Here is a 68,974-nt window from a genome sequence, read left to right on the forward strand (position 1 = left end):
TGCCGGCCAGTGCTGGGCCTGGACCACCTGCACCGACATCCCTGAGCGTATTGAGGCTCCCGGCTGGATTTCGGCAACGAGAAGAGGCAGAGAGAGGCCGCTGGGGCTCTCTTATTTAAAAAAAAACACCCTCCCTTCAGCCTTTTGAGAGACGCACAGCCTGCTGTCAGAGTGCCTTGCGCCCCGGGGCGTGGCCAGGCAGCCTTATCATCCTGCGGGAGAGGAAGTCCTCAAACCTCGCCAGCTGCCCGATTCGAGCCCCTTTATCTTCATCTTGGGCTCCCCTTCCCGGAGCTCCGTCCGTCCCATCCTTCCATCTGCTCGGGGGGAGGCGGCTCGTCTCAGAGTCAGGGTCTGCGAGGCCGGGCGCCGGGTTCTGGTCCTGGCCCGTGTCCGCTCTGCCTGCTGGGCGGGGAGGCGTGGGCTCCCTGTCCCTTGCTAGCGATGACCTCACAAAGCCCCTCGCGGACATGTGGGGTCTTTGTTGGCCCGGGAGCCCGTGTCTTCCTTCTTCCTGGACAGCCATACGTTCTGGGCCGGGATGGGGAATTCCGTCTGGGGCCCTGGGAGGCTACGGCTCCACGGCATTGCCTGTCGGCCTGGGCACCCCGCAGCGTCTTGCAGGCGTGGCGCCCTGTGCACGCACGCGTCCCCACGAGCCACGCTGCGTCCCCCTTCATTCTCCTCACTGACCTGGCCGTCGAGGAGACAGGCTCTGAAGCGCCGAGCTGCGACGCACTCCCCAGGCGAGGTTCGGCCTCGCTGTCCGTGGGCGCAGCCTGTCTGAGCTACGACGAGGCGACGTGGAACAGGTCAGTGGTTTGTTTTATCTCCATCACGTTGCCGCTATTAAGTTCCTGGTGTTTATTTTAAGAGCAGGTTGGTCTTTAATTCCTGAACCTGAGACAAAGGGGGAGGTTTTCAGGGGACCAGCAGGGCCGGGACGGGGGAGGGGTCCTCTCTGGATTGTCCCGGAAGGGCGGCCCCTCATGAGCCCGATCCAGCGGGAGTGGGGACGCGAGACCCCCAAGCAGCCGGAGGCAGCGCGGAGTCAGAAGCCGCACGCCAGAGGGGGCGGGGCTGGGGGGCCGGAGGCTCCTGGTCAGGGCGTTCGTTTGGAGATTCCATCAGTACAGACGGCCGATCGACAGCACCCCAGTGTCAGGTGTGGGTCCGTGCATCGCGGACAGAGGACAAAAGAGGGAAAGAGAGACCAAAATGGGACCCCTGGCGAGAGGGCGGGGAAGCCCAGTGCCATGTGATTCCACTTATACGGGGCATCTAAACAATGAAAGAAAAGAAAACAGGAAGAGATGCATCGGCGCAGAGAACAGAGTGATGGTGGCCAGGCAGGAGGGGGTTTGGGGACCGGGTGAGGCAGGCGAAGGGACTGAGAAGGACAGGTGGCAGCTCCCGAGGCGTCACCGGACGGAACGCGCAGCCCAGGGCATCGGTGAGTGATGTGGGAGGACCGAGGTGTGGGGCCGGGGGGGGCGCGGGGAATGGCAGGAGGTCCCTTCGTAAGGCGTGTGCGTGTCCGGCCGCTGCGCTCGACCCCGGCAACGGACAGCACCTCCTACGGAACGAAAACGGCCGTTGGAAAATTTTACACGTCACTGTTAAAGAAGGACAAAGTGACTTCTCCCAGCAAAGGGCGTTTGCGCTCCCACATGCAAGTGGGATTCGTGTTAAGGAAATCAAGCAGCCCTGGCTGGTGGGGCTCATGGGCGTGAGCGTTGGCCGGCAAACCCAAGGGCCGCCGGTTCAACGCCCAGTCAGGGCACAGGCCTGGGTTCGGGGCCAGGCCCCCAAGAGGGGGCGTGTGACAGGCAACCACACACGGATGTTTCTCTCGCTCCCTCCCGTCCCCACTCGAAAAATAACTAAATAAAATCTTTAAAAAAAAAAAGGACAATCAACCAAAACGACTCATCATGTTCACGAGGTGAACCGCGAAATCTCCATGTTTCTCGCAATAGAGGCAAAAAGCATTTGCCCCGATCGCACACGCATTTGTGATGACCAAGGGCAGGAACTAGGGACAGAAGTGGAAGTCCTCACCTGCGAAGAGCCATCTACACGTGTCTCCAGAGAGCCCGGTCCCTTCTCTGGATACACCAAAATGGGAGCCAATCTGCAAGGCACGCCAAGCTCCCCGCGCCCCGGAAGAGGCCGTCTCTCATGGGATGTCATCCGTGAGACCCCACGACTGCACCAATGAGGGCGGCAGCCTGCCGCCGGGTCCCCTCAGACAGGGCGGGAACCCACTGGGCGGCCCCGTGCCACGCGCGGGAAGGGCTCACACACGTCACACGTGTGCGAGAGCCCCCGCGACCGTGGGATCAGAAGAGGCCCGTTTCATCATGTGCAAGCCATACGTCAGTCTAGGACATCTTTCCAGGGTTCTGCAGGGACGCGGCGCGTCCCTGAAGGACTGCGGTCCCCACGCGAACCGGCGGGTGCGCCACCGGAGAAGGAACCAAGGGCGAGGCAGACGTGGGCACGGTGACTGAGAGTGTCCCCGTTCTGTGTTCCCCTCACAACTGGGCCCGGCCACCCACACACGGCAGCAGGTGCCCCTGACTGCGGGGGGTTCCCCAGTGTCAGGGGGCCGCGTGCGTGGGTGCCACCGGGAGGGAGGGGCCCTGAGACCCTCAGACCGAACAGGTCGGCGGGCTTTGCTCATGTCCGAGGGGAAATTTTGACAGAGAGGGAGAGAGGAAGACCAGAGGACAGCAATAGGGAGACAGAAGGAGAGAAAGAAAGAGAGAAAAAGAACATTAGATACATAGGTTCAGGCATGATAAATAGATAGATGATAGATAGATAGACATATAGATCATGGAGGGCTACATCAATGAATAGATGCATGGTGAATAAATAGATGGATGGATGAATGCGTGCATGGTGGATAGAGGGACGGATATACACATGATGAATGGATGATAAATGTATAGACAGATGACAGATGGATGGATAGACAGATGGTAGACAGACAGACAGGAAGACTAAATAGATGGTTCGATGGGTGATGGGCAGATGGGTGAATAGACATGTCGGTGATGGATGGGTAGATCGATGAATAGCGGCATGGTGAATAAATACATGGACGGACGAACAGCTGGATACATGGCTGGAGGGATAGATGAGGAAGGAATAGGCGATAAATGGGTCGATAGCGAGGCGAAGGGTGGATAGGTGGGTGGGTAGACCGATGATAGATAGTTGAGTAGATGGATGGTGGGACAGATATGCGCAGACACAGAGAGACAGAGAGAGGGAGGGAGGGAGGCACAGAGCAATGGGTGGCTTCCAAGTTGGAGGCGAGATGCTGTTCCGTTATCCAGCGGCTTCATGGTGTCACACAGTCATTATAAGAGGGACACGGGAACCTCTAGAACCTCTGGGGCCCTAGATCCGTGCTGTGAGCCGCTAAGTCTTTGTCGCTTGTCCAGGAGCCATGGGAGACTCTCCCGGTAAACCTCAGCGGGGAGAGGGGGAGGGGAACACACCCGTTCTGGCAGGGGACGTTGCCCTGCCCCCGCCTCCGGGGGAGGGGGAGGGGGTGGCTGCAAGCTGGGACGGCCCCTCAGCGATTTGAAGTAACATTTAGCTCTTCAGGGGAGGGGAAGAAGGGAGCTCGGAAGATGCAACGTGACGGATATTGCACAATCTCTCCAACCACAAGCATCTGTGGAAAATGCGCCTTTTAAGAAATGTGACTGTTGTCTTACCGTTGTCTCTATGTTTCCCAGCTGCTTTCTTCCGCCTGGGCCCCGCCCCCCCCCACAGTCAATCCCCCCCACCCGTGTCCACGGGTCCTTTATCCGTGTTCCTGGACGTCCCCCGCCCCCGTTTCCTCCCTTATCCCCTCCCCCCCGCCTCCGGCCACGCTCAGCCAGTTCCTTGCTTCCACATCCCTGGTTCTATTTTGTTCCGCTCCCGCATTCAGGGGGTTCCGCTTTATAGGACAGAGCACATGCTCTTTGCCTCTCGCCACCTGGCTCCCTGCGCGTAGCCCAAGGCTCTCAAGTTCAGCGCGGCCAGCCTCTGGCGCTGCACACCCACGCCACGCCGCGGCGGGGGCTCCCGTTTGGGGTGGGGTGAGGAAGGAACACAGCTCCGTGGAGGCGCAGCATTGCTGGGCGAACACAGGGCGGTGGGCCCCTCCCGGGGCCCGCCTGCTCCCCGCCAAGCCGGGCGCTCGCTTTTATAGACAGAGGTCCCCGCCCCGGGCCCCTATTGGACCATTCTCGTGCCGACGAGGGCTCCCCATCTTCAGTGCCATTGGTCCCCAAGGCCCTGTCCTGATGGCTCGTGAATGAGCCGCTCCGATGGGCCGGGCCGGTCGGTGACGAGGCCGTGGGGCCGTAGCTGGGCGCTCCGCCGGTTGGAAGGGGCAGCTCTCAGTCCGGTGGGTGGAAACAGGGTTCCAGGAGCTGCTCAGCTGGCGGGGCCGGCAGTCCGTCCAGGGAGGTGTTTTTTTTTTCTTTTTTCTCCAGATTCACACGTCAATCAACCACACACACACAAAGCTTTATTCACGCTCCGAGCCCTTCAACACTCAGACAACTTTCCAAAGGACTCGAGGCGGGAGGTGTGTGAGGTGCACACGCTCACAGAGGACACCCGGACTTCTTCGACAGCGATGGCCTCTTCGGGGTCACCCTTCCCCGAGGCCGGGGGCAGTTCCTCCCAGATGATCTGCGGGGGAGAAAGCGAAGGCGGGCGTCAGGCGGTCCGGAGCGCGGCCGGCTGGCCCTGGGGCTGCGGAGACAAAGCTCGGGCCGCTCTGCCCGGGGCGGGGGGCCGGTGGCTGACGGGTTATTACGGCTGCCCATCCGCAGGGCTTGTGAAGGGGGGATGGGGGGCCCGCGCGGCCCGTGCAGAGGTCCTGGGGCAGGACGGAGCTTGGGGAGGAGAGCCGGGGAGGTGGCTCGTCCTGGAGCCAGCAGGACCTCGCGAGGTGGGGCCGGGAGGGGCCGGACATGGGCCGATGGTAGTGACGAGAGGGACGCCCAGCTCGAGGCGGGGGGGGCGGCGAGCCGGCTGTGAGGCGGCAGCTAGGACGACCGCGGGACGTCCAGTGTCGGCGGCCACGGGGCAGAGCTCGAGCCACCAGCAAGAGGAAGACAAGAATAAGTCATTCTTCACTCCCCGGGGCCCTGGCTTCAGGACACCGGGACAGATGCCCCTCTGTCTGTCTGTCCATTTCCCCGGATGTGCCGTATTGTGCTGTGTACAACGCAGCAATTGCGCATTGTTGTGCACGTTATACACGGGATTATTAGACGCATTAACACACCCACGGTAGGTGAGCATTATACGCACGTATAACGTGCGCCCTTCTTTTTCCCTCAAACGTTCGGGCGCGCACGCACGCCTGATACACGGCAAAATACGGAAGCTCACGGAGAAGACGTAGCTCCTGACCCCAGGGCCCGGCCCCCGAGCAGGACGCAGGGCCCCCGCCGCACCTTCCCGCTCCCGTCTGGGGGACTCAGGCGGAGGGGGAGGGGCATGTCCAGGCTCACGGGCCCCCTCCACGCTGGCTCCCCCCGCCCCCCGCCCCACGAACCTCGTCGTCCTCCTTGTTCAGTTTGTCTCTGATCTGCGGAATCGGCGTCCCCAGGAACCTGGAGGGACAACACAATGTATCAGAACGAACGAAGGTGGCAGCCATTCCTCCAGAGCCCGGCGGCGGGGGCCCGGGGGGGCTCTGCCTGGACCCGAGAGGACATCAGGCTCGTCCTTCAGAGCGACACCATTCCAGCCTCTCTGCAGAATGGACTCGAATCTCAGAGAACAGAAACGAGGGGACACCGCAGGAATGCAGACCGGGGACTGTGAGGGTCTCTCTAGAACCTTCACCCGGGCAGGCGGATGCCGGGAGGGGCGTGGGGACGTGCCCAGCGCGGGCAGCTACGGGGAGTCCAGGGGCTCTGCTGGGGGACTGGGGGGCTGCGTGAGGCCCACGCCCCCTATCCCACCCAAGCGTAACCCACGTGCCCGCCGTGCGGTTGGCGACTTATTTTTCGTCTGGTTACGCAACCAGCACGTTCCATTCGCATGTTGCTGCATCTTCACAGGAGCGTTTCTGTGCTTGTCACTGCAGAGAAAGCACCTTCGATGCTCGCACATGAATAGCTGTTGGGGCTGAGCCGAACGGCGGCCCCAAAAGATACACTCAAGGCCTGACCCCCGGGACCTTGTTTGCAAATAGACTCGCAGCAGGTGGGAGGAGTGAAGGATCTGAGGTCAGGGGGCCCCTGCGTTCAAGGACAGGGTCCTGGGAAGAGACAGAAGCGGGGACTCAGACCCCGAGGAGACGCCCCGCGGAGACGGAGGCAGAGAGAGAGGGACGCGGCCACCCGCCCGGGGACACCTGGGCCCCCGGAGGTGGGAGAGGCGGGAAGGGCGGCCCCGGGTCCCCTGGATGACCTCGGACGCCGGGTCTCCAGGACAAGGGACAATACATTTCTGCTGTGTCCTGTCCCAGCAGGTAGAAGCTGGTCACAGCAGCTGGCGCGGACTGAACGGGGGCTCTGTGGTTTAACCGCCTGGTTTCCGGTTGTTTGTTGTCGGCCATGGGTGCCCCTCCCACGGCTCTTCTTTGGCGAAGTCTGTGGGAGTCACGCCAGTGTCCCTGCGTGGATGCGACGTCCCCGCCCCGAAGGCCGTGAACCCAGTACGGGCCTCCCCGCAGGCAGGACGGGCTCGGCCGGACGTCCCCAGCCTCCCTGCCCTCTGCGCCCATTCTCGGCAGCCCGCGGGCAGCTGAGACCGAGCTACGTGCGTGCACGGGCTTCATGGCAAAGCGGCGCCCCAACACCCCAGGAGGCTCAGCAAGAGTTATGGGGGGACATGGAGACAGACGGGAACGTTCCGGAGCACCACGCGGCCTGAGGCACGAACACGACGTGGTGAGCACCGCTGAGCTCAGAGGGCGACCGACGTCTGCACAAGTGAGGGGTGCAGACAAGGGCAGGCATCTCAGGACGGGCGTCCCGGGTCGGCATCGGGGGCCCCGAACACGGCCCCCTCAGGTTGGCTGCCCCTCTAGACCCCCTCGGAGCAGCGGCACACGAGGGGACGATCTGAGCCCACCGGGCCCCCACCCACGGAGCCTCTGTGCGGTCTCGGCCGGGCGCCTTTCTCTCCGCGGCGGACGTGAGCGCATTTGGGAACAAGCGTCTCGATCGTGCCCTTCGCCGAGGGTGTCAGCGATCCAGCCTGCGACCGGGGTTACCTTTTAAAGAGGTAGCCCAGCATCACGGTGCCGATGACGGTTCCCAGGATCACCAGCAGGTACACGTGCACCAGGCTGGGCGGCCGTTCTCCGGAGCCTGAGGACAGAGAAAGACACGCAGGGCCCCTCCGGGTGAGTCCTCAGCCCTCAGCCACCTCCTTCCGCGGCTCGAACGTGACTTAAAAATGGACACACAGCTACGAGGGCCGATTTGCGGACTGGGAGCTGCCACGCGGCGGGCTCCCCCGCGTCCTACGGCTTCAGGGTCTGCGTGTTGTCTCCGCTCAGCGCTCTGTGCGTGGGATGTGTTCTTTTTTATCACGGAGCCCCTTTTATGTGTTCTTATGTCTTTCTTATGTCATTCCTCCCCCGTGGATGTGTTTAATGATGAAACAGAAAGAGAAAGAGAGTCAAACACAGAGAGAGCGAGCGAGCGAGCAAGAGTAACGTGAGAGAGAAACAGCCATCGGTTGCCTCCTGCCGCAGGAATCGAACCCGCGATATTTCGGCGCCTCGGGCGATGCTCCAACCACCTGAGACACCTGCCCAAAGCTTACCTGTTCACATTTAAAAATCCAATGAAAACACCTCGCTCTCTGAGGACTATCAAAACCAAAGCGAGTGTTCAGTGCTCTTTGAAAAGGAACATAAAAGGCGCCTTATTACAAACACCATATACTCTTTGCCCAAAGGGCTTCTTCGAGATGGTAAGCTGAACACGTCAGCCAGTTTCCGCCCGCCTGCCTGGAAACGTCTCTTCTTTTTTTTTTGCCCCTTTCTCACCCATTTTTGTGCTGGTGTTTCAGTTGCCGCGGTCCTAGGTTACTTTGTACGTCTCGGGTACTAACTCCTTCAGCGATACCCCGTTTGCAAATATTCCCTCCCGTGTGGGGGCTTGTCTTTTCGCGGCTTCGAGAGCACCCTCGAACGCCCAACTTTTTCATTTTTATAAACTCCTTTGTACCTCCTTTTTTTCTTTGTTGTTCTTGCTTTTGGACCCCTACCCAAAGGTCCGCTGTTAAGCGCAAGACTGCTGATTGATTCCACACGGCCCTAAGCTGTCCCTTCCAGGGTATGAAGTACCACGGAGCCGATATTGCCTCCCAGTCCTACACTGGTGGTAATAAAAGCCCCAGATGTTGGGTCCGGAAAAGAAAACACATACCACCTCTCGGTGGAACAATTCCATGCTAAACACGGAAACGTTTTAAAATTTCCAGGCGCTGGGAGGCTGGCAACTTTGTACGTGCCCGGTTGGCCTTTGTACCAAAGCTCTGACTCCCTGCAAGTAATAAAAGTCGGGGGGAGGAAGCAGGGGGCCCTCGACGCTCATGCCGTTCCTAGAACATCCCTCCCGGAGGAAACGGCCGCAGGTGGATGTCCGCTCCCTCCTGCCCGGAGCACACAAGGCCGGTGCTGCGGCATGGGGCCCGCGGGGAGGATTTCCCGCTGGGGTGGGGACGTGAGGAAGACAGAGTTTGTGCCCCTTCCTTTGGGGATGGCCCTTTATGAAGGGCCAGGCCACCCCGCTGCCCCAGCCCTCACGTAGAAATTTTTCAGGCCCCTGGTTGGGTCCTGAGGTCTGGTCCGGGGGCGACCGGACCCCAACAAGGCTCTGGGGATACTTACCGAACTCGGCCGGCGGGCTCCACGCCCCCCACTGGAGCACCCTGCTGTCGGCCGCTCGGATTTGCACCGTGTGTTTGGCTCTGGGCTGAGGGCTCCGGAAGTTGTACTTATTTCCTGAATCCCCAGATACCTCCACCTGGGGGGAGAACAGAAAGCCGGAAGGCGTTAGCAGAGAAAGTTCCCGAGGGAACAGAAAGCTCGCGGAGGTTGGCACAGAAAGGTCGCCGGACGAGAAGAGGGTTCGCGGAAGCGAGAGAGAACAAGGAAGTTCGCCGGGGAACAGAAAGCGAGGGTGCTGACGTTTTCCCCGCTGCGGACGTGACAGCGAGGAGCAGCCGCCAGCCACAACCTTGGCATCGACGCGTGGACGTCGCGGAGTGAAAGGGAAATGTCGTGAGCACAGAGAAACCGTTCCGTTACGGAGAGGGACACGCGTCGGCGCGGCGGCTGGACAAAGGGAAGGCGGGTCCTCCCCTGCTAGAGCCTGTGCCGGGCAGCGGAGGAGACGGCCGTCGCCGACTCGTTTGTTCCCCGCATCGCCTCCCCTGGGGCTAGGCCATCGCCCCCGGAGGTGCAGGCGCTTTACAGGAGCTCACGGAATGAGAACCTCACCACGGCCAGATCGCGTCCCTTTTGGGGAACATTACAAGAATCACGTCCAGCTTCCTCACTGAATAGAGCACGGTCCCGCGGTCACGCTGGCCGGGCACTTACGCCCTGGCCCCAACACAGGCGGGGAGGAGCCGTGTTCTGAGGGAGGACGTCACCTCCTGACCGCGTAGAAGTATGGTTTCCTCTTGAGCAGCACGCGAGCAGCAAGAAGACAACGGGACGACGCGGAGGATCTGAGATCGGTTCCAACAAACGGGATGTGCCCCACGAGTGAACACAAGGCCCCACCCACAGGGGGTTCCGGGAGGCGCCCCTACATCCGGGACTCCATGGGACCCCCCGGGAACCTCCGTTTCCCCCGTGGACCGCCCCCGGCGAGCTCTGCCGTGCATTTCCGGGTGCACGTGACCGACACGGGATGAGGCCCCAAAGCGCGGCCGCCTGGCTCGGACCATTCACTCACCAGCGGGTTGTCGCTGTGCTGCTCCCTGTTCTAGAAACAGAAAAACAAAAAGGCATTCGTTTTCGCCACGTGAAAGGGTTTTCTGACGTTGTGTGCCGTCCCGCGTCGGAGGTCTGTCGGGGAGACAGGCAGCCGGGCGGCCGAGCGCAGGGGGCGACCGACCCACTGCCCTGCGCCGCCGCCCCGGACGGGGAGCGTGGGCAGGCGGACGCAGCGGGTCCGCAGGCAGCCGGCCGGCCTCCTTCTGCGCCCGAGCGGGCGGCGGACCCTCATTCAATCCAGGGGCACAGGGAGCGGGGGCTCCCTCCTCGTCTCCCCCGGGTCCAGGGCGACGTGTCACGCGGGGTCCTTCCCTTTCTGCGTCTGCTTTTGAATCCAGCGTCGCTGTGCAGAGCCGCGTGGCCTCTTGGGTCTGCCTCTTTGTGGCCCCGGTGATGCTCCCCGAAGAACACCTGTGCCCACGCGGCCCGCCCCAGCCTGCACGGGCCCCAGCCGTGTCCGCCGCCCCGGACCTCCCACGGAGCCCTCAGCCTGCCGGCCGGCTCTCCGCGCGGAGCCGCGGTCACGCACCTGTCTCTGGATGCGCAGCTGGTACTGGAAGTCCCGGTTGGACGTGCTGAAGTGGCTCCGGGGCTTCTCCCAGCGGATGACGCAGTGGGACGTGTTGCAGGCCACAGACACGTTGCTGGGGGGGCTGTGGATTTCTGTGGGCGGAACCCGGGAGGGGGCGCGGCTCAGCCGGAGCCCTGCCTCTGGGCCGCCGACGCGACCGCCGTGAGGGAGACCGCCCAGTCTGTCACGGTCGGTCGCCTTCTCGGGGTCCACGGGGGCGCGGGCGTGTCCGTGTGGGCGCGTAGGGGACACGATGGGCTGGCGGCTGGGCGCCGAGGACAGGAAAGTGGGGTGCCGGGGGCCCAGGGCCGGAGGCCGCGGTGCCTTTGGGGGCAGGACCGAGGCTCATGGGGCGGCGGGCAGCCTCGGAGGCGCGTGGCACACTTTGGGGCCAGGGAGCCGGTGGGTATAGAGACGGGGCGCTTGGCAAGAGACGACCTCCGACAAACCATCCTGGGCAGGAGGCGGGGAAAAGGAAGGCCTGGAAAAATAAACCCCAAGCACCCCCAATTCACCGCGGCCTGCGATGGGGGGGCTGCAGGCCCTCCTGTGGGGTTCTGGGTTCTGTGGAGAAGGAGGTGGCTCCTTGGTACGGTCCTGTGGTTCTCGGCACAGGTGGGGTGACCCGACGGGAGAGGCAGGGAGACCCCGGGTCCACGTGGGGTCGCAGTTTCCAGCAGGGACCGCACGCGCCCTTTGGAACAGACTGGGCGGCGCACGGCAGCGATAACTGGGCGCTGGGTTCACGGGGACCCACTACCGCGGTTCCGGCAGGAAACAGCGTGGCAGCCATGCTTCCGAGTCCTTCTTTAAAAATATTTTCTATTTTTTAATGTCTACTTATTTATTTTCCATGTTATTTTCTATTTTTTAATGTCTACTTATTTATTTTCCATGTTGAGGGGGTTTGGGGGGAGAGAGAGATGTCAGCGAGAAACAGCCATCGGTTGCCTCCCATCTGCGCCCCGTCCAGGGACTGAACCCACAGTCCAGGCACGCGCCCTGGGCGGGACTCGAACCCGTGACCTTTTGCGGCACGGGACAACGCTCCAACCCACTGAGACGCCCGGCCACGATCAGATGTTTACTCAGTTTACAAGCAATGCCCCCGACAAGTCTAGGAGGAGAACAGAGAGGGGTACAGACAGAGAGCAGACTGATGGTGGCCAGCCAGGGGGGGCTTGGGGGGCGGGGAGCGAGGAGAAGGCATTGGGAAGCACGGAGCCGTTGTTACCTGATTCCATTTTAATGGGTGATCCTGCAAGTCCATGCGCCCGGCCCTGATTCCTCATTGCAACCTTTTCAGGTTGTGTTTGGGAACGTGGCACCCAGCCCCCACGCCCGGGGGCCTCCCACCCCACTGAATCCACGTCTGCCTTGGGGAGATCGGACGGCCGTTTAATGGGACGGACGCTGTCCCTGACGTCCCGGATTCCCAAACGCAGAACACACAGCGCGCCCCTCTCCCCGTATCTCCACGGGCTCGCCAACCCGTCAGCGCAAAGAATCCCGTTCTTTTGGCCTTTTGGGTTTTTACGAAGGCTCCCTTGCCGGAGCACGTCTGACAACACAGGTGTCCGAAAGTGTGTGCGGCCGGTCCCATCTCAGTAGGGGTCAGGGCGCAAAGTCCCAGCCCTGGGGTCACATGATCCCCCGCCCCCCACGCCCGCCCGAGATCGGCCCCAGCCCGGACGGGGCCGTTTCAAATCTCACCCCGCCGACCTAACTGGAGAGAGCGTGTTCACGCTCCTGTCCGGAAACTCCGAGAGTGTCAAGAGCTCGGGACCCACGCTGTCCCTCGTACTCGACATCGCAAAACCACAGCCAGAGCTTAGATGAAAATGCCAGCAACACCGAAAAGGAGGATGGGACTTTTTTCCGACGCGCGGGCCAGCGTGTTTGGGCCAAGGCGGTTGTCTTTCCGCTCTGAGGAGCCCCCGCCCGTGGAGCCGGCAGGGAAGGCAGAGAGAGAGAGGCCGGCTCGGCCAGCGCGCTTGCGTGGAGGCCCAGGGCCGGCAGCCGGGGGTGCGGACGCAGGTGAGCTGGCACACGCCACGGCGTTCATGGCGTAGTGGGCATGGAAGGCATTTTCCTCTGCTATCAGTCTTCCCCGTGAGCACCCAGCAGGCCTGCGGCTCGGGCTGTGCGGGGCAGGGGCCACGGGACCGCGGGAGCCGTAAGGGTCGTCCAGCAAGGTGGCGGGCAGGTTCCGAGCCACGTCGCCCCACGCCCGGGATCGGGGGACAGCAAGCCAGCGGGGGGACCCTGAGAACGACCTGCAGGAGCTGCTCTACGGTCTGCTCGCTTGCTTGCTTTTCCGGGGAGACTGCCTTTCTCACTTAGGGGAACACGGCCCTGCTGCCCCCACATCAGTCAAGAGAAAATCTGATGACCGGCCCGGGGTGGGTGACCCATGCAGGGACCTGCAGGGAGGAGCACTCGCGTCCTGTCCACCCTTTGGCTGAGGGCTGGGCGTGGGCGGCTTTGCTATCAACTGCGTGTCCAGGCTGTGCCGCGAGCCACCAGGACGGCGGGAAGGCCTTTGCTTCCTCCGTGGGGGGCCTGTGCTGTCACATGTCGCTGTGTCCCCTTCCACGGGAAACCAGAGGGGAGACACTGTCTCGGCAACAGGTCCTGAGCACGTGGCCACATTGTTCCACAGAATCAAGAGCAAATGAACAGGGAGGGAGAGTGCCTAACCGTGGCAAGCCCTAAAAGGAGCGAGTTCTATGATTATTCATGAACCTCTTTGGAAAGAGGAGGTTTCAAGATACGATTCAGCGAAAGATCTGAGAGGAGGTCGCCCTGCGTCGGGGGGGCCCTATGTCCAAGGACGGGGTCCTGAGAGAGACAGAGGAGGAGACGCAGACCCCGAGGAGACGCCCCGTGGAGATGGAGGCAGAAACGGGAGGCACGCGGCCACCCGCCCAGGGACGCCGGGGTCCCCGGAGCGGGGAGAGGCGGGGAGGGCCCTCCCTGGAGCCTGGGGAGGGAGCGCGGCTCCAGGGCACAAGGACCTCAGACGCCGGGTCCGCAGGACGGGGAGGCGGGAGCAGAAAAATAGACAACGTTTGAATCCTGAAGTCTGTGGCCCTGTGGGGCCTACAGCAACCCCAGGACACAGGCAGATTTCAATGGTCCTTGTATGTGACACACAGGCATCGGTTTCGGTGCGGATCCTGCCTCTTACCTATTTGCTTTAACAACAAAGTCGCGTCAAAGAACTGGATGGCGGCCTGCTGGCTGGTGCCGCTCACCAGGACTTGGATGTGGTGACGCAATTCGGAGACATAGTCCAGGTGGCACCCCACGTGGGTCCCGGACTCGGACACGTAGTGGTTGCATTCTCGCTCCCTCCGTGTCCTGGAAGAGGCCAGCGTGTTCCGACAGCAGTCAGGACACGTCCTGTTTTGCGTCTGCGCTGTGTTTCTCACGGGCGTCCTGGGGAACAGGTGTGCTTACTTGATGTCTTGCAGGTGCAGGAAATACTGGACGTCGTCGGGGGCGGCGAGGCCCTTTGCCCATGTGCAGTTCATGAAATCCGCGTCATAGATGAAACAGGAGAAGTTTTCTGCGGCCGTGCCGTTCCTGCCTGGGGACAGACAGAAACGAGGGAATGGACATCTCAAGGGGAAAACGTGGGTAGACCAGATGGCTGCAGCATTGGCTCCTCCACCGCATCCTTAGAGCAGCAGCGATATGCATCCTTCTTCAACGCTTCCAACTAAGAGGGGAGGGGACGCTTCCCAACTCATTTCATAAGGACAGCAGCAGACTAACGCCGAAGACCAACAGAGACACAGGGAAAGAAAGACGCGTGGTAAATGCAGACGTAGAAATCCTCACCCAAAGAGCAGGCTGCTGACGGCAACCGACCAAGGGGGAGGGAATACTCACCCATCATCTGTGTGCAATAAGAGGCGACTACCCAAAGCACATAAGGAGCTTAGACAGCTCCATGACAGAAAACAAGGAAGAGAACACCCCGGTCACTGGGTTACGAAATGGGCAAAGGAACCTAAGGAGACGTTTTTCCGAAGAGGACAAGCAGATGGGCAAGACTCGGGGTGGCCCCAAAAGTCCCTCTGTTTTTTTCTGACCATGGATCTACTCACACTCCGTTGTCTTTGGGTTCGTTCCAGACAGTTTTTAGATTGTACAGTGAGAGCTGTCACCTCTGCATGCATTTTTTAAAAAGATAGAGGTGCCCTATTTTTTTTGTGTGTGTGTTCTTTAAAGGTTTTATTTACTTATTTTTAGAGAAGGGAAGGGAGGGAGAAAGAGAGGGAGGGACACATGTATGTGTGGTTGCCTCTCGCGCTCCCCCCACTGGGGACCTGGCCCGAGACCCAGACCTGTGCCCTGACCGGGAATCGAACCGGTGATGCTTCTCTTTGCAGGCTGGCGCTCAACCCTCGGAGCCGCACCAGGCAGGGCTGAGCGTGCGTTTTTTAAAAAGCCTCAAAATTGCTGATTTTTGGTCTAGCCATATGGAAGATGGAAGCAAATAGGTGACATTTGCAGCATGTTATGCTTTGTTTTTTCAAGAAAGGTAAAAATGCAGGTGAAACACACACACACACACACACACACACACACACACACATTTGTGCCGTGTGTGGAGAAGGGGCTGCGGCAGAGCGAAGGTGTGCAAAGGGGCCGGCAAAGTGTGTTGGTACTGCTGGCATTGCGGCCGAACGATTCTTTGCTGTGGGGCTGTCTCAGGCGTGGGAAGGTGTTCGCCAGCAGCCCGGGGCCGCTCCCCCCTTAGCAGGCAATAGCGGGAGACAGCCGACACCCTCCACATATGCAAAGCCACAAACTTTGAGGTGAAAATGAAAAACGTGTGTTTCGCTTTACAGGAAAAAACGACACACAGGTTTTGGGCAGCCCAGCCTGCAAAGAAGGTGCTGACTCTTGCTCATCGTCAGGGCTGTGCCCATCGACAGGGCAGGGAGCCGCTTCGCCTCACACGCCTGTCAGAAGGAGCATCGTCTGACGAGAGATGCTGCCCGCGGGCGAGGGCGGGCGCCCAAGGGGGCCCTCATGCCGGGCTGGTGCCGACCCTGTGCAGAACCAGGCAGTTCCTCAAACGATTCAAAACTGAACTCCCGTATGATTCAGCGATCTCACTTCTGGAGAGTTGTTTACAGAGAACAAACTCCAGCTCTTGAAGAGCGAGCCTGGCCCCCCGTGTTTATCGGGGGGGCTCTTCAAAGCCGTCAAGCAGTGCCAACCGCCTCATTGTCCACGGATGGACTCGTGGGTCAAGAAAGTGTGGCAGATCGCTGGCCCGGTGGCTCCGACGGTGGGGTGTCGTCCTGTTCACCAAAAGGTTGTGCGTTCGATTCCGGGTCAGAGTGCATACCTAGGCTGCAGGTTGGGGTACGAAACACAGGCAACCAAACGATGTTTCTCTCTCACTTCGCCGTCTCTCTCTCCCTCTCCCCCTGCCTTCCTCTCTCTCTGAAACCCATAAACGTGCCCTTGACTGAGGATAAACAAATGTGGGAGATCTCCATAATAGACGGTTATTCAGCCACGACACCACACCGTGGCCCAGACCCTAACCCTAGGACATGCTGCCGTGGGCGCCAACGTGTTCGGACTTGCAAACCCTGATGCTCAGAAAAAGACAGATTCTGTCTGATCTCAGGCAGCGGGGATGCGAGCTCGTCAAGCGCCCAGGACCAGACAGCAGAGCGGTGAGGCTGGGGCGCGGGGGGAACGGGAAAAGGCACAAAGGGCCCGTCTGGCCGGAAGGAATAGGTTCTGCGTGTCCGAAGGGAGGATCTGGTGGACTCTAACGCCGCGTTCCCTTGACGTCCGCGAGCGGAGCCCATTTCCTGTGCGCTCTCCGCACAAAAAAAGGAAATAGAGACATCAGAGAAAGGGAATGGCATCCGTGGAAACGGCGGGGAGGTTCCTACCTTGAGTATCCAAAGCATGTCACAACGCGCACGTGTATCAAAGCCCCACGTTGTGCGCCGTCAATATAAACACCCACCGTGTTTCCGTTTTATCTCCGTGGAGCTGAAAACAGAGGCATCTCCTTGGGTGCCCCGTGGGATGGAGCAGGGCCGCTGGGAGGTCGTCCCTACCTGGGTTCGTGTAGACCAGTTTTTCCACAATCTGCCGGTGGCCGATGTTGGCTGTCACCGTGAACGTGACGCCCGTGTGGAGAATACTGTCTTGGAATGTGCAATGGCATCTTTTCCCCTTGACCTACAAAGATGCCACCATCCAGTGAATGAGGACACAGGCTGGTCCCCTCTCCCCATGATCCCGCTTGCGCCTTTCTGAAGTCTGGGGCGGGGTCTTTCCCCCTGCATGAAATACCCCCTCCCCTGCCCACGTCCCTTCTCTGGATCGATGTCCCCGTGCCACCCGGCCGGTGGGAGCTCGACGTCACAGCCAACAGTGGCACTGACAAGATCAGGAGAGCGTGCACAGCTCCGGCGATCTTGCAAAGCTGCCCATGCCCGTTCAGCAAGGCCGAGGCATGGCCGGAGGGTCTGCGTTTCCCACAGGCCCTCAGGGGGTGTGACGGTGCCCTGCATGGCCAGGGAGAGCCCGCCTCGCCGTAGACGTCACGGAGCTCCACGCGCCCTCTTTGATGCTTTTGCGTTTTCTTGTCCTATGCCATAGCCCGCAGCCTCCCGAGGCTTTCCCGCGCCCTGTGGCCCACTCAGGCTGCTACTTTGTTTCCGTTGAACACTCCGCCTGAACGCTCTTTGTTTGTTTCTCAGGGTGAACTCTGCGGGACCTTTGATGGAGCAGCCCCCCCGAAAGTGAGTGTTTTACGAGGGTGGGTGGCCGGGCTTCTCTCAACAGCTGCGAGCCAGAGAACAAACCATTGGTCTCCCCCGTGACTGCGGTGGGGGACGTTTCGCCCCCCGAAACGCACCCCTGGAAATTCCGGGGGCCATTCGAGGGTCCACCCGGAATGTACTGCGGCGGCTCCGGGTCCCCTCTGGGGCCCGCCAGCCCCGCTCCCCTTCCTTGGTGTCTAAGGGCCCGTCGGGTGCCCCCCTGTCTGCCGGCTCCGCCCTCGTGGAAGCTCTGAGCTGAGTCCATCTCTTACAAACACAGTAGCCACCCTGGCTGGACTCTCACGGTCAGACATTTTCCAGGGAGCTCCTTTGTCTCCCAGGAAACCCGGCCGCGGGACGCCTCTGGGACGCGGGCCCGCACTTCCTGGGTGCGCACCGTTCCCCACCGCGCCCCACGTCGCGCCTGCGTGCGCCGCGCGAGCCCGGGGGCGTCTGGGCTCCCACCTGGCGCGAGGGGCGTGGCAGGCCCCAGCGCGGCGCGTGCGGTGCCTCTTACCCTCACCATCGCCGGCCCCTTGTCCGCTGTTGTCATGGCACAGAGGACAGCCGTGATGTTCTCTGTGCAGCGCCAGGTGAGGTTCCTCGTCCTGGGGTCGAACGTCAGGTTGATGCTGGGGACGGTGTCCGCGGTCGGGAGACCTGAAGGACCAGGCCAGCGGCTTCAGAAACCACTTTTCCAGGGTCCGCGCCCCTCCAGCGACACGTCCTGCGTCTCCTGCGCTTAGACCAGGCTTGGGGCTCGCTGGCCCCTTTCCCGTGTCCTCCCCTCGACCCGGGTCTTGATGCTGGTCTCAGCGTCTGCGGATGGTTTTTAGGGCTAACCGGGGTGGCGTCGGAGCCTCTGCTTCCTTGCCGGCAGAGCACCGGGGCGGGGGGCAGGGGGCGGGGGGCGTCCCATCCAAGCTCCCAAAGATACATTGGAGACGACAGCACCACATTGCACCCCGTCGTGGGACGTGTTCCCGAGACACCGGGCCCGTGGGCGCCAGGGGCAGAGAGGGGCCGGCAGGTGCCCACACTTACCCTGAGGGGCGAGCAGGAGGGCGGGCGTAAGCAGCGCCGCCAGCAGGGCGGCCCTCGCCAGCAGAGCCATGGTGCGGTGGGGCCAACACAGGCACGCTGTGCAAAGACAAGGGGTCCCGCTGGACACACGCCCTGCCTCCCGCCTGCAAAGCCCGAGCGCCACGCCAGACGGAGAGACGGACCCCCGGCGCGGTGGCCGCCGGCCCCCCAACAGGGACGGGCCAGAACGCAGGGTGGCCTCTGCCGCCCCCCGCCCCCGCCCCGGGCGCTGCCTGATTTTTCCCGACGGTCCCTCGCAGGGAAACCGCATCCCACCTCTTCCCGTACAGCGTGCAGGTTCCCGGAACAGGGTATTGTCCCGGCCGCAGCGGGCAGGGGAGTTCGTTTCCGCACCTGGGAGCGCCCGCCCCACCCGGAACCGTTCGCCCTGCGCCCTTGCGAATGCTGCGGTGCCCGCTCCGTGTCACGGACGGGGGTGGGGGGCCATCTTGCCGTGCGGCCGCGCCGGACGCCTGTCGCTTCTAAGTTTCCCTTCTTAAGGTCGATGGATTAATTACCAGACCGGCGTGGCCGGCCCCTTCCTTCGCTGTTTGTCGGGGTGTCTGTGTTCAGACATACGTGTCGCGGTGGCAGCTGCTGCGTGGCGGTGTGTGCCCACCCGCCGTGTCAGCCCCGCAGGCCCGGGAGCGGCGGCTCGGACGTGGCTGTCTTCGGGAAGCACCGCCCAGCCTCGCCCAGCGGCCAGAGCGAGTCCCCGGGGCGCAGGGGAGAGTCCGGACCCGCGTCCACGTACAGGCATGAGCTGCCCCCGCGGACACAGAAGGCCCGCCGCCCCGGCCCCGCCCGCGATTGGGCTCCTCCTGCGCGCGCCCGGCGCCGAGGACGCCGCTTTCTCTCTGCGCCCCGCTCTGCGGCGGAGCCCACGCCGCGCCCTCTTCCCCGCCCTGGAGTTTCATTTCTCTGAAGTCTCCTCCGCTGTGGAAATTCAAGGACCTCCCGGCCCAGCCTCCCACGGCTTCTGCTTTCAAGTTCCTGAGTCTGAGACCAGAGGGGGCCGCGTCCCCCACGACGAGGGCGGGGCGCGCCCACCGGCCCGTCGCCACACCCTCCTCGGACTGGCCTCGCCGCCTGCGGGGGCCCCCAACGTCTTACGGTCCTTGCGGAAGCAGAAACCCCCGCCCTGGAACTACTTGGTAAAACGCCCAGTCCCTCTGTCTCCTTTTCAGTCCTCAGCTGAGGTTATGTTTATTGATTTCAGAGAGAGGAAGCGCGGCCGGGAGAGGGGGGGAGGGAGCGAGGAAAATAAAACCGGTCCAGGCACGAAAAGCCGCGGGAGACAGCACAGTGCAGGTGACACAGTGACGAGACCCCGCCGGAACAGGCTACGCGCTGGGAAAGGCTGAGCTGCGGCCCCGGCGAAGGGTCCGTGGCCGCCGGCTGGGGACAGGGCAGCCTCGAAGGCCCCGGGGACGTGGAGGGCACTGAGTCTACTCTGTGTGACGCTCTAATGCTGGACACACGTCATCGGACGTTTGCCCGGACCCAGGAGACGTCCAACAGCAAGAGCGGCGCCCCGTGCCCGCTGTGGACTTGAGTCAATGACGATGGGTCCCTTGTCCTTGGGTCACGCGTGACCACGCAATGGCCTCTGTGACCGGGAACCCTAAGGGGACGTGAGTGGAAGGGGCCAGGCCGCCTCCGGGCTCCCTGCACGTGCCCCTCCGCGGATCTGCCATGGAGCACGTCCGACACAGCACGCAGACGCCCTCTGACGTGACGGATACGTCAGACCCGAAAACAGACGGAGGGGCCGGTGCCGGGCGGCTGCGGAAAGAGGCGAAGGGGTGTCCAGCCTCTAGCCTGTGCGCCCAGAACGAATACACCACGGAATGTCAGCCGGCGTGGGGGCATCCGGGAAGAACAACACGTGAAACCCACGTCTGGTGCCACGGATCTAAAAGCGTCTGTGTCGAAGCCAACGGAGCCTCTCCGCCGCGGGGACCGAGGTTCCGCTCCCTCGTTGAGTCCTGTCCAGCCCTTTCGGGGTCCCAGCAACCACCCCCGCCCCCGCGGCCCCTTGGTCCCGCCTCACGGACGCTCTTCCTCTCCCTGACGAACGCTACATGTGGCCAAAGCCCCGCCGGCCGACAAGCCTCCGCCCCGCTCCACGTCTGGGCTGCGTGGGCGGGGGTGCCCGCCGACTCTCACGGCCCCTGTCCACCGGCCTGACCCGCACCCCACACGCCCCTCGGCCCCGTTCTTCCCAGTTCCCCTCCGGGCTGACGGCTCTTGCAGGGGACTTCCCGGCTCCCGCGATCCCTCGCCGTCGCCTCAGACACCCGCCCACGTGGGTCTTGCCTGCCTCGCCTGCCCGCCGCCCCCCGGCCCTGGGGACCCTCACCCCTCGGCCCGAGCCGCCTCCCTCTCTCTGCCCGGCACCTGAGCAACACTGCGCTGTTGGCGGAACAGTGAAACGTCCACTCTCGCCCCCCACCCCGACCTGCCCCCGCTTTGCCTTCCGTCTGCAGGAGCGTCTGCCGGCGCCTAAAGCCCTTGCTCACTCTGGCCTGAGGCCCCCGGCTCCTGGCTGCAGGCCACCGCGGACACCCTTCCCCGCTGCTCCCCAGTTCAGGCGAGTGCACCTGGGCCAGGGGGCACCCCACCCAGGTCCCAAACCCCCACAACCTGCGTGCGCCGTGTGCAGGGAAACTTCCTTTCTACCCAAGGGGACATTCCAGTCCCAGACCTCGCAGCCTCTCAGCCTCCCAGAATGACAGGGCAAGGAGCACGCTGGCCGCGCCCCACGCAGTCTCCGCCGGGGCGGGCAGCGGGGTGTCTGCTCACGGGCGCGCGGGACTGGAGGGCGGGGTCCCTCCTTGGTCCAGGCGACCACAGAGGCCATCCCTTTCTAGCAGCAGCTGCCTTCTGCCCAGAGTTTTATATGTGCCACTTGTCCCAACCGCTGGCCGCTGAGCCGAGCGTCGTGGGGACAAGGACCGGTGGACAGAGGACACAGGCCGGGATGTGCCCGGTGTCCGTGGTGGCGTCCTGGGTGCCTCACCCCGTTTCTCCATCTCAGAGCCCGCGCCCACCCCGCCCGTCCCGCCGGCGGCCGCCTGCCGCTAGAGGAGGGGCGCCCGCGTGTCTGCTCGGGAGGTCACTTCCGTCCAGGAGGGAACCGGCCGCGGGACGGAAGTGGCCGCAGATCCGAGTCCCAGAAGCGCCGTTCCCCATCCACCTCTGCTAAGTCGGACGCCCTTTGGCTGGGATTGGGAAACTGTAAACTTCTCTGAAGTTCATTTAGAAGAAGAACAAGAAGAAGAAGAAAAACCACCCCATGACACAATACCCAAAAGAAATCTATGAAAGAGTTTCACTTGTAAATGAACGCTTAGTCGGAATGTGGGGCTCTTCAGGGAAGAGAGGGTGGGCCGCCCCACGGGACATTCGGACGCACCCCGAAAGACGCGGGGTCTGGCTCGCGCGGCGGCCACCGCGGCGTCTCCGAGCACCTGTCTTCCGGTCCCTTCATGGATCCCTGAACCGCTTTTGTGAGGCACATCCCGCGGCCCTGGCAGGAGTTTCCAAGGCACCGAAGTTCCGGAACATCTTGTGGATTTATTGGAACTTCACCCCGATCGTTTTAAAGCAGAGGCACCCCCGCCCCGTGGGGCGGAACCCACGCTCCGCCGCTGTGCACAGCTTAGGGGCACGGAGCGGCCGCCCAAGGCGCGACCGTGGCCCCATCTGCTTCCACGCTGTCTTGCACCCCCCCAAGGGGATCCATCCGCAGGAGCGGTCACCGGTGGTCCCCCTCCCCCAGCCCCTGACAGCTACGTGCCTTGGGGGTGGGGGCTGGCATTTCGGATAAAAGGAACCTCCTACCGTCTTTGGCTCTTTGGGATGCACTCCCTGCCCTGTGTCTGCTCCGCCGGCGGGGTCACCGGGCCTTTGAGATAAAGTGGCTGCTGGGAAACTATCTACGGACACGCGACCGCCACTCTTCCCCACCGCCCCGTGCAGCGGCTTCCACGTTTGTCCGAGCATTTAGGGGCCTGTCCCGTTCCCCCGGCAAGTCAGGAAGCAGCCCCGTGCGCGCCGGCTCTTTCCTGCGGCTCGCGGAGACTCTGCCACGCAGCCCCCGCCGCTGTGAGAGCCAGTGCCTGCTTATCCTTCTGCAATGCGTACCCTCCAGCCACGGCCCGCGGCCCCCCTGAGCGCCCCGTGGACCCGCAGCACGGCCGCCGGCAGCAGCCGCAGAAGCAGGCTGCCAGCCAGCCCGCGGGGAAGACACGCTCCGCGGCCCCGGGGGACGGCGCCGGCTTACCCCACGACGCCAGGCTGCCTGCCTCAGCCTCTCGGGCTTCGCGCCGCGTCCCGAAGCGTCGGCATCCGACCGGCACGTCGGTGCCTGACAGCTGCCCACGCTGATTGCAAGAAACGTCAGCCCCAGGCTGGAGTGTATCTTGTGTGTTCATTCCACACCCCGCCCCTTTTTCGGTTGCTCTTCCTCATTTCAGGCCCGCCCGTGGGTGGCTGTGGGCGCCACCGAGCGGCCCACAGAGTTGGGGTTGACATTCACCTTTTGGTGACCACCCCGAGACAGGGGACTGCACACAACACGCCCACCTGACAGTGTGCTCCCGGGAGAGGTGCGTGCTTTGGGGAGCAACACCGGGAAGGTTGTCTTCCTCAGAGTGGCCGACACCCCGTCTAGTCCTGCCCTGAGTGGACCCCGTGGTGGGTGGGCCTCTTGTCTTCCATGGGGCACCTGCCCTCGAAGGCTTGGAGCATCACCAGAGGGAAAGGGACGTCCCCCCAAGTCCCCAGGCTCACAAGGGGCCCGGGGCGGACACCGTGCCGGGTCTTCTTGCCTTCAGTCACGCACACCTGTCTGCTAAGTGCGGGACGCGGGCCCATTTGGGTCGATTCTCTCCATGGGATCTTTCCTGGGCGCCCCCGGGATGCGCCCCGGCCGGAGTGGGTACGAAGCGGGTTTGCAGCCTGAACCAGAGACCCACAGGAGGGGCCGGATGTTGCCTCAGAGGATGTGAGAATGACAGATTGCTACAGAATGAGAGATTGCACAGCAGAGACAGTGTGAGCGCACTTTAACTTCCTCTTGGGTTAAAGAGAACGGGGTGCTCCTGAGCGACCCAGGGGCAGGGCGAGCATCGTCTCTGGAGCGGACCGATGTGGCACACGCCGGGCTCCCAGGGCACGCAGACAGGGGTGCGGGCTGAGGCGAGGCAGCTGTGGCCGGCACATCCTCGCGCCCGAAGACCGTGTTTGCGTGGCCGTTGCAGACGTCCGGTCACGAGCTGTCTCTTCACGTTGAGGAGCAGAAGGCCCCATGGGGAGGGGGACACCGCGGTGAGGGGTCGGGGGCAGGCGGGACAACCAGGCTGGAATGATGAGCAAGCGCCGCGTAGGGAGGGCCGGAGGGCAAGGAGCCCCAGTCACGGCCACTTCAGGGCTGAGAAAACGGAGGAACGTGGGTGCCTTACTGAGGTGCGGGAGAAGGAGGAGCCAACAAAGGGGGTAGAGAGACGGGGCCGACGTACCGTGTTCAGTCCGCAGGGTCCGATCGGCTTCCTGGACCCCCAGGCGCGGGGGCATCGGCAGGGAACTGGGGCGAGGGGTTGGGATGGAGGGAGAGATTCGGATGGAGCCCAAGATGGGCCAGCAGGTGTCTTGCCCGGCTGGCGAGAGACTTCCGGTTCTTCCACGAGTTGAGTCGCTGCAGGATGAGAGATTGCACCGCAGAGAAAGCGTGAGCGCAGCCCCCTGGGCGGCCGCAGACTGCACTGGGCGGAGACGCGTCTGCCCCACTTCGTGCTCGGACGGCGCTGGCGGCTGCGCGGCTCCGGTCTACCCAGCTACGCGAAGGACCCCGATGAAAAGCCGCTCGCCGAAGCCTGGTGAACTCCTCTGGCTGACGCGAGTCCGTGCGTGCGGTCGCCCATCATGGCTGGAAGGAGCCCGCACTGTGCACGCAACGGCACAGGGAAGGGACGTCGCAGAGCTCACGCCGCCTCTCTCGGCGGCCCTGCCCCCACGCGTTGTGTCTCTGTGCTGACTTTAATGTGCCCGTTTCGCTCCAGGAAAGCAGGACCACAAGGGTAACCGGCTGTCTGGGTCCTGCGAGACCTCCCAGCCAAGCCGGGGTCTCACACCCCCTGAGAAGATCTACCCATTTTCCCGCAGGCCGCCGTGCCTGGCACTCGTGGCCCCCCGGGGAAAGGCTTCACGGGGAACTGTCCGAACACACCCCAGCCTGCTGTTTTCCGGGAACCCTCTCTTTCCGTCTTGTCCTCCCTGCTTTTGCTGTCACCTTTTCCATCTGCCCAGAGTTTCTGCCGGGACGGGGGAAAGGGAAGGGGGAGAGCCTGCTCTTCATCATCAGCATCATCATCAGTGTTATCACCATCATCACCGTCATCACCAGCAGCACCATCATCATCAGCAGCAGCAGCATAGTCATCACCGCCGTCACGGTCAGGTCTTTAACTCTTATCCTTGGGTAGGATGAGGATGATGATGGTGGTGATGACGCCGATGGGGGTGGTGATGATGATGATGATGATGATGGCGGTGATAATGGTAATCATCAGGCACGATTCTATTCAAACTAACCAACCAACCAGGCCTTTGCCTGCGGACCCCTCTATCCTTCTCTCTGGGCGCCGTTCTCGGACCGCAGAGTTGGTACGATATCTGCATTTGTGAGGCTTCTCCAGGAAAACAGAACCCGTGGAATTGGGTGTGTGTACGCAGAGAAGAAGAAATGAAGGAATTGGCCTCCCTCCAGTGGGCCGACTGTGGTGGCCGGCAAGTCCGGAACACGCCAGGTAGACCAGCAGGCTGAAGACTCAGGGATGCGTTCACGCCGCAGGTGGAGTCTGAGGTCTCTCGGGAGGCAGGACTCTCGCTAAATGCGATCAGAAGCGTTCCATGGCGCTACCTGCTTTCTCTCTCTTTTCTCATCACACCGTGAATGATCAACGCTCTCCCGACCCCTAGAAACAGGGACGCGTGCCTTTACATCTCGTCAGAGCGGAGAGCTGATACCAGAAACTCCAGAAGCAGCTGCAAAGCATCATCCTTACCAGGCCGTCCTGGGAGAGCCATGCCGGGCTCACCAGGAGGTCGCAGCTGTGTGTCAGAGGCAGGCAGGCATGGGTTTGGGTGGAAAGGAAGCTGTCCTGAGTGCCTGGGTTGACACACTTTATGAGCATGTATAAGAGAACACAGATATTTTATACATACGTATACATGGATATGAGGTCTATCTGGAAAAAGTCCAACCGCTGTTAATATAACAAGAATTGTTTGCGCAACATGGATGTGATTGGCAGCCAAGGAGAGGGGACTGGAAAGCGCATGGGTGGACAGAGACGGCTTCACTGCATTAGCCGGTAGGGGTGGTACACGCCTTTAAGTGAGCGTGTGTACTGTGTGGTCGTTGCCTTCAACATGCCTGGGCGAGGAAAGCCATGATTCTGCATCCAGTTTTGTATGACGCTTGAACATTCCTCTGCAGAAACTATTTGGATGACTCAGAAGGTCACAGCTATGGGAAACGAGTGACTGGCAGCTGCATCGTGACTATGCGCCCACTCATGCATCACGTCTCAAGTGGAGTCTTCTTGGGACACATCACATCACCCAGGTGACTCAGCCCCCGCTCAGCCCCCCTCAGCCCCGATTGGGCGCCCTGCGACTTCTGGCTTTTCCCAAAACTAACATCACCTTGGAAAGGGCAGAGGTTTCAGACCGTGGATGAGATGCAGGAAAATACGACAGGGCAGCGGATGGCCACTGGGAGAACGGTGTGAGGTCCCCAGGTGCCTGCTTGGAAGGGGACGGAGGTGTGGTTGTTCTGTGTACAACGTTCCTTATATCTTGTATCTTTTTCAGGAAATGGCTCCATTTTGCATACTACGTGGCTGCATAGTTTCTGGACAGACTTTGTGGATATATACATACAGACACACCTCTGTGTGTGTCCACACACACACATACACACACAAGGTCTGTATTTCTTATAATAAAAAAAGACATCTTGAAAATGCTGATACAGGCAGGACGGTACCCCCGTGGAGAAACGCGAACGCCCCCTTCGGATGCCCTGTAAGAGGCCCGTAATTTCCAGGGGCAAATCTCGCCGCAACATCACGGTTTCCATTTCTCACCGGCTGCCCCTGCGTCATCCCCGAGGTGTTGTCTGCTCCGTATTGTCAGACAGAAAAACCAACCGACCAACCTACAAAAAGTAGCAGCCGTTTGAAAGCCCACAGGTGAACGGATCATTCACAATTTGTAGCCATCGGGGCATCGCGGGCCAGGCAGCTGTTAAATGCGTCACGGCGACCACAGGGCGCTCACATGGCTCTGCCATGTTTTCAAGAGGTGAAAAAAAGAAGCCTCGAAGAAGACAGAGGGGCGGCGTGATCTCAGCTGTCACTACAAAGAAATAACAGGCCTCCGGAGGGTTTGCAGACACTCAGTTTTATAAAAACTGGGACCAGAATAAGAAGCCTTTGTACAGCATCGGGAGCAGGGAACCTTGACTCCACTATTACTGAGAGATTACCTGGAAACAGTGAGATGTGGGAGACCCCTAAATATTCCTTTGCGTTCTTGCTCCTTTGCAAAGGCTCAGTTCCCCTTCCCGGCGATTCTGTGGGGCTGAGCATGGGAGGTTTGGTCCAATGATTCTGTCCAGAAAACATCCCCCACCCCCGTCCCCACGAGGGACGGTCTCCACGTGGGAACCCGCCAGCCTCCTCAGGAACCGCAGCCACATGACAAGAGCCGCTGGGCTCCGAGACGCAAGCCCCACCCTAGCGTGGCAAGTGGCCCCTCAATCTTAGCTTTCAGAAAAATACTTCCTCAAAAAGGGGAAACTGTATTCCAAGAAAGGCAGCCTTCTCTGCCGGCTGGGTGCTTTCTCCAGGCCGGGCTGGAAATTCCTGAGCGTTTCCAGACTTCCCCACTGTGTTGTGGGAATTGCACGTGACATGCTTTCCCTGAAGGCCCCCTGGCGGGGACAGCTGCTCCGCCACAGACTCCCTCAGCATCAGGACTGCTGGGGTGCCGTGGGCCACACATGGTCCCCTCATTCAACAAGCAAAAATACAAGGCGTCTGTGCGCTTGATTTTCACACCGACCACGATGTCCCCTTCTGGTTCCCAAAGCCCTTTCGGAAGATGTGCGAATGCGTGTACCAAACGGGCTTCGTCGCCAACCCAGGGTGCCGGCTTTGCCTGGCACTCTGCATTCCATCCTGGGCGGGCCCGCAGCTCCGGCTGCAACGGAGACCGTGCCGCTCTCTTGCAAGCCCGGGGGAAAGCTTCCGCACACATTATGCGGGGACTCCTTCGTCCACAAGGGGTCCGGGACGCAGATGTCCGAGGGGCTGGAGAACGGGAGGCGGTGGGCGGGGGGTCACCCACGAGCTGATAGTGACTGCGGGGACCAGCTTGGAGGGGGGACAGCAGGGAAGGCCACATGAGAAGCATCTCGGCTGGAAGAACGGGGTGTCGAGTGTCTGGAAGGGCCAACTGAAGCGCTGTGGACCCTCCTTAAACCCCCCAAGCGCACCCCCACAGGCCTGTGTTTGCCGGGGGTATTGGGACGGTCACCGGTGTTGCAATGCCAGGTCAGAAACCTCAGGGCTTCTGTTTCCTTGTCTCCATGGACCTCTGGGAGCCAGCGACTCGACAGACAACAAGACACCTGGGAGGGAGGACGGGGCTTAGAGGCCAAGAGGACAGGTGAGGGGCGAGGGATGGGGCCTTGCGTTGGCCCCACCAGCTTAAGTCTCCGTCCCAACATAAGAGACACGGTCCCCTAAGCAAACAAGAGGGCCACTCAGACCCATTGTCTCTTCATCGGTAATAGGAAGTGTCCTCCTTGTTACTGCAAAGCGCGGTGGGGCCCCTTCCATGAAAACGGCAGAAGCGGCTGTTTCGCTGTGCAGGGGGGCTTTTCCGACACGTAATGACGTCCATCAACAGCACATGTGCCAACTGTGTCACTGGCTGGGAGGCGACGCGCGTGTTTGCCCGGAGGCAGCGGCTCCCGCTCGCCATCCTGCACCCTCTTTTCTGTTGAGCTGCCCAAGTTCAAGCTCTCCACGCTTCGCCTGAGCTGAGCTGACTCGGGACTGGATTTTCAGAGGGAACTGCTGACCCCTAGCGACCAAAACGACGCGTCAAGGACGACAGGAAGCAGGAGGAAGCGGAACGCGGGTCCCTCCCAAGCCCCGCCCCTCAGGACCCTCCGGCCCCTGAGCCTGCAGGTAGGCTGAGCACCGAGGTGCCCCCGGCCAGCCGGCCCCCCGTGGGTCCCATTGCGTGCCCTCCCCCCGCAAATGCTGACATCTGAGCCCTTTGTGCCGTAAACGGGACCTGATGTGGAAACAGGTTTGGGCAGGTCAGATGCCCGAGGCCGCAGCCGGGTCTCTCTCCCTCCTCGCCCTCCCTTTTTGCCGCCCCCGAGCACAGGTGTCTCTGCGCCTTCTCCTCGACCCCAGAGCCGGCGGGCTCCGCGGGCGGCATCCGAGCGAGGCCGAGCGGCTCCTTCCTTGGGACCCGCTGCCCCCTGCCGGCCGTGCCCTGCCTGCGTCGCCGACGGGCGCTGGCGGAAGCCAAGCGGGGCTCTGAGCCGTGTCAGGAGCTGCTGGGGAATTTCACCCTTGCTTGTTTTCCGCCACAGCCTAACTATGGTCCCTGTGGGACACTGTACGAGTGTCTTGGCGGCTGTAACAAATGGCCACCAGCCAGGGATGTACAACGGCGGACATGCATCCTCTGCTCTCCGCGCTGGCCCTCCCGCCCTCGCTCCATCCTGCAGACCCGGCGTCTGAGGTCCAGGGGTCCGGGGGCCGCGCTGCCTCCGCAGGCTCCAGGGAGGGGACTTCCCGCCTCTCCCAGCTCCGGGGGCCCCGGCGTCCCCGGGCGGGGGGCCGCGTCCCTCCCTCTCTGCCTCCGTCTCCACGGGGCGTCTCCTCGGGGTCTGCGTCTCCTCTTCCGTCTCTTCTCAGGACCCTGTCCTTCCACGCAGGGCCCCCCGACCCACGACAGCCTCCTCTCAGACCTTTCCCTCATCCCCCCTGCAAAGACCCGTTTCCAGATAACATGCTGCTGAGGGTACTAGTGGTTCCAATTTTAACTTTTTTGGAGGCGGGGGACGCAATTAAGCTCACGCAGGCCTGCTGGCCGGAGCAGCCGGGACACGGCCCGGCCACAGACCGTGCGGGTGTTCCTTCTATGTGCCCACTCAGCCTCTTGTCCCTCGACCTGCTGGGTGGGACTTCAAGGGACCCTCGGCGCTGAGACATCTTCCTCTGTCCGTTTGCCGCGAGGACAACTTTGGGTCACTAGGGGTCAGTAGGTCCCTCTGACAACCCAGCCGGCTCTGGGCATTGCTCTCCAGGAAAAGAGGCACATGCCTCGTGAGCGTCGTGATGTCACACAATGCAAGACCTGTGCTTGGCAAGGAAAGTCTGAGCCTCGCTGTCCCCGGAAGCCCATGTTCTTGGCACCCAGCGGCCCCCCACTCCCACGGCGGATGCTGTGCGCATCCCGCTGGGCCGGGGGTCTCGCCTCAGACGACCCCCTCATGGTGGCCGAGCTCCAGGATACCCAGGCCGTGCGCGCTGGACAGGGAAGGCGGGGCAGGCTGTGCAGAGCTTTTCCTGGAAGTCACCCACTGCTCCTCCTGCGAGGCAAACCGGGGAGAGATTCGCCCCTCTGTGCTTGGGGACAAACCGGAGCCAGAGCCCCCCTGGGACGAGGCCGGTGGCACTGCCCGCCCCAGAACTGCCGCCTGGGGGGGGGCACCCAGGCCGCGGCAGCGCGGACGGCGTCCTGGTGGACCCTCTGCTTCCTCCTGGGACCTCTGCTTCCTCGCCTGAATCTCTGCTGCCGCATCCTCAGGGGAATCTTTCATTCCTTGAGCACCTGCCCCCATTCACACCAGGTGCAGAAATACTTATATATATATATTTTTTGGGGGGGGGGTTGGAAATCCGGCTCTTCCACGGGATCGCGAGAAAAGCCTTTCCAGACCGACATGCGGGAGAGCGCGGCGCGGCACGGCGTAGCGGGGGAGGCTGCCCCGGGGTGTGCAGAGTCCCCCGTCCCTCTGTCCCGCCACGGGAAGCGCCCCGGTGCACCCTCAGCAAGGCCAGAGCAGAGGCGGCGCCCGCGGGGAGGTGTGCGCCGTGGCTTCCCAAACGGGGGTCCTGGGGCCAGCTCCCCCCGCCGCAGGCGCTTCCCCTGTGGGGTCCACACGCGGCCGCTCGGAGACTCAGGTTCAGATTCAGCAGATTCACGTCCTCCCTGCTCCCTCGGGAACCCCCTTCCCTCTGCTTCCTGCCCCAGCCTCTTCTCGACGTATCTCTTAGTTTCCTGTCCTCCGACGCTGTGCACCTCAGAGCCGCCCAGACCTGAAAGCACATGGACGAGGTCCTTAGAGCAAAAATGACGCCCATAGTCCAGCGGCCAAACAGGAACGCAGTGAGAAAAGGCTTTGGCCATCGGCGGGTGGGCGCCTTCCTTTATACAGTGCCATCCGAGGAGGCGGCGTGAGGTGGAGGGGTCCATGAAATCCGTGGGTGATCGAACAGGGGCCCGGAGAGAGCAAAGCAGGGAACCTGTGGGAGGGGATGGACCGTCAAGTGAGAGACACTCGGCCACTCCCACCGGGCGGCGCAGTCTGCGAGCCGCACAAGGACAGTGACAAGGCCGGGGGGGGGGGGTCCGCGGGCTCCCCTGGGGAAACCATCAAACTTTCCAAAGCTATGTGACCACAGATGCTAAAGGCAATACACAGGCTCCCCCCAGGTACTGAGGGGTGTTTTGCAGGGAACATTCTAGCCCCGGACAGGGCGGCCCTGCATGGGCGGCTTTCAGTTACAAAGTTTCGACGTCAGGCCCTGCCCCGGGGTCCCCGCAGGTCTCTGAGTCCGTCCGGCCGCCCTGCAGACACCCCCATTTCCTTGCGCCCCGCGTGGGGCTGAGAGGCGCACTCTGCGCCGTTGTGCCGGCCCGTGGGCGGGGGCAGGGCTACGCCGCGTCCCTGTCCGGGCCGACCTGCGGCGCTGGGTCCGCCTCCGCTGGGCGCCCGTTTCGGGACAGAGCAGGAGTGGAGACGGTCTCAAACGGCTTTGTGCGCACGTGAAAAAAGGACAAGGAAAGCAAAGGAATAGCAAACTGGGCAAATGCGCGGAGGTCTTTGCGGGGAAACCCACAGGTGGCAGCACCCGCCTGCGGGAGGGACACAGGGCAGCACCATCCCAAGACTCAAGGCCACCATCCCACCAGAGGCTTTGCGTTTAAACGAGCTGGGGAAAAGCGCCCGCGGCCCAGATCCCTGTCGGTGTTGACGAGAGATTTGGGGGCGGGCGGCGGGCGGGCAGAGAAGCCTGCCTTTCCCACATCACGTCCCACCTGCAGGCTCAAGCGAGCCATGCACGGCGCGGCTCCTCTCCCCGGCGGAGCTCGGGCCATCGTTGCTCAGCTTTCAGATTGGATGAAGCCCCCCGGGGGCCCCCCAAAACGACGGGTCCGAGATTCCCCGTAACCCAGGGGCATGGGGCCAGCCCCTGTTCTGCCACTTGGATGCTCCGAGGGGCCTTTGAAAGGATCTTACGAGAGGCTGGGGGTCGCCTGGTGCCGTCTGGGACCACGGAGACCAACAAGCAGAGTGCGTGTCCGAGGGCTGGCGGGGGCCTCAGCCTGTCCCCTCCGAGGAGGGAGGCTGAGCCTGCCGGCTTGTTACCAGGGTCCCAACGCCAGTTTAATATCTCAGCCTGGGCGGGGGGAGCGGTTCCGGGGGGTGGGCTGTTTCTTGCGGAAAAGTCCACTTTTCAACAGCTGTCATTTCAATCACTGCTCTACATGGAAATGAAAACCTATTTCAGACTATGACCCGTGTTCTTTTTTAAACAATGAATAAATATGTTTATTGATCTGGGGGAGAGACGAAGGGAGAGAGAAGGCGGAGACCGAAACATCGGTGAGAGAGAGAAACCTGGGTCCGTTGCGCCCCATGCGCGGGCGTGGAACCCACAACCTAGATATGGGCCCCGACTGGGGATCAAGTCCGTAAGCTTTTGGTGCACGGGACATGGTTCCGTCGCCGGGGGCCTGGCACCTGTCTGCTCCGCACACCAGGGTCCCCCAGGATGAGGACGCTCCCCCTGGCCCCAGTGGCATCCTCCAAAACGAGTACACAGGAACTGAGTTTGAAGACAAATAGCCACTCCTGGACACCGACCCCACAGAACAACAGCCGGAGCTTCACAACAAAACAAAATGAAAAATACACCTATGCAGCCATGGAGAGACACGGAGGAAATTGAAGGGCACATGTGGACGAGACACAGGACTCAGTCTGACCAGGCTGCCGAGCGCGGGCTCTCAAAGCTAGGGCTGTCTGGAAGAGGCAACACCGTGACAAGAACAGTCAAACCCGTGTCTGCCGACCATCACAGGGCAGGAGGCAGCGGTGAATCAGGGAGCACAGCGGGTGGTCAGGGCCGTGAAGCGACTGTGTGTGACCCTATAAAGGTGGGCACACACCCTCATACATTCACTGGACACGCAGACTGTCCCACAACCACAGGGACCCTGAGGCAAACTAGTACTCTCCACACTTTCTCCTGATGCAACAATGTATCAACAACACAAACTGTTGCTCTCTCAGTTTCTCTTAGGGCAACACAGTGCCAACAATGCAAACTGTTGCTCTCTTGGTTTCTCCTAATGCAACAATGTATCAGCAGGCTCACAAGAATGGACACATGGGTCCTGATGGATGTGTTCACAATGTAGAAATACCAGTTCATTGACCATAAGAAGCCTAGCACCGGAAGCCACACCCACCCAGCAGGGCAACTCCGTGTGTGGGGACAAGGGGGGGGACGGTGGTGACAAGGGGGGGGAGGCCGGAACTCCCTGAGCGTCCCCTCAGAGCAGCTGTAGATTGTTAATCTGCTCTCAAGTGAAAGTGCCCATGTTTCTCTTCAAAGGCCGGCCCTGGAGGTCCCGCCCGTCACTCAGGAAAGGGGCTGGCGGGCTGGCTGTTCCCACAGTCCCTCTCGGTTCCCCTTCTGCCTGGCGGGCCGAGGTGTCGTCAGCTGCGCGTGGCCGTGTGTGGCGGGAAGGGAGGCAGAACGGGCAGATGCCTACGCAAGGGATGACACTCCTTTTCCATGACGTGTCTGGAGGGATCTGCAGCTCTGTGTGCGCCTGAGCTTTGGAAGCCACAGCCGTGGTGTCCTAGGCTCCCCCCCACGCGGGTGCGGGCGGACCACGAGGTGGCCCGGTGACACACGAGATCTCATTCGATGGCCACGCCTGGGCTGCACTCTGCATATTCCTTGTGCCCGTTGCCCCAGCCCCCTCCTGAGGAGGCGGGCGCTTGTCGGCAGGCCTGCCGGACTTGGGTGCCACACGACCTTTACAGACATTGCTGAGGCGAAACTCTCTTCGCCACGAGGCTCACCCTTGGAAAGGATACGAGGCGCCCGGGCTGAGCGCGTCCCTGCAGGCTGAGCCTCGCCTGTCCTGAGACCTCTTTTACCCCCAGAAAGGACCCCTGGTCCCCAGGAGAAGCCCGCCCCATTGCTTCCTCCCCCAGACCCTCGGCAACCGCGAACCCGCTTTCGGACACGGAGGGCCTGTTCATCCTGCACAGTGCGGGGCGCGTTAACATCACCCAGCCTTTGTCCTCGGGTGCCTCACGGAGCGTCCGGTGTTCAAGTCCGTCCGTGCGGTGGCCTGAACCAGACCCCCGCCCCCGACTTTTCTGTTTGCATCGTCACCTGAGGATAGTTTCATAGATGTTTCCAGTGACCGGAAGAGAGAGACGGGGAGACATCGACATGAGAGAGAAACGCTGATCGGGTCCTTCCTGGATGCAGCCTGGCCCGCGAGCCACCCCACAGCCTGAGCACGCACTTCATCGGAAGCGGACTCCGTTTCAGACTCCACAGCTGCAGAAAAGGGGGCGGGGCCGGGCCTGGTCGCAGCTTCCCTTCTCTGTCCCCAAACTGCAGGTTCTGGGAAACAAGTCTGCTACAAACGCCTCTGGAGGCGGGCGGGGGGGCGGGGGGGCTCCTCCCAGAAAGAGGCGGGTGTTGCGGACGCGGGAAGAGGCGGCGCGTTCCTGTGCCGCTCCCGGGGGTCGGCGTCACGGAACTGACTTACTGATCATGCCACTAAGTCTCTTACCCGCCTGACCCTGCACACGGCAACCGCCATATTCCGGCCTCCGTCCCCTGGGCTGGACTTCACAGCCCGAGCGTGTTCGGTGACGAATATCTGTCACCTTCTCGGTCCCTTCGCCTGCTTCACCCAGGGCCCAACCCCCGCCGGCTGGCGATGCTCCGTCTGTTGTCCTCTCGGTTTGTTCGCTTATTTTGTTGTTTTCTTTTAGTCTCGGTGCTTGGCAGATCTGGACGGGTTACCATTTTGGGATTCATAGTTTGCATCGTTTTTTGTTAACAAAGACCGTTGACGATGATACGGGGTGTCAGCTGTCACTAAAACGTGAAACACGACTTAAAGGAAGAAGGACGGGGAATGGGAGGCGAACTTGACTTTCTCGCGTCCGGAGTCCGGGCTGGCCTGAGGGAGGGCGTGCAAGTCACGGGCAGGGGAGGCAGCCCCCGAGGACATTCCGGTTACCACTCCCCACTCGGTCCTGGTGCCGTCCCTCCAGCCCTCGGCGGATGTTCCGCCCCCCGGCCGGGTGTGGAGATGAACCATCTAGAAGCTTCTTGCCCGCTGCAGCCTCCAGCCCCCGCCGGCACCACACGGAGCCACGGAACCCGTCCATGTTCCGAATCACGAGAGCTGAGGACAGGCGGCCAGGCCGATCGGGGGCGACTCGAACCCGCCCACAGGGCAGCCGCGCCGCGCGCCTCCGCACCTCCGCGCAGGGGGTGCAGCGCGCGGTGCGGCGCAGAAGTCACACACAGCTGCGTCCGGCCCACGTCTGACGCTGTGTCACGCTCGGGGCTGACTCACAGGACGTGTTGTGAATCACCAGCCACGCACCCCCGGCGCGCGGTCCCGCGTGGCGATGATGACCGGCAGCGTGTGGCACGGGGACTTCCTGTCCCGCCGCTGACGCACGCCGGTGGCCTTGGACGTGCGTACGGCCTGCGTTGTCACGGGGCCGCCGGGCGGAGGAAGGGCTTGGTTCCCTGTGCGGTGCTTCACGGGCCCAGTTTCATCCCGGTGTCCGAGGACCTAGAGGAAGACAGCGTGAGGGCGTTACCTGACGCTTCGTCCAAGCCCCCAGCTCCAGCCGGGTGGCCTTCTGGAGCCGTCACGTGTGCTCTGCACGTCGGGGTAAAAGCAGGGAAATTGCCAGTCCTGGGTCGCAGGAGAGCCACCGGGGGGCTGGGCTCTGTGCCCTGACCTGGGACGTGCCCCTCGGCACAGGTCTCTGGGGACCCACCTGCGTTTTTCTCCCTTGTAGGTCAAAATGCTGCAATGGACCATTCTTGCCGGGCGCACTCGCCCCGTAGAAAGCCGACGGCCTTTATCAGCTTTGCTCGGGGCAGGCGCCGTGTGCGGCGCAGGGGACAAGCGGTGTCCTACCCCTCCCGAGGTGCACGTCCGGAGACAGTGGGGTTGCTCCTGGCATCCGGGGGAAAGGGACCACGGACACGGTCCCACCCCCTGTAACGCCCAGGACGTCCCGCAGCAGAGAGTCACCAGCCCCCGAAGCGCATAGTCAGACGTCAGGACCGCTGACCTTCCCCGGGGGGGCGAAGCAGAGACCACCCGCCTGCACGTCTCTAAGTCTCTGTCTGTCCATCATCTCTCATACTGGGGTGTCCACACCCTACTTCCTGCGTGGCGACAGAATGCTGTCCCCAAGGACGTCGGCTTCTGGATCCTTGACCCCCGTGAAGACATGACCTTCGATGACAAAATAGCTCTTTCTGATGTGATTCCAGGTCTTCAAATGGGACAAAAGGCCCTGGGTTGTCCCTTGGGGCACGGGGTCTGCACTTCTAGACGGGAGGGAGGAGGGTCAGCATGGAAAGCAGACGTGATATGTCGCAGTTCTTCTTCTTCTTCTTGTATTATTGTTATTGTTCCTTATCCCACCTCCGCAGCGTCTGGAAGCAGACGCGGATGAACATCCTGGGCAGCTTTCGCCTGTTTTTACAGGCGCGGCAGTGAGTGCTGTTGCGGCTTTTTTCAGGAAGTGTCCGGGTAAGAGCACCCGAGAAAGGGATGCCATTTTGGGGTCGGGCTGTCCCCATGTGCGTGCTTTGGGGGCGTCCCTGCGGCTTGGTTTGAGATGAATGGGGCTCCACTCGCCCGATGCCCAGTCTGCCTTCGGGGACCTAGGGACCTGCAGGACCCCTCTGGACCCCTCCCATCACGGCCCTCACGTGCTTGCGGTCGAGCGGCAAAGCCGGAGCCCTCGACGCAGAAGGTTCAGAATCTCCTAACCTGGGAGCCCCGCCCGGCAGCCCGAACGTCGAGCCTTATCTTCTCCTTCCTTTTTTTTTTTTTTCTTTTTTCGTTTAAGACGACAGTCATCTGTTTAAATAAACCATGACTGTGCTTCCTCTTGTCACTTCCCTCCCACCGTTTCTGCCTTTTAAAAGCGCGGTGACCTCGGCCTGTGAGTCATGAACCGAAGTCAGAGGTGGCCCCGGACAACCTGCTGCGTCCCGGGTGCAGGCATGGGCGCCGTGCGGGGGCCCTGGGCCGCCGCCGCCCTCGTGCTGGGAGCCCTGGCCTTCGCTTCGGGGGACACAGAGACCGGTGAGGCCCCGCCGCCGCTTGGGTGGCTCAAACACTCTTCACGTTAACATCCGTGGCGGGGGCGGGCATCTCTTTGACAGCCTCCCTGTTTTGTGATAGAAGTTCCAACGCGCTCGCCCAGGTTTCTGGGCCTCTCTCGGGGAGAAACGCGCCCATCTTGCCTGATTGTGCGATGAGCTTTGCGTGGAAATAATAATAAGTAAGACTAAGAACCGTGCACTGCTTTGAGAACCTGAGCAGCTTTGCCTGCTTTTTGCCTCCGAAGAGGCTGGTGCTTTGGTTCGGGTGCCGATAGGCTTCCTCGGGGCCACATTCTGTCCCACATGAGGCTTCGTCCGCGCGGGTCCTTGGAGATGTGTGTGCTTCGGCTGCGTCGCCCCTCCGGGCCCTGCCTGCGCTGCCTCCGGATGACGCTAAGCATCACGGCTCTGTCTGTGCCCAGCGCGGGGCCCCCAGGGGTTTTCCAGAGAACTCTCCCCGGGCTCCTGTTCGAAGCTGCGGGGAGAGGGGCCGATTGGGCGAGGCGGACGGGAGGGACCAGGTTGGGGGCAGGCAGCGCGGGCGGACTTGCGGGCTCGGACTGCCCCCGACAGGGACAGCAGCCGCTGACCGGCCCCTCCCGCCCCCACCGTGCCACCTCCTGAGACCTGACGCTCGCCCCCTGCTTAGGGAGCATCCTCCCCAGGGACCCGCTTTGCCAAAATCTCACGGGTGCCGTCTGATCGACAGCGAGGGAGGCCCGAGGGGGGTCGCCCGGGGCGGCCGCTGCCAAAACCCTCCAACGCGGTGCTTCACCCCCATCTTGCTTTGTGGAGCTCGACCTCCGTGCTGCATCCGCAAAGAGTTCAGCTCTTAGGGGTCCCGTGCTTCCCTGCATTCTCTCTTGTCCCCCCGACACCGCCAGCGGCGGAGTCTGAGTCGGGGCCCTTTCGGGATCCTGGACCACGGGAGCCCGAACCAGCGCCGAAGCAGGCAGCGCCCGGGTGGGCACGGGGACCGGTGCCCAGGCACGGCTGCCGCCCGCGCGGGGAGCCCCCTGGCAACCTCGCTAGTAACTTCTTAGAAAGCGCGAGGCTGCCCGTCTCTGCCAGAGCTCTTGTGGTTTGCTTGGGTCGCCTGCGTCTCCAGGGCAGAGCGGCTTGCCGCCTGAGCTCGTCCGAGGTCTGCCGGTGCCGCGAGGGTACGGCGCCGCGGGCGCACGGCCCTGGGAGAGGCTCGCCGGCACCCTCTCCCTCGCCCGGGGGGCTCCGCCTGCTGTCGCAGCCCAGAACCCTTCGAGGGGAGAGCGCGCGTCCCCGAGCTGGACCGGCCCCCCGCCCCCCGAGGCCGCACCCAAGCGACCCAGGTCTCAGGACTCCGCCAGGCCTCGGGAAACATTTCCACGGCCGGCGCCGTGTGCTTCGGACAGGGTCCGAGGACGCGCGGCGGCCAGCGCCCAACCTCAGAACAGGGCCCACGCAGCCGGGCGGCGGAGGGGCTGGGGCCCTGTCGAGGCCGCGCATGGTGGGACACATGCCGTCCCCGCACGTCGCGGCCCCACGGCGTCTCTCCTCCTCGGTCCCTCCACGGCGCGTCTCGACGCCCGGCCCTCGCAGGGGCGGCGGCTGAGCTTCCTGGACTGTGGAGAAGGGACACAAAGGCGAGGGCAGGCCGCGTGGAGGGGGCTGCAGGCCGCAGCGGGGGCCGCAGGAGCGGCCGGAGGGCACCGGACGGCAGGCGCGGCCCCGGGGCTCAGGCGGAAGCCGCGGCACAGGAAGAGCCGTGCAGAACTGCGGGTGCCCCGTCAGGACGGGGGGGCCGGGGCGGGTAGGGCCACCGGCGTGGGGGCAGGGAGGGCGAAGGGGCCCTCCTCCGGGTGCCGGCCGGTTGTGCCGTTCCGGCCGTGCTGCTGAAGGGGGCGTGACGCCGGCGGGCACGTGGGGACGGGCAGGCGAGCACCTGTGTGCGGGGCAAAGGAGACCCCCCACGGGCTGCTTGCAGGGGCTCCGGGGCCTCCCACGGCACACGGCCGCCCCCTCTGCAGAGTGCGCGGTCCCAGGACGGCAACGCAGAGCGGCCCCAGCTTGCACCCTGTCGGCTCCATTTCCCGTCCCTGGGCGGACCTGCCAGGGGATTCTGGGGACCCTGAGCTCCCCGACTTTGCCACCCCCATCACCCAGACTGAGGAGTGAAGGCTGAGCGTGAGCGAACGTCAGCCACGTGCGAAGATGCTTCTGGCTGTGACTCGTGGATGCTCCTCCTCTGGGCTCCGCGGCGGTCGCTGCAAACACCTGCTGGATTCCTGGGTCCGGCGCACGGGCCCTCGTCTCCAAACGGGGTGTTTGCTGGGGGGATGAGGGAAGGATCTGAGAGGAGGCCGTCCTGGGGAAGGGGGGCCCTGCGTCCCAGGACAGGGTCCTGAGAAGAGACGGAAGAGGAGACGCAGACCCCGAGGCGGAGACGGAGGCAGAGACGGGAGGGACGCGGCCACCCGCCCAGGGACGCGGGGGGCCCAACAGCTGGAAGAAGCAGGATGAGCCCTCCCAGGAGCCTGCGGAGGGAGCGCGGCCCGGGACACGTGGGTGTAGGCGCCGGGTCTCCCGTGTGGGGCCGGCGGAGCAGGGATGTGTGTGGTGTCAGCCCCCGGGCCTGCGGTCCTTGGCCCAGCCCCCCGCACGCGCCCCGCCCCTGACGGGATGGGCCGAGCATGCGCCCTACGCGCCGTGGGCCCCCCGGGGGCCTGCAGGGTTCTCTCACGGGGCTCGACGGCTGTCTGTTCGACGACCTCAGCCGCTCAAAGATGCTGAGGTGACAGTGGTGGGGAGGGACCCTAGAGGTCACCTCCGTTATCATCGGTCACCGCGTTCTGATGTGAGGTTTCTCTGTGAGTGGCAGGGAGGTGCCGGAAGGCACCCCGTGCGCTGGGGATGGGCAGCCGGTCTCAGCGGTGTCCCCGCCGGGGACAGATGCCGAAGCCCAGGACAGGGAGCAGTCGGAAGGCGTGCGCCCCAGCCGGACCCCGGTGACCCCCGGCCGGGCATGGCAGACGGCGTGGCCGGACTGCAGGCAGGGGCCAGGCGAGGGCGGGCTTGGGGCAGGGGGGCCGCGCCGTGTGGCGGGCGTTGCGTGTGGCTTGGGGGCTGACGGGTGTTCTTAAGATTTCAGCTGCGGATTAAATAAATGAGGATGGAGAGAGAGAGAGAAAGAGGAGGAGGAGGAAGGGAGGAAGGAAGGCAGGAAGAAAGGGAGGGAGGGAGGGAGGAAGGGACGGAGGACCCGCTGCTTTGATCTGACCTGACAGGCAGCCCTCCAAAACACACAACAGGATTTGGAGGCCAAGCCCCCTGCTGCCCCCACTCATGAAAGCACATTCCTCTGATCCCCCATCACCTCCTTTCGGCGGATATTTTTTCCTGGGGAAGCGGGCTCCACATGCAGAACAAAGTTCTTGGTGTTTCAACGCTGAGCCGCCCCATGCCAACAGGGTCACCGGCACGCGTTCTGCCACCCTTGTGGTTTTGGGTGGAAAAAAGAAAAGAAAAGAAAGGGCCTTCTGGAACGAGGGTTTTTCCATGAGGCAGAGGCTCCCCACGTGCCGGGGTCCACGAGGCGCCGGTGTGAGCGCGACAGCAGCCTCGTGGGGTCCCCGCCCGTGGTGTCTCCCTCGGAGGTGAGGGGCCGTGAGCGGAGGTGACGTCAGCCCAGCGGGGGGGGGGACGCCCGCGTGGGGCTTTGGCGGTCAGCGCGATCGACAAGGGACCGAGACAGCACACTCAGCCTCCGTTTAAAGCTCGGCATTTGCCGCGCGGCCATGCATCACCGCGGCCAATTTCACAGCCTCAGAGGAGACCTGCTGCCCATTGAACCGCCTCCGTTCACGGCCCCTCCCCGGTCCCTGATGACCGCTGACCCCTCTCTGTCCCTGTGGACGGGCCTGTTCTGGGCGTTCCGCACCCGTGGGAGCCACAGCACGGGACCGTGAGTGCCTGGCGTCTCCCAGGGAGCAGCGCCCTGTGTTCTAGCTGCGCCCAGGGCGCCGCCTGAGTCCGAGCCGGCCTCCTGTTCGGGGCCGCGTCGTACTCCACCGGGTGCGTGCGTGCACCTCCCTTACTCATCCCCACCGATGAGGTTCAGCACGTGGCCTGCATGGCCTCAGCCCGAGACGCGTGCCGCGCAGACAGGGAAACGAGGCCTGAGAAAGCCGTTGCGGGCGCTGCCTGGGGCCAATGTCCCCGCCGCCTCCCCATGAACAGTGTCTCCAAGACGTTCCATAAACGCAATCGCAAACAGACGTTTTTAAGCAGAAATCCACTTGCTTATTGTTTACGACCACGTCATGGTGAAATACACACGACGTAGAGCTTGTCATCGGCAGTATGGCGAGGGGCGCAGCTCGGTGACAGGAAGCGCAGTCACGGTGCTGGACAGCCATTCCCACACTCCTGTCCAGAGCGTTGTCCTTGCTCCTCCTGACGGCTCGGTCCCGTCCGACGCCCAGCCTGCAGCCGCCCGCTGCGCCCGTCTCTGCCACGCGCCCTTCTCTGGGGACCTGCCGTAACCACACCCCTGCAGTGTTTGTTGGTCTTTCAAGTTGCGTTTCTTTTTCGTGGTCTCACCGTCCTGCGCCGCATCCCGGGTGGTGGCCTCGGGGAGCGTCTCCAGAAACCTAGGGATTTCTCATACAGCTGCAGCGTGGACGTGGCGTGGAAATTAGTATCCAAAAACAGTGGAAAAAAAAAAGAGAAAGATCTCTCTTTGCCTCTGTCTGTCTCTTGTCTGTGCCTTTGTCGGTCTGTCTCTCCGTCCCTCTCTCCCCCTATCCCTGTGCAGGTGCCAACACCCGTTCTCACTTGGGTGGCGAATCTCTCCTCCCACCCGCCATGTACACCTTCGCGCCTCCCAACCTCTGAAAACCCTCACGGTGTCCAAACGCGCTCGCAGCCACGTGGCCTGGGCCACCCCCTGGCAGCCACGTGTGCTGTCCTCCCCTGGGAAACGGGGTCACCGGGATGTTCGTCGAGCATCGGCCAGTGGCTCCGGACGGGGCCATCGCTGCACCAGCTCCACATGGGGGAGTTTCAGAGGCGGCTGGGGACGCGCCCTCTGAGACATCTGTGGCAACCCGTCTCCACGAGGGAGGACGAGGCGGGACAGCCTTGCCGCTGTTGAATAAGCGTAAAACCACAAAGCCACGGGCGTCGTCGCGGGGGGGCCGCTGAGGAGGCTGCCCACACAGACCCTCTTGGGCCGATCGCAGCCCACAAAGCCCCTCACGCACGGGTCGTCGAGGTCCACGATGACCGGCCCCCCTCGGCGGGGGCTTCCCGGCTCCCGGGGCCCCGCGGGGTCCTTCCTACACCCACACAGCACCAGAGGGGCCGTCTGTGGCACCTAATCGTTTATGCAACTGAAAAATACCCTTCTGTTTTTAGGATAGCGGGCACTCTGACAACTTCCCTTCTCTTCGCATAGAGAGTGGGAGATGGGGCCCCCCACCCACGTCTGTTAATGTTTGCATTTCAGAGACTCGGTCCCTACATCCTTGGAAACTGCATTTCTGGGCCTAAACCTGGCAAAAAGCTGAGTCCCTACTGAAATGATTTACATCCATTTCAAAGAGGTGGAGAAAGTTCCCCCAAGTGGAGGCTCTAAGAAGGGGCGCTGTCTCTTTCCTTATTTATTTTCCAATTACCGTGGGCATCCCATGTTATTTGCTTCAGTTTCCGGTGGACAAGAGCGTGGTCAGGCCTTGATGTAACTGAGGAAGTCGCCCCCTGATCTTCCTAGTCTCCACCTGGCCCATAGTCACTGCGCCCTCCCTGGCCCGGCCCCTGGGGCTGCACTTCACGTCTGGGGCGACCCCGGCCCCCCGGCCCCCACCCTGTCTGGCCACACTCCACCTGTTCTCCGAATCGGTGACTCGCTTTGTTTTGCTTGGTCGTGTACGCTCTTCTACAGATTCCGCGTGTCAGAGAAATCAGAGAACATCAGCTGTTCTGTCTGACTGTCTGTACTTCTGAGAATATATCCGAAGAAACCCGACACGCTAATGTGAAAAAACACAGGGCCTCCCGTGCACACTGAGACATGACTTACAATCACCACAATCTGGAAACAACCCAAGAGCCCATCGGTAGATGAGTAGATACAACAGCTGTGGTAGGTTGACACCGTGGGAGAACACGCAGCCGTGACAGGAAATCTTGCCCTTCGTGACAACGTGGCTGGACCTGGAGGATATTAATGATGCCGGGGAAGCAAGCCTCTCCTGCTACCGTTCACAGCAGGAATGTAGTCTCCTACTCGACCTTGAGACCTGGCCCCCCAGGGCGCGGCAGGGGAGAAAGACAACGCCCCTCAGGAGGACCTTCCTCTCTTTCCGCAAAGGCATCTGAACCCTCCGCAGGGACTTGCTCACCGTGAACCTGCGTTAAGGTCCAGCTGGGAGAAGAAACCGCTCAAGAGTGACGCTGGGATATCATGTCGGGCAGACCTGCTGGAAAGCCGTCCGAAGCTTCCTCTCCGTCCTTGCCTGAGAATTCCCGCCCCACGCGGGTGGGGAAGGTCCGAACCCCACTGGCCACCAGCAACGGGCGAACCCATCGGGGGGACTTAGTGGATAAGCAACAGAGACCCAAGGGACCACGGTGAGCTCGTCCCCTCTCCCACCTCAGGGGCTGGCCGCCTGGTCCCGCGGCTGACTCACAGTGTGGGCGAGGCGTTGAACCACAAAAACACGCTTCCTTTTCGGCCGGGATGCAGGGGCGTTGGGCGTTCTCAGTGAGGAATTTTCCAGGCAGGCAGCGCTCCAGGTCTGACGCGCTGTTCGCTGGGGTCGGCGCTCTCAACGTCGTCCGCGGACGCCCCCAACACCACTTCCTCTTCCAAAGGTCGGGGATGCCCACCCCGATCTCTGTCCCTTTCAGGACCCTGTGGATCGACTTCGAGGGCCTCTGCTGAGTGGTCCATCCCATCAGCCACGACGCCCAGCATAGACTAGAAATCGCCCATACATGTGGGCACGTGGAAGGCTTTCCCTCAGGACTCAAAAATGTTCACGTCCCTCCTTCTACCCTCAGTTTTCCGACGTTGCGTGAGATCCAGACTCTCCTCAGGAGACCTTCCCCAAAGTTCAATTTTCCTCTCCCTCCCGAACCTGACGCTTTTTCTACATGCTCAGCACAGGACCGCGCGTGGCGAGTGACGTCAGGAAGCCAGTTAAAACGATAAAAATGGCCCAAACAGGGCTCTTTGGCGTCCCGAGGAGCTGCGGTCTCGTGACTGAAGGGCGGGGAGTTGAGGGACTGATAGTAACAATAGCCGCCGGCCAGGCCACTGGGCAGTATAGGCGTGCGACCTCCTCGCGGCAGCACCCTGCCCGCACAACCAGCCCCTCGAGGTGCCGCGGATGACGTTCCTAACTTTTCTCCCGCCTTCCGACTTGGGGCCAACCAGAGAAAGCGACGGATGCCCTCTCTCCAGTCGCACGGGGCACCCTCCTTCTCGTGAGCCCCCTACGGCTGGTACACCAGACGCGTCCCTTGGTCCCAGGCGAAGCTGTCCGGCTCTCCTGCCCGCCTCAGGGTCTCTGTGCGGTGCCGGTGACGGCGGTCGAACCTCCTGCCACAGCCACTTCTCCACGAACAGCCTGTGTGCGCGGCGTCTGCAGGGCGGTCTTTGTCTGTCTCCACGCCGTCGGCGGGCATGGGCCCTTGCGATCCAAAGCGAGAAGGAGGCTACCGGGTGGGGGTGCCAACAGAGGCATTAGTGAAATACAAGATGGGTTTTGGAAAACGGCTCGCGTTGGGCTGATGGAGGGGCTGTGGTGGGGGGAGGGGTCGATGCGGGACCGTGAGCGGAGGGGCGGTTCCATGAATTCTCGTCGGGGAAAAGAGCGGGATGTTGCAGTGGGGATGCGCGCACAAAGCTACGGCCGCAGTCTGGATCTGCCTCCCACCCAGGGGCAGGGCCGGACCCCCGCACGAACGGGGAGTGTGCTTCCCTGGCCCGGGGCTTCCAGCGCCTCCGTCTCAGAACTTAGGGACATGTGTCTGTTCACCTGCCTACCACCCACATCCTGCTGGGTATGAGGAATGTGCCCATTCACCCATCCACCTCGCCAGCCATCTCTCTCTTTCTATATCTATCTGCCTATCAACCTATCGATCATGTATATATCTCTTTATGTATTCATCCATTTATCATCCATCCATCCATCCGTTCACCATATCCATCCATCCATCATCGGTTACCTATCTGTCCATTCATTATCCGTCTCTCTGTCTAACTATCTGTCACCTATCTCTTTATCTATATATCCATCCATCCATCCGTCCATCCATCCGTCCATACATCCATCTGCCATTACCTTCCAATCCATTCTCTCCATCCATCTTCTATATACCTGTGTATCAGCTATCTTGCCCTTTGAATCCAATACCACAGGGTTGGCTGTAGCCTTCCGCCTCTCGAAACCCGTAGCTCCCTTCTCTGGCAGGTAAGAACCCACGTCTCATCATCGACGACCTCATCGCACCTTTGCTCAATCCTAAAATACACCCGTTGACTGTGTTCAGGGGGACCAGCCCACCTTGGCCAACACCAAACCTACTGAGGTCCAAGCAACTTTTCCAAGATGGAAACACTCACGGGTCCCTGAGGTTCTCTTCCAGTTGTCCTGTGTGGTGTGCTGAGTGAGACGGTGATTTTGGGGGGACGGGCACCATGTCCAATGCCTCTCTTTGCACCCACAAAGGACAGTGTCATTGAACACCCAGTTGGCAGTGTCTGCTGTGGACAGTGACTGCTGGCCTGGAAAATACGAGAAGAAAGACAGCTGTCATCTTACTGCAGACTGTTGTCTGTCGGAGTCCTTGGCCTGACCAACCTTTATATCAACATGTCTTGTCCCTCCCCTCTCCAGTAACCGACGTAATTAATGACGGACTTGTCTGTGAAAAATCTCAGATTCGTCTGCCCCTGTAAAGCGCTGTGTAGTTTTTACGACGGGGTGAAGGCATCGCTTTGCAAACCTCGTCCCGTTTCCACATGTTCTCAAGGCCTCCTCTATGTGTCTCTTTCTACGCAGGAGAGGAGTTGCCGTACCACATCATCAACTTTAACTTTGAAACTGTGCAGGTGACGTGGAATGCAAGTGAAGACCTGGGGACGAATCTGACTTTCCGCTACAGGTAACTGTCCTCTGGGGCAAAAAACAAACCCAACAAACCAATGACCTGTGCCAAACTACCTCTTCCGCTGAGAGCTCGGCAATGGGGAGGGCCAGGAAAGACAGCTATGACTAATCAGAGGGTATAGGTGCTACTGTGTGTGTTCTCTCGTCTCCACAACCACAACCGCAGCGCCCAGGGCTAACCAAGCGATGACTGAGTCACACGCGAAACTGCCTAGATTCTTATCCCCACGGTCACCATTTACTCTGCTCATCCAGGGTCACCGTCCATGTCTCAGCAGATACGTTTGCCAGGAGCCCCATTGCCTTGGAATATTACCTGCTTTGCAGCCCTGACCAAGGTCAACTTCCCAACATGTTTTGCACCAGGGTGGGAGGGGCCCCCGTCCAAAGCTATCTGTTTCTGCTATCGGCTTATTCACCTTGCTCTCCATGTTCAGACATGAGGACACACGCTGGAGGTAGGGTTTTCCCCAACAAATTTACTCTGAGTTCTGAGAACACCTCTGCGGGATATGTGGTTGGTCCTTGCAATTTGATGCCCTAGGCGATTAATGGGAAAGCGTACCAAAGAGGGAAATTTTCAAGATGAACTGATTGGGAAAAGAAAACTCAGTGGGAAAAATACTGGGCCGACTTTCCCAGGTGGTCCCAGAGAGGGGTCCCTTGAGTGTTCTGAGCACCCGTTTTTACTTTTACTTTCTTTATGCATGAAGGGGACCCATTTTGATCTAGACACTGCGGGGGGATGGGGCCTTCAGGCTGAAGCATAAGCCGGCCTCGGGCACGGTCCTGTGCTCCCTCTGATGTTGCAGGGACACTCAGAGTGCTTTCCCATCTCGGTGCATCCACATGAACGTGTCTTTCCATTCACAGAGCTGGTTGCTTTGCAGGGCAAACTGTGACTGATTACTTTCTGGGGACACACAACACACTGCACAAACCGAACATCTTCAAATCACACACATTCACCCTCCCCCATCCTGGCGACCAGGCATCTGAGGTCCAGGTGCCCTGGGGCCATGTGCCCTCCCCAGGCTCCAGGGAGGGTCCTTCCCGCCTCTCCCAGCTCCGGGGGCCCCCGGCGTCCCTCCCTCTCTGCCTCCGTCTCCACGGGGCGTCTCCTCGGGGTCTGCGTCTCCTCTTCCGTCTCTTCTCAGGACCCTGTCCTTGGATGTAGGGCCCCCCCGACCCAGGACGGCCTCCTCTCAGATCCCTCCCCTCATCCCCCCTGCAAAGACCCTGTTTCTAGATAGGCTTCTGTTCCCGGGCTCCTGCGATTGATTCACGGACACGCCTTGGGATTGCCACCATCCTACCCACTCCAGAAGCCAGACGAAGGGCTTAAACACTTGAGAAAGCGCATGCTTTTTGTGTGGCCAGGTCTTGCTCTAGTTTTCGGGGGATGATTGACGTGCGTCAAGACGGTACCCAACTGGGGTCCGTGGCCAGCAGACTCGCTACGATGTTATTGTCAAAGACGGTCTTGGGACGCACGGTTCTCTTTTTCGACCGCAGATTCCGGGGTAAGGACTGTGGCCCGTGTCCCAACTACATTCTTCGACACGGGCGCACTGTTGGGTGCGTCTTCAAGGCAGAAGGAGATGAGGTTATGGACTTTTCCATCTTGAAGGGGACCCACCGTCTTTTCTTCGACAGTGTGTGGATCAGTGATTACTGTAAGTGCCCAGAGAGCAGAGCCTTGCCCGCTGACTGCGAGACTTACATCCCCCTTCCTACCCCAACACAGAAGACGCCAGCCTTCTAGAAAGTTCTGTCTCGACACACACAAGACACAGGCGTGCCTGCCCCCCGGGGGGAGGGTCTGAGAAGGCTGCGATTGGGGACCATGAATCAGGGATGTGACTTTGGTGTTTTCCTCCTGCCGACAAGGAGATAAATACATGCTCAAGGCATGAAACCTATCCCATTCCCTTTCCTTAAGTGCTTTGAGGTTCTGTTCATCTGGGACTAGAAAATACAGCAGCCATGTAGAAATCCTCTCCCTACAACGTGTATTCTTTTTTCTATACTTCTGTAAGGTCGTCTTGTTTCTTTTTAGAGATGGGTTTTAGAGACAGGCGCATCGCAGAACCCGACGCGACCTAGGCACCCCCCACTGCTAAAATCCCAGACACGGCAGAGCTTCCTAAGGCTGCCACAAAATTCCCCCAAACCATGTGGCTTCCAGGAAGCCTTTATTGTCTCCTTGCTTGGGAAGCTTCAAGCCCCACAGCGAGGTGTCGGCACCGTGGGGTCCTCCCGGAGACTCTGAGAGAAAATCGGCCCCGTGCCTCCGTGGTAGCTTCTCGGGGTTGCGGAAACCCTCGGCCTTCCTTGGCTTGCAGGCGCCTCAGCCTGGTCTTTGCAATACCTGTTCATGACGCTCTCTCTATGCATCGCTGTGTCCTGTCTACCTCGGACAGTGACACAGCCATATTGTTTTAGTGGCCGCCGTAGGGACTGCAGGACAACCTCGTCTTACGTTACATAGGCCCATCTGTAAACAACCCTATTTCCCGGTGTCACCACATTCTGAAGCCCGGGGGGCTGGAGCATCAATCCGTTCTATTGGGGGGAGGGGGCCATGGTTCCTGCCAAAACAGAAAGGGAAGTTTTGCCTGCACGTCCACGAAGCCCCGACAGGACCACCCACCCGTCGGTCCTCGGAGCTCAGGTTAAAAGGTCTATTACAAATGTCGTGGGGAGAAGGGATCAGCAACCCCCCCCCCCAAGGAACCGGAGGACGACCTCAGCCGTGCGGAAGGAAGGGGATGTCGGGGCTCTCACCACGGCTGCCGCAGACATGGGGGGTGTCCGCCTTCGCAGAGGCGACGACCCCTGTGTTGTCGCCCCCCCTGCAGTGAAACCCAACGCCCCCCGCGACCTCCACTTCCACTGGCACGAAGAATCCGTGACGGTGACATGCGCCGACCTGCCCTACCGAAGCCTCCAGTACGAAGTTCAGCACAAGAGCATCTATGACAATGAGTGGCAGGTGAGAGGCGTGGCGTCTCCCCCGGGCCGGTGGGGCGAGGCAGACTCAAGATGGCAACTGGGTAGAGACACGGGGTGGGGAGGGGAGAGAGAGAGGAGGAGAGAGAGACACAGAGAAAGGGGAAGAGAGAGAGACAGAGAGCGAGAGACATCAATGTGAGAGATAAGCATCGCTCAGTTGTCTCCCATAAGCGCTCTGGCCGGGGATGGAAGCCACAGCCTTTGGACGCATGGGGTGATGCTCCAGCCGCATGGGCCACCCAGCCACGGCGTCTTACAGTGTTGCACACGTGTCCGGGTGACCCACAAACAACTGCATGGTGCTGACACGACCCCAGAGCTCTGTCTTCTGAGTCCCAGAGCGCGGCGTTACGTAGGGCCAACCCACGTGCTCCAGCCGTGGCAACGTGTTAGCTGCGGTGCGCCGGTTTGCCGGGTCGTTTCACTCGGAAGCTTGACAATGGATCCCGGGAGGATGAGGAAAAAGGAGGCAGGAGTTTTGGTGAAACTTTGCTGGAGAGCAAGATGGCTAGGGAGAACATGGGGGGGCGGGCAGTTTCCCGGTGAGACGCCCTAACATTTGGAGACTGCGAGAAAACACAGCAATCGTGGTAAAAATTCAGATGAAATGCCGTCCAAAGGCGTAGTTATAGTTAACAGAAGCAGAAGGGGGCCGATCAGGAAACCGGCCTCCTGTGGCTGGACCCACCAGAAGAGGACCACTTCTCATCCAAGACATGCAAAGGAAGACCACAGGGGTCTATGCAGGGCACCGCCCGCGAGGGGTCCAGTAGGAGGCGTCCAGGGACGTTCAGCATCAGCCGTTGGGAGAGCACAGCCACGCTCCAGCCTGGCCCGTGGATCCCTGTTTTAGAAGGTGGTCCTAAAAAATAATTCAAAACGTCGTTGAGCTTTTACGCACAAGACGTCTCTTGGAGCATGCATCTAAGATAAATACCAAAGATGGGAGGACCCGTGTGTCCTTCAATAGATGAACAGTCAACAGCCGTGGGGCCTGCCTGGGGGGCTCAGTTGCTTGGAGCATCGTCCTGTGTATGAAAAGGTTGTGGGTTCGATCTCTGGTCAAGGCACAGATGGGAGGCAAGCAATCGATGTTTCTCTCTCTCTCTCTCTCGGTACCTGTCTCTAAAATCAATAAACAGATCGTTGGGTAAGGATTAAAAAAGAAACAAATGATACATTTATATAATAAAGCACAAAAGGGCCCTCAAAAGATACTTTCAGGAATATTGAGTGATCAGAAGCAAGGCATACGGTAAAACATTGCGTTTGATCTCTGCGTGTTGCAGAAAAGAACAATGTGCATTTGCTCGTGGGGGTTGTATTTTAGAATGTTAAGTTTCTGAGGTTGCCTTGTGTCCACGCATCTTCTAAAACCTGCAAAGTAAGCGGGTGTCACCTTGATAGTCATTAAAGAAATCCTTCCTTTTTTAAAAGGATGACTGTGTGCCCAGGGCGCCATTCTCCACAAACATCCGAAGGAGTCTTTGCCGTAAAGGATTTTATTTTTTTTCTGCTGGAGCGCAGCGTGGGCGTGCGGACGCCTGGGCTTTGTTTCTGTTTTTGTTTCTGTTCCCTGTTGTTTTGAGGATCCGCATCTGGGAAGAAAGAGAAACCCCCCCCCCCCCAGGCGTCCGAGCGCCTGCGGGAGGAAGCCTTGGGTCTCTGGTGCAAGGAGAGGTCTCCAGGTGACGTCCCCGTGCTCCTGTTTGTGCCTCCTCTCTCCAGTCCCAGGAGGAGGAAACCTGCAACGTGACCATCGCGGCTTTGGATGCGGACAGGTGCTACTGCTTCAGGGCCAGAGTAAAAGCGCTGGAATCCAGCTACGGCTTCGACACCCACCCCAGCGACTGGTCGCAGGTGGCCCACTGGCAGAAGGGCGAGCTGCGCGGTGAGGCCTGGCGGGGGCGGGGACGCGGGGCGCCCCCAAACCCGCGGGACCGCCCTCCTAGGCTGCAGGCCCGTGGGAAGGCCACCCCTCCCCTTGGTCTTCTCTCCGGCGGAACTTTTCATTGGGGCGACTTTTCAGTTGTTGCCTCTAGTAACTTGGTAGCAGGAAGAACAAGGGCCCTTAGTGAGTGTTGTTCCATGGATGTCGGCGTGGCTGTGTCGGGAGGTCTACACAGACGTCGGTAGACGATAGACGTCGATAGCGCGATGGTCGATATTAGCTGGAGGATTCATAGGGAGATGATGGAGTAGATGGTGGGTGGGTGGATGGATGGATGGGCAGGGAGATGGTGTGTGATACATGTGTAGACTGGCCATAGATGATGAAGGGATGGATGGATAGAGGATGGGTAGATGGATGGATAGAGGATGGATAGGGAAGGAGGTGATGGCTGTATGGATACATAGATAAATATTGGATGCGCGGATGATGGGTGAATGGATAGATGGATCGATGGATAAATAGGTAGGTATCGAATAGCTAGGCGGATGGTGGGTGGATGGTGGACGGACGGATGGGCAGACGGGCCGGTGGAGGACTCCTCCATGACACGCAGAAGTGGGTCCGTGTGCCCTCAAAGAGCCGGCGGCACGGCCGGCCCAGAGGGCCGTGTGCTGAGCCTGCACGGCCTGCCCGAGGCTGGTCTGGCCGCGGACTCCTCCCTTCTCCCCAGGGCGCTTCCAACCGAAACCAGGACGCCCTGACCCGTACGCAGGGACGTGTTTACAAGAAACACAGGGAGACAGAGGGGCACCCAGTGTCACCTTATAAACTAACCGCGCTCAACCTGTTTTGCTTTAGATTCCTGTGAGGAGAAATCACCTTTCCCCAAACTGAGTTTAATTTACGGCCTGGTCACCTTCCTGATTCTGTTGCTCATCCCCCTGTCTCTGTGGAAACTACAGAGGTAAGGCCGGCCCTCGCCGGGTTCGCCACGCACGCAGGCTGCGGGCTCCTATGTCCAGGAAGCGGATGCAAAGCAGGACCCCGCACTACGGTCCTTTCGCTGAGCCTCACGCCCCCGAAGAGGCTCGCCCAGTTTTTCGATCCAGGCACAGCCACAGAAAAACAACTTTCTCTCAGGCCATAGGCAGCTGTTCAAAACTATGCCATTAATTCCGGTTCTCCACGGACCTTCCACACAACCATGTGACCGCGGCTCTTCCTACCTGTCCTTAAACGTCCCTGCGCGCAGGTGTTTGGGGTTACGGCGTTGGAAGGTGCTGAGGCCCAGGGTTCTGAGGATACGGTTTCCAACCATAGCAGCCCTGGGAGGGGCATTCATTGCCTGGCAGGCCTGCATGGTGGGCGTCCTAGACGAAGGCTGGGCCCTCCCGAGGCCTTTGTGCTTCGCGGGTACACGGGTGCCTCCTGTGTCCTCACGTGCCCTTCCCGCGTGCACAGACCTGCCTGGTCTGCCTCTCTCATCAGAAAGGCACCGGCCCTGGGACACGCGCAGCCTGAACGTTGCAACCCCTCCCGCGCGTCTCCTGACCGTCTGGGAATGAAACCGATCCCGGGCAGAGGAACAGGAGACAGCACAGACGTTCCTTCCTCACGGCCAGCTTTTCCCAGGCCGGCGGGCCTCCGGGGAGAGCCATAAAAGGACGCACAGACGCGTTACTCTGGGGGGGATGAGAGAGCGTGTCACCAAAGAGGGTCCGCGGGGGAGACCCGAGGAGACAAGGTCAGGGCGCTGCCTCTGCGGGGGAGGGGCACCGGCAGAAGGAGGGCAGCCGAGGCGCGGAGGAAGTTCGGAAGCGATAACGCTTTTCCGTGTACAATTATCTCGGAATCAGCTCCGGTGATAAAGCTCCTTCTCTGTTTCCTGGTAAGGGAGGGAGGGAGGGGCGGGGGCGGGGGCGGGGGCGGGGGCGGGGGCGGCCTTCACCGAACGAAACTTCTTTTGCAGAAGGGGAACTTGGTGCTTGGAGGCCGGTGGGGGAGGGCGGGGAGCCCCTCGGCAGTGCCTTCACCTCCAAACGCCCCAAGGGGCGAAGCGCCGGGCCCCCCGTTGTGACCCCCCTCAGTCCTTAGGGACCTCTTCCCGGGGGTCCGGGGGTGCCCCAGCGCGAAGACAGTCCGTGGCGGGGGCGGGCCTTGGCCTGTGGATTTGCAAAGTGGGGGCAGAGGTCACATGAAAATGTCAATGAAAAAGAAATACAGAGGGATGGTGATGGGCCAAGATCTGTCCTGCAGCGCTCCGGTCACGCTCCTGGGGGGCTGCGTGGGGGTGCCTGCGGAACTGGGGCGGGCGCCGGCTCTCTGCGGCGAGGCCCGCCGCGACCCTCGGCCCCTCTGGGGCCTGGGCCGTCGGCCGGGCGGAGGGACAGATGCCTGCGTCACCCTTGTAACGGTCCCGCCGTCTCCCTTGCAGAGTGAAGAAGGTCCTGGTGCCCAGTGTGCCGGACCCCAAGTTCACCTTCCCCGGGCTCTTCGAGGCCCACCACGGAAACTTCCAGGTAGGCGTCGCGGGCGCCGCCCCGGGGGGCTGGCTCCGAACCCACACACGGTCCGGCCTCCGCCTCGCGCCGGGCCCGCAGGCCTGTTCTGCGCTCGCTCGCCAAGGCGGGGGCGACTCGTTTTGGTCTTTCGCTCTGAGGGAGGAAGCCCCCACAGACCCCTAAACGCGGGTTCTCTGGAAAGCAGCTCCGAGCGCCGCGCCCCGCCCGCCCGCGCGACGCTCACCTCGCCAGGAAGTCCTGTGTGTGGCCTTGCCCGCCAAACGCGGGCGTAAACTTCTGCTTTCCCGCGGTCCCTGCCGTGGAGACACTCAGCGCAGCTGGGGAGCAGCTGCAGGAGAAGGGGGGGCAGCCCCCGCCCCAGGAGGTCCCCAGAGGCCCGAGGGGCCAGCGCAGATGTTCCAGGGCAACGCGAGGAGCGTGTTCTCAGCTCCCTGGGGTTGCCACTGAAATATCTCAAGTTCACCCCCCCACCCCCCGTCCTGGAGACGCGGCGTCTGAGGTCCCGGTGTCCCCGGAGCCGCGTTCCCTCCCCAGGCTCCAGACAGGGCCCTTCCCGCCTGCTCGCGGTGTCTCCGGGCGGGTGGCCGCGCCCCTCCCTCTCTGCCTCCGTCTCCCCGGGACGTCTCCTCGGGGTCTGCGTCTCCTCCTCTCTCTTCTCAGGACCCTGTCCTGGGACGCAGGGTCCTCTGACCCAGGACGACCTCCTCCCAGATCCTTCCCTCCATCCCGTCTCCAAAGGCCCTGTTCCCACATAAAATGACATTCCCAAATTTGGAAGGTCGGCACTGGGACATACATTGATTTTCAAGAAGTCTGTGCCATTCAGCTTCCTGCAGGAGCAAGGTGAACGCCCAAGCTCCTTAGGTGTAGAGCAGGAAAAAAAAAAAAAAAAAAAAAGACAGGAAAGGAGGAAAACACCTTTTCTCTACTCTCTGCGGCTCTGTGCCCGAGGACTGTGCATTCAATGGACCAAAGACGGGCAAAAAAGAGAGGAATGGGAGAAAAGATTGATTTCCCTATGCACCCAGGGCGGGAGGGGCTCACACCGAAGAACGGAACACCCCAAACAGGGGGTCCCGGGGGAGCTGAGGCCATTTCGAGGAAGGCCCAGGGAGTGGGCAGGAGAAACCAGGCCGAGGCGAGGGGGCGGGGCTTGTGCGTGGCAGGCGGGGGGGCGGGGGGCTGCGTGTCAACCCTGCGTGGTCAGTAAGGGCCCTTCAAGGAAAAGACCTCTGTCGTTTGGGCTGCACTTGGCAGGGACAGGACCGGCCGTTGCCACAGGGACCTGTGGTAGACAAAGGGGCCATTCACGTGTGGCTTCCACGCACCCAGAGGGCGGGGGGTTGCTGCTGTGGGTGCTTTTTATCTCATCGCCTTCTGCTCAAAACCGTGCTCCTGCCCCGTGGCCCCCGAGATGGGGGCGTGTCCTCTTCTCCTTCACGCCACACAGGGATGCCCCCCGCCGGGGGCCTCTTTGTGCTACAGCCACCGGTGCTGGGCCTGCGCGCTGCGCTCAGGGGCCCGGGGCTCGGCCTCGCGCAGCTGCAGGTGCGTGGGCTGGTGCGCTCTGTCCCCGCGGGAGGGGGTGCCCGTCCTGGGGGGCCAGGCCACGCGGCTGCTGCGGGCCCCTGTGGGGACCCAGGGGCGGCCCTCGCGCCCCTCACCCCGGGAGCCCGCCCACCCGGCGGTTCTGGCAGGGCCCTCACAGCGCGGTGTCCCCACAGGAATGGATCAAGGACACCCAGAACGTGGCCGTCTTGAATAAGGCGGAAGACAAGGAGCAGGAGCTTGTCCTGGAAGCGACGCTGGAGGTGCAGATGCCCCTGGCCAAGGCCGAGGCGCCCGTGGTCACGGTGATGGGCCCTTCGTGCCCGCCGACGGAGGAGGAGGAAGCCGCGGGGGACCCCGGCCCGCGGGCCGGCCCGCCGCCCCCCGGCGAAGAGCGGGTCTCTCTCCGGGGCTTCACGTTTGTGGTCGGCGACAACGCATATGTGACGTTGTGAGGGGCGCAAACGCGAAGCCAGAGGCGCGTCCTCGTTGACGCGGAAATGCCGCGGGGCGTTGTTGGGGACCCCACACCCTCCCCCAACAAGGGGACAGCCCGGACCCATGATGCCAACGTTGGGGGGGTCACGAAGACCCCGATCTCCTGTGAACGCCGTGCCCGAGTCAGCCTTTGCCCCACGGGCTTCCCGGGAGGTGGCCGGGCCGACGATGGCTCGGAGCTGGTCTCTGCGTTCACCCCCCCATGTCTTCCGGGGTGATTTTTCCCCCAATCCTCACGTGACAATATTTTTTTATTGGTTTTAGAGAGCGAGGAAGCAGGGGGACAGAGAGGGAGAGAGAGAGAGAGGGATCGGTTGCCTCCTGTGCACACCCCGACCAGGGATCGAACCTGCAACCTTTCGGTGTACGGGCGACGCTTCCACCCGCTGAGTGACCCGGCCAGGGCGCGGTCGATGCCCAGGCTGGCCTGGCGGCCCGTTCCCACATCCACACCCCGCCCCGCCCCGTCCTGCCTTTTGTGCATCAGCACGTGGCAGCAACTTCTCAGATCTTTTGCTTGTGGAAACCTGTGCCCACCAAACGAGCCAGAAGCCACAGGTGTGAAAGTCGCCCTGATTCACAAATGCCTTTCACCCTCAAAGGGCAACACCTGCTGGGTAACAATTGGGCCACTTCCTTCCGGAGTCTTTGTCCCACCCCCAGGCTCCCCGCTCCGGACACGCGTCTGCATCGGGGAGACATTCGCCTTCCGGAACATTCTGCAGGGTCACGGGAACCATCTCCCGTGGAGTATGCGTCCTGGTTTATTTTTTGGTCACTGAAATAGAGAAAAACACTCTCAGCAGTTGATGGATGTGCAGAGAGGCGAACATGGTTATCTCCCAGGGTTGACGACGGCACAGGAAGCTTCTAGATGGTTCAGATCGCGGCCTGGCGTTTCCTTCTCTCTGTGCGCGGCGCAGCTAATAAACTCCGATCGCACACTTGGACTCTGTGTGTGTTCTTGGGGAAACACAATGAGGGAAACAAATCTTTTCGGTGCCCTCCATCCCCCAGAAAACCCACCCACAAGTGTAACAGGGAGGAGGCTGTTTGGTACTGAGATAGCAGAAGACCCCGGAATGCGAGGCGCATCGCCGGCCTTCCGCGAAGCCACTGCCGAGACGGGAAGATTCCCACCCGTTTTTAGGGCAGGGCCGGCCCTCTGCTCTGGTTCTTAAGACAGAAGGGGCCGTTTTCCCGACCTCTAGGACGGAGCCTTTGTGACTTGAACGCGGCGCGAGCTGGCGTCGCGCCCCGTCTTAGGAAAGAGAGACAGGCCGTGTCTTCCCCGATGCCCCCGGGGCAGCTCGGGCGCCTGGTCTGCGTCGGCGTGTGGTCCCGAGCCGGCAGATGGGCCCAGGGGGACCCCCCGCAGCAGACTCCCGGCGCGGGCCCGCGGCGGAACCCAAACCTCGCGTCTAGAAATCCGCGCGCCCGTGGTCGGCCCCGTTTCTGCAAAGCAGCCTCCATGGCGACTCGCGGCGACTTCAGGGTTTCAATGTTTCAGGTACAGTTTATATGCAACGTTCCTTTCTATCCCTCGACGGCGCACCGTGTACCTGCGATTCGGCCTGTGTTTAACTTACTGAGCAACCTCCGCCCGCACTACCGCCAGCCCCGACCTGGCCCCTGCGTAGGTCTCACAATATTCGTGACTCTGTTCCCTCTCCTGTAGGTGCCAGTGAGCGCTCCTCGGTCGCCTAGCCTTTTCCGCGCGGCCCCCCAACGCCTCCCCCTGGCAACTCCCTCCAAGTCTCTTCTGTTTCATTGTGAGCCTAGAGCTTCAGCAATGCATCAAACAGCTCCTGTATAAAAATGTTCGGGGACAGTCCGCCTACGCACCGTGACGTGCTGGCTGCCCAGTGTCCCCCGGCCCCGAGCGCGCTCTAGGGCCTCCGTGCACGCGCCGCCCTGCCACGCCCAGGCCTGGCTGACACCCACGTACGCCCGCCTGGGGCGTTCGCTCCGGTGAGGCTTACGGTGGAAGGCAGGGACTAAACCCGCCCTTACACTCTGAGGACAAAGGCTTAACGCCAGGACTCCACAGCTGCTCCTGGGGACAGGCGTCCCTCACGCGGTCCCCCCCCCTTGGCGGAGGTTTCTCAGTGTGCTGTTTCCCTCTCCCAAGGAGTTAAGACATGGTCCCCACATCGTCACTCTCCCAGCCTGTAGTTTACCTTCCGTGGCAAAGGGGATCAAACAAAGGGTCTCAGAGGAGGTCGTCCTGGGGCGGGGGGGCCCTGTGTGCAAGGACAGGGTCCTGAGGAGAGACAGAGGAGGAGACGCAGACCCCGAGGAGACGCCCCGTGGAGGCGGAGGCAGAGAGGGAGGGGCGCGGCCCCCCGCCCAGGGACGCCGGGGGCCCCCGGAGCGGGGAGAGGCGGGAAGGGCCCTCTCTGGAGCCTGGGGAGGGAGCGCGGCCCTGGGACCCCTGGGTGACCTCGGACGCCAGGTCTCCAGGGCGGGGAGCAGCCTACACCTTTGTTATTTTAAGCTTCCAGTTTGGGGTCCTTAGTCACGGCAGCCCCACAGCCCTCAAATTCTGATAACACCCCAATTCCACATGCCCCGCCCCCTGTGTCCCAGTCCTCAGGGGTAATTCCCTTCTCCAACCGGGAGACACAGGACCCCATCCCCCCTCGGAAAGTCATCCACTGCCTTCACCCAGGAACCCCCACAAAGCCGCGCCCGCAGGCGTGGGTTCTCAGTGGGCCATGTGGGTGTGCGTGTCCCGGATTCAGCCTCGCACGCGTGTGCCCACAGGTCCCTCAAGACGCGGCGGGCTTCCCTTTCAGAAAAAGTTCCTTCGCGGCTGGGAAGCCCAAGTCCCCAAATCCTGTCCACCAGGAGGGGCCGATGCCTCTGTGGGCGCTTAAAGGACACAGGACAATCCCTGAGGTTTTTAATAGGAAAAAAAAAAAAATCCAGACATTTCCCAGGCCTACGGAGGTGCCTCTGGTTACTTTGGAAAAATACGTCGTAAAAATGTCTCGGTTGGGTTAACCTCCGTGTGTACAATATGTTCCCCTTTTTTTTCAATGAAAAAAAAAATCCCCTCAGATGAGTGCGTAAAGGCCTGTGTATGCCTGCTGACAAATACCATTAATTTAAGACGTGCTGAGCTTCCCGGGTCAAGAGAGAAACAGTCTTAAGTCAAAATCGGTGGTTGTTTTTTTTTTTTCCCAACGCCGTTCTTAGACCAAAAGCAAGCCAAGGCCACGCAGGCTCTTCATGGTCTCAGCCGCCCAGCTCTCGCGTCTGTCTGTCTTCTCCCAGATACTTAAATTTTATTAACGAGAGAGCCAACGACTTCCTCCTCTGCTGTTTACCCAGCCTGGACTTCTCTTGGTCTGTTGTTTCCCTCACCGGGGCTGCTGAGATTTAAAAAAAAAAAAAAAATACGACTCTGAAAGAGAGAATTTTCAGCATTCCGGGACAAACCACCCGGATTTCCCATCTGGGTGGTCCGCGCCACACAGCCTGGAAACTCGAGACTTCAGCAGAAGGGAAGGGCTTTTTAATTTCGGCGTCGTGGGCGTGCACGGGTTTGCGTCTGAAACCCCTCAGAGGAAAAGGGTCATAAAGGGAGCTGAGGAAGATGGTGTGTCTCACCGAACGCGGACCACTGGCCATCTCGGCTTCCCCGCCGCGCAGGCCCCCGGCGGCCCTGCGCGGCCTGCACTCCTTCAGGCGTAAAACAGGACCAGCGTTGACGTCTCGCCTTCGTGGACGGCCGTCGGCAGGCTCACGGGGGATGGAATCGTTTCTGCAGGCACACGGGCCTTCTGTTGGACGTCGTTCAATATCTGAAGTGCGCACAGCTGGGCCACCGAGAATGGGTTTCTACCCGGATTTTTCAGGCTCCTTGCTGTGCAAAGCCCAGCTGCGCTGCCTGGTTGACACCACCCCTCCCTATGCCGAGCCCAGATAGGCTTCCCCCTTCTCTCCAGCCGCCGGACGTTACACTAATGTTCTCTCTATGCGTAGGGCTCTTCTCCGTCTAGATATTTTCGTCGGCCAACGGGCATTGGGATTGCGTTAGCAAGCGACGCCGCGTAACAAATGATCACAGATCTCAAGACACGAATGACAGGCATGTTGTAACTCCCATGGCAGGTCTGTGTCGGTCCCGCGTGGCTGAGCCATGTTTTCGGTCACGGCCTGGCTACACGTGGCTGAAATCCCATATGCGTGGGGCTGTGTGTCTCCCTGGAAGCAACCGGTAAGACTCCACGTCGCAGTGATTTAGGGTGTAGGCCGGATTGAGCTCTTTGTCACCCCCTCCTGCTTTGGAGGGCATAACCCCATGTAGGCAGCCGTGTGCTCCACGCAACGGAGCGCAAGCCTTTATCACGCCTGCCGAGCCTGCTTCCCTGAGCCGGGGCGACCTCCCGACGCGTGTCTGTGCAGCCCAGGAAGGGCCCGAGGAGCCCCCTCCGAGCGGCCCGCGACGTGAATGCAACGGCATGTCTTCTGCATGGCTCGCCGACTGTCCCTCGGCGTGGAGGGGTGACATCTTTCCCTTGTCGCGGGCCTTTGCCCTCTGGGCCCTGAATAGTTTCCATCCACACAAGGACGAGTTTCCGTTTGCTCGGTCCGCCTTTCTTGTGTTTGCCTGTCATTAACATCACTTCAGCAACTGATGGATGTTTCTCTCTCTCTCTCTCTCTCTCCCCCCCCGCCCCCCTACCTTCCTCCCTCTATAAAAGCCATGAGAAAATGTCCTCAGGGGAGGGCAACACTGCTGAAGCGTTGGGACAACCCCCTACAACGTCGTCTCCATGGGAACCCGGCGGCGGCAGCACCCTCGGCCCCCGCACCGGGGTTTCGAAGGATCGGTGCGGAGCTCGGAGCTTCCGGGAGGCACAGCGTTTCCTCCACCCTCCGAGGTTCTGGGCCGCCACCTGGGAATTAACTAAACGAAACACCGATTCACAAGAGGAAAAAGAACGGAAGGGAAACCAATGGCTTGCTACCCCGCAGCAGCCTTTTGGGGAGATTGCTGTGACGTTGTTTATCAAGAAATAAGACTCAGCCCTGGCTGGGGCGGCTCGGTGGACGGAGCACGACGAGCCCAAGGGTCGTCGGTTCAGTTCCCAGTCGGGGCGCAGGCCTGGGTTGCGAGCCAGGTCCCCAGCAGGGGGCACGCGAGACGCAACCGCACAGGCATGTGACTCTCTCTGTCTCCCTCCCTTCCTCTCTCTCTAAAAATAAAAATAAATAACATCTTCAAAAAAAAAAAGTAAAAAGAAACAAGACTCCGAAATACCCTTGGACCCTCGCTGTTCCTACCCGAGAGAGTCAGACGCAGACGCTCGCTTCAGAGAGAGACTGTTGGCTTGATCGCCTGGAGCGCCCTCTCCCCGAGTCAGGAAACTGCGGGCCTGCGCGCGAGGGTCCCCCGTGACCCTGGGGTCTGCGTCAGCCAGCGAGGAATTCCCTTGCCCTGGGGGTCCAGCTCTTCCTCAGCGACCTGTGCCGCACCCCCCCTCCCTTCTGGACCCTAAGACACCAAGTCCCCACCTTTCACCCTGGGAACTTAGAAGACGGGCCGTGGCTGGGAAGCTCAGGGGGTTAAAGCGTCGTCCCCTTACGCCAAGGTTGCGAGTTCGATCCCCAGTCGAGGCGCAGACAAAAGTCAACCAGCGAACACATCGCCGTAGGGGGAACGACACATTGAGGTCTCTCTCTGCCTCTTTCTTTCTTTCTTTCTCCCTTCCAAATGAATAAATAAAACAGAACTCTGAAAGAGTATCAACAGGTAGGTCTTTAGCCCCCGCACCACGGCGTCGATTGCCGCACGCAGCGGGCACACGTGCAGAGTGTAGGGACACGTGTGTGGAGGGAAATACTTTTCTTCGCGCACGGGAGGTTCTGATTGTGGTGCGCTGAATGTGACGTGGGCCGCAGGCAGATGGACAAGAAGGACACAGGTACTTGTTCGCGTGGAGAAGGTGACCAGGAGCCCCCTGGGGCGTGGGACGCGGAATCAAGCAGCCGCCGCCCCCGTCCCAGGACGAGCTTTGTTGAGAGACGCCCCGTCCAGTTGGGCTTTTCCTGGAAAACGCAGATTTTCTTCCCAAAAGGAAAAGGCACCCCCCATCCTCCGTGGCCGTCAGGGCCACGTCACCAAAGACACACATTTTGGGGACAGCGTGTTCCTCCAGCGGAACCGATCGGGGCGATTGGCTTCTGGGGCTTCGCGGGAAAGCGCGCTGCGCAGGAAAAACCGTGACCTTTGGGAAAGATAAGGGGCTTTTCTGAGAAAGCCCAGGAGATAAGAATGTGTGGTGGGGGCGTCTCCCGCAGAGGAGAGGCGGTCCCTCCTGCGCCCGGAGAAGGCATCTGGGGGGACCGCCACCGCCTTGCGCATGCTGGGAGCCCGCCGCCCAGACAGCGCCCGCACGGAGCCCCGCTTCCTGGAAGTTGCCCTTGGGGGTCAGAGACGGGAAACTCCAGGAAGGCGTTTTCTCTGCATCTGCTGAATCACCCGCAACTTCAATGGAGAATAATCTCCGCATCAGCTCTGGGCTCTCGGGGGCGGGGGCCGCGTGGGGAAACCGGACAGCCCGCCAAGGCAGGAACGGAAGCCAGCAGTTTGGGGGGCGGGGGGGGGTGTGTGTGTGTGCGGATGACGTTTGTCGTCCATGGGTCTGGCCCCATGTATTTGGGGTTTCTCTTGAAAACCGGCTCTGGGGACCTGGTTTCCTGTCTGCAGGGCCTGAGGAGGGCGAGGCTGGGCTGCGGTGCGGGGTGAGGGGCGAAGGGTGGGTGGCCTTCGGGCTCCTCGGGACTCGGCCCCCAGGGCCTGGCGCCGAGCAAGCCCCCTCCTGGGGGAGGACGCGCGTCCCCCCACGATGTCAGATCCTCCCCCCCATCCGGCCGCCTCCTCCTGCCAGCAGCAAACGGATCGGACCCCGTTTTGAAAAACAAAATCATTAGAACTACAAGGGCCCGCTCCCCCGAACCCACAGAGCGTGGGATCAGGCTGCGTTGACCTCGGCAGCAGGCAAGGCGTTCTCAGTGGCAGGGCCGGGCACGTCCCGAGCGTTGTCTCCCGCGCCCCCTGCTGTCGCACTGCGTCCTGCACACACGGGACAGAGGCCGCCCGTGCGCCCTGTGCTGCAGCCGCATATGCTGCGCTGCTTGCTTGGGAGAGCGGCCGTGAACGTTTTGAACACACTGCATTGCGTTGTGACGCGATCCGTTGTCATGACGTGGATCCTCGTCCCACACCTCTGTGGCACACACTGCTGTTACCTGAAGGCAAATCATGTCACCTGCGGTCCGCACGTTTGTTGCAGGCGGACGTGCGCGCCCAGGGCCAGCCCCCGAGTCGCCGTCCGCCCAGGGCCAGGCGACGGGGCCGCGCTCTCCGCTGCGAGGAGCCTGATTCTGTGAGACCCCGCAGGCAAGCGGCGTCCGGCCGCGCTGGCCGAGGAGGCACAGACGGAGAAGGGGCCCGTGAAAGGACGCTTCACGCCACGAAGATCAGGACGGTGCAGATCTCAACCGCAATGAGACACCACGTCACGCCCCTGTGGCTGGTTAAAAAAAAAGAAAAAAGGGAAAAAAAGACAGGTCTTGGTGAGGATGTGGACAAGTCAGAGCGCGGACGCGTTGGGGACGCAAATGCTCCCAGATGCAAAAATGGGGTGGGGGCCGCTGGCTGGGTGGCTCTGTGGGTTGGACCGTTGCCCCCTGCACCAAAAGGTCGAGGGTTCGACGCCCGGTCAGGGCACATGCCCAGGTTGTGGGTTCGAGATCCCCGGTGCGGGCGTGCATGGCAGGCAACGGACTGCATTTTGTTCTCACATCGCTGTTTCTCTCTCTGTCTCTGGAATCTACGAACGTACCGTCCAGCGAGGAGGGAAAACCATCGTCGGGATGTTCCGGAAAAAGGCAGAAATTGCATCAGTGTATGGTGCAGAAATTGCACTTCTGGGCTAGATCCCAACAGACGGGAAGCAGGATGTGAATGTTCACACCCGCACGCCTCGCCGCGTTATTTTGAACGCGCAGACGGTGGGGGCGACCCAAAGGCCGCGGGTGGGCGGGAGCAAACAGAGAGCGTTCGGTGTGTCCCACACGGCGTGACTCCGCCTCCAGAAAGATGGAAATGCCACGCACGAGGACAACGTGCGCCGACCTGGAGGGCGTCGCACGCACAGACGCCCGACGTCGCAGAAGGACAAGCCGAAACGTTGACGTTGTGGAGGAATCTGGGACTGTTCTTTCCAAATCCAAAGGGGGACCCGCCAACCCCGGAATTTATTGATAAAACATTGCATGTTAATTCTTACGTGTTTAAACCTCCGTCATGTCCTGGCTCCCTCGTCCCTGCGGTCTCGCCGCGCCCGGCTCTGTGTCCTGCGCTGGGACCCAAGTTCCTTCCCGGACGAGCGGTGTCTTTTCTTGATGCCTATGTCCCTGCCTTGCGCTTCCTGGGCTCAGTAAATATTAGGAGTCGTCTGCAGTCCACAAAAAATGGGCGCGGATACCGTTGCAACTGGATGAAAGCTCATGAGAAAACACCATCCTGTTCAATGAGTCTGTGGCTGTTCTGCCTGTTTACGCTGTTCTTTAGGCTCCCCGTGTAAAGGAGAGCCTATGGAATTTGTCTTTCTCTGTCTGACGGATTTCTCTGAGCACAATAGCCTGTACGTCCATCCACGTTGCGGCAAATAGTAGGACTTCGTTCTTTTTCATGGCCGAGTAATATTCCAGTGCGTATATGTACCACAGCTTCCTTAGCCCGTTGTCTGCTGGTCCGTGCCTTTGGGCTCCAGGCTGTTTAAGCAGCTTGGTTATTGCCGAAAATACTGCTGCAATGAATGTAAACAGAGAGAGCATAGGCTGATGGTCAGTCGGTGAGAGGCGCGAAGGGACAGAGTGGGTGTCACAGAAGAGTCAGGGAAGCCACATACAGCACAGGGAATCAAGTCAGTGATGTTGCAATTACTCTGTGCGGGGCCAGGTGGGGACCGCGAATATCAGGGGGTCCCTTTGTAAGTCACCTGCATGTCTCCCCATGTCCCTCTTCCCCGGACACTCACGGAATAGGGAATGGCCGCCGCCACGGACCAACACCTTAAAATCAGGTAAGAGAAAAGGCTACCTATTCGACAGGCTGAAATAGTTCAAAGCCTCCTTGGTTTGATTGTTTGCTGAAGAGCACACCGCGCGATCCTGTGGCCTTGCGCCCAGGGGGTGGGTGGGAAGGGCCGGCGTTGGGTTGCCGGGCCCGTGCCGTGAAATGCGGGGTCTGCCGCTCCTCCCCCGAGGCGGGGGACGCTCATCCGCGAGCTTGCGATCGTACAATTTCTCAAGGCCCGACCTCGAGCCGGGACCACGCGGCAGGCTTCCCTCGGGCAGTTTCAGTCCCCGGACTCGGAGCCGTGCGATGGCGTTTGTACTATCTCAACATTCCCCTGTCGGCGCGCGGAGTCCTGCACCTCTCCTGTGTTCTGAGCCAGGCTCCCGGTCTGAGGGTCCTGGGGAGACCCGCCGGACGGCCGACACGGGGTCTGGGGGCTGCTCAGCACAGAGGCACCGTGGCCAGGCAGTTCGGACCGTTTGACTGTAGACGGTGCAGCTGGGAGAAAACTCAAACCAGAAAGAGCTGAATTCCTGAGCGGGGGTGACGTGCTCATCGTTTATGAGGTCTTAATCGAAACAATGCTTCCCCGAAAGACCGCACCCCCGATCCCTCCCCAGGCCAAAATGCCACGGGGAAAAGGATGGTTTACATTAGTCTTAATAACGTTTTTATGACGCTGCGTGGCGGCACGTTCGTGTTAGAGCGAGGCATGGTACCCGCAACGTCCACGAGAAATAAAAGAAGCCGATGAGTTTTTGCAGGCAATGTTCTCTGATTGGTGCTGGTACAATATCGACAGTCCTAAATTCACCACTTATTTAATCAGTTTCTTTTTCGTTGTGTTTCGAGAGAGACGAAGGGAGCGGGTGAGAAAAGAGGGGGGAGGAGAGAGAGAGATCAGTTGCCTCCTGTCCCCACCTCAACTGGGGACCAAACCCACAACCCAGGTATGTACCGTCCCTGGGAATTGAACCTGCAACCTTTCGATGTTCGAGAAGACACTCCAAGCAACTGAGCCGCTGGGCACGGGCTCACCTGCCAATATTTGAAACCTGCCCCAGGTGGGGCTGGCTGTGGGGTGGGCCCGCGGTCCCGCGCTGTTGACTTGCGACGTGCATTGATTGGGCAGCTGGGGCTGCGGAGATCCGCCGGCGGGCAGCACCCCAAAACACAGCCCCGCTCTGCCCCCAGCTCACAAAGCTGCCAACCGTGCCCCCGGATGTCAGGGGATCCATTCAGCCTCAGTTTGCACGCGATCAGACGGCTCCCGTAGCTACGGCCAGATGAGCTCCGACCTGCAAAGGTATCAAAACAGGGCCATGAGCCCCGTGGCTTCCACGCCCCAGCTGGCGCCCACAGGACCCCTGTTAGGAGACGCGCCCCCCCGGCCCTCGGCGCCGGAACCAGCCCCCGCTGTGGCCGACCTCGGCGCCCCGGACCAGACCCGCAGGACCGGCTCCCCCATGACCGAGCTGGCCACTGAGGTGAGAAGCCGGTGACAACGTCGTCGCCTAAACCGTTGATTGTCGGGGGGATAAAATGCATCCAGGGCGTGCTCTCTGCTTAGCCGGCCTTTCCTTAGAAAAAGGGCAGGGTGGAGAATGTCGGTAAAAGGGGAGCTTCCTTGCGCGAGGCTTTGCTCGGACCTGCCGGGCTGACACGTCCCGGCGGGTGGGAATTCTGGAAGTGGGCCAACAGGCGGGGTGGGGGCAGAAAACACGCGCGTCCCACGCGGAGGCCGGATGCAGAGAGGCGCCCCGTCTGCGCGTGTGCCGTTGGGAGGCCGCGCCGCGCTGCGCCTCATTTTTGGGGGCGCAGTCCTCACTCGGGGCTCAGATGCCAGCGCCGGCAGCCGGGAAGGAGCCGAGCCTTCCCTGCCTCCGGCGGCAGTGGCTGCCGGGCGCTCCGAGCTGCCAGGCGGCGCCCAGCGTGAGGAGGGTTGTCGGTCCCCGGGCGACGCCGGGGTGCGGGGCCCTTCAACCGCCACGCCCCCCAGAAGAGGGGTTCTTCACAGGGGTGAGGGTGCGGGAGCAGACGGGGCAGGCGGCTCAGCAGCCTCGGGGCCCAGGGCGCCGGATGAGCTATCAGTCGTCTATTCATCTGCCGACCTTATCCATCTATCACCTGTGACCTATCAATACTTAGGGTCTATCTTTCGAACAATACCTACAATCTGCGTATCTATCATCTGTCATTTATCTTTCTACATGTGTATTATTTATCATCTATGATCTATCTATAGATTCCACACTCGTGTCGTTACGACTCGGCGCGCACGCCCGCATGACCCGGCGCGCACGCCCGCATGACCCGGCGCGCACGCTCCCATGACCCGGCGCGCACGCCCCCTGACCCGGCGCGCACGCTCCCATGACCCGGCGCGCACGCTCCCATGACCCGGCGCCCGCGCCCCCATGACCCGGCGCCCGCGCCCCCTGACCCGGCGCGCACGCGGCCCATGACCCGGCGCGCACGCTCCCATGACCCGGCGCGCACGTCCCCATGACCCGGCGCCCGCGCCCCCTGACCCGGCGCCCGCGCCCCATGACCCGGCGCACGCCCCCATGACTGCATTCACAGCCCCGTGACTCAGCGAACACGCGTGCGCATCGTCCCGCGGGCTCGCGTCCCCAGGGCGCGGTGAGTGGACGCCAGGCCACACAATATGCGTCCTCGCCAAGTAAACTCTGCACCCCTCCCCTCTGCACCTGTCGGAAGGACCCTGGGTCCCCTATTTTCCGTCCTCCTTTTACTAACGATTTTATAGCGTCCTCTGTACCACTGCGTTGCCATTACAACGCGACACGATTCGTATTTTCCACGCAGTGTCTCTGCGTGTTGACATGACGAATCCTCTCCGGAACGCCAGCGCTAGGCTGTGATAGGCCTTCCGGGAGGCTTCCCCTGCTCCCCCGGGGACGGCAGCCCGACGCGGCGAGGCTGTATTTCCGTGATTACGAACTCGAAGACCGGGGGCAGCCCCGGACCTGAACGGTCCCCCAAGACTAACTTCCCGTGTCTTGAACATGTGTATGATACTTAAAATCGGGGGGAGTTCCTGTGCTTCTAACAAAAAAATCTCTGTAGCATGGGCTTGTCACACGCCCTCCTTTCACTCACGGGAGGTTGAGACCAGGTGGGTTCCCAGGATGCCGGGGGTCCCTACCTGTGGCCTCTTCTCACAGGCACACGATGCGCATGGCTGTTGCCACACGCCACGCTGCTCGGCGCTGTGTGGGGTTCCTTCGTGGGACCGGGCGTGTCCGCACTTGAAGTTGCCTATGACCGGCAACCCCAGCCTGGACCGAGCCTCCCTCCCGTCTGTCCTCGAGGGGGGGGGGGCATGTTGTGAGCACAGGAGGCCCCCGTGCGGTGTGGTGGGTGACGCGGTGGCCCCCGAAGGTACGTCCCCCCAAAACCTGGGAACGGGACTTTCTCTGGGAACAGGGTCTTTGCAGGTGGGACGAAGGGAAGGATCGGAGAGGAGCTCGTCCCGCGCCCCCAAACCCCAATGACAGCAGCTGGTGAAGTGTGTGTTGGTGAGTCTAAAGTGAACAGGAAAGACGGAAGGACGCGGCTCTTGGAGGAACACGATTCCCTCGTCAGCGACGGCGTGTCTCTGAGCTAATCTGTAACCTTCAAAGGCGCCGCCCATCCCTGACCTTCAGCCCGGAGGTGGGCATTCCCCAGAACATTCCCCAGGACGCGCACACAGCTTTATAAGATGTGATTCGCATGCAGTCCACGTCTCTCCTCGGGACCTTCCGGAACCCGGAACGTCGGTCTCTGAATGAGGGCATTTCAAACCGGTCTGAAATGGCTGTGTCAAAACCACAACAACAACAAAACTGTGAGCTGTACCTATGGAAAACGCGCAGAAAAATGGATGGATCCCGGTATTGTCCTGCTGGCCGTTCCAGTTCCAACTCTGTGCTCGCTCGTTCTGCTCCCAGCGAGGGCCTGGAAACCAGGAGACCCCTGTACGGAA

The 68,974-nt window shown here is 61.3% G+C and overlaps 2 protein-coding genes across 2 annotated transcripts; one reads left to right on the top strand and one right to left on the bottom strand.

Annotated features, from left to right (window-relative positions):
* Positions 1-4,480: 4,480 nt before the first annotated feature.
* LOC129079765 (granulocyte-macrophage colony-stimulating factor receptor subunit alpha-like) lies at positions 4,481-18,491 on the bottom strand. The gene is made up of 11 exons (XM_054585034.1): positions 18,422-18,491; positions 17,901-18,037; positions 16,667-16,790; positions 14,028-14,157; positions 13,756-13,928; positions 10,524-10,657; positions 9,954-9,983; positions 8,879-9,014; positions 7,250-7,346; positions 5,579-5,636; positions 4,481-4,704 (listed from the first exon to the last, which is right to left on the bottom strand). The coding sequence occupies exons 1-11, from the start codon at positions 18,489-18,491 to the stop codon at positions 4,558-4,560; spliced, it is 1,236 nt and encodes a 411-aa protein (XP_054441009.1). The 3' UTR covers positions 4,481-4,557.
* Positions 18,492-45,051: 26,560 nt separating this feature from the next.
* On the top strand, positions 45,052-55,840 carry CRLF2 (cytokine receptor like factor 2). The gene is made up of 8 exons (XM_054585035.1): positions 45,052-45,061; positions 46,299-46,401; positions 47,922-48,082; positions 49,268-49,401; positions 51,150-51,312; positions 52,174-52,279; positions 53,750-53,834; positions 55,562-55,840. Exons 1-8 carry the CDS (start codon positions 45,052-45,054, stop codon positions 55,838-55,840), a joined length of 1,041 nt encoding a protein of 346 aa, XP_054441010.1.
* The last annotated feature ends 13,134 nt before the right edge of the window (positions 55,841-68,974 follow it).

This window comes from Pteronotus mesoamericanus, unplaced genomic scaffold (assembly GCF_021234165.1).
Source record: "Pteronotus mesoamericanus isolate MK-2021 breed Mesoamerican mustached bat unplaced genomic scaffold, CSHL_Meso_final contig_80, whole genome shotgun sequence".
Classification (NCBI taxonomy): Eukaryota; Metazoa; Chordata; class Mammalia; order Chiroptera; family Mormoopidae; genus Pteronotus; species Pteronotus mesoamericanus.

Coding starts and splice junctions, on each gene's coding strand:
- LOC129079765 (XM_054585034.1), bottom strand. CDS start 18,491: ATGGCTCTGCTGGCGAGGGCCGCCCTGCTGGCGGCGCTGCTTACGCCC. Junction 13,929..14,027: donor CTGCACCTGCAAGACATCAA/GTAAGCACACCT, acceptor GGCCTCTTCCAG/GACACGGAGGGAGCGAGAAT. Junction 5,637..7,249: donor CTGGGCTACCTCTTTAAAAG/GTAACCCCGGTC, acceptor TTGTCCCTCCAG/GTTCCTGGGGACGCCGATTC.
- CRLF2 (XM_054585035.1), top strand. Junction 48,083..49,267: donor TGTGTGGATCAGTGATTACT/GTAAGTGCCCAG, acceptor CCCCCCCTGCAG/TGAAACCCAACGCCCCCCGC. Junction 53,835..55,561: donor CCCACCACGGAAACTTCCAG/GTAGGCGTCGCG, acceptor GTGTCCCCACAG/GAATGGATCAAGGACACCCA.